Source organism: Natator depressus, chromosome 28, assembly GCF_965152275.1.
Source record: "Natator depressus isolate rNatDep1 chromosome 28, rNatDep2.hap1, whole genome shotgun sequence".
Classification (NCBI taxonomy): domain Eukaryota; kingdom Metazoa; phylum Chordata; order Testudines; family Cheloniidae; genus Natator; species Natator depressus.
The window spans coordinates 5,757,545-5,829,183 of record NC_134261.1 but is presented as its reverse complement, the minus strand read 5'-3'; the positions used below and the strand labels follow the sequence as shown (position 1 = coordinate 5,829,183).

The 71,639-nt window shown below is 46.9% G+C and overlaps 2 protein-coding genes and 1 non-coding gene across 3 annotated transcripts; 2 read left to right on the top strand and 1 right to left on the bottom strand.

Moving 5' to 3' along the window:
- Positions 1 to 20,009: 20,009 nt before the first annotated feature.
- On the bottom strand, positions 20,010 to 41,991 carry LOC141978969 (uncharacterized). The gene is made up of 6 exons (XM_074941396.1): positions 41,899 to 41,991; positions 36,900 to 37,040; positions 32,796 to 32,907; positions 31,978 to 32,104; positions 26,736 to 26,852; positions 20,010 to 25,407 (listed from the first exon to the last, which is right to left on the bottom strand). Exons 3-6 carry the CDS (start codon positions 32,874 to 32,876, stop codon positions 23,948 to 23,950), a joined length of 1,785 nt encoding a protein of 594 aa, XP_074797497.1. The 5' UTR covers positions 32,877 to 32,907; positions 36,900 to 37,040; positions 41,899 to 41,991; the 3' UTR covers positions 20,010 to 23,947.
- Positions 30,817 to 30,888, top strand: TRNAA-UGC (transfer RNA alanine (anticodon UGC)). Its single transcript has one exon. It is a non-coding gene; the product is annotated as a tRNA-Ala (tRNA).
- Positions 41,992 to 61,367: 19,376 nt separating the features above from the next.
- On the top strand, positions 61,368 to 63,621 carry LOC141978985 (uncharacterized). The gene is made up of 2 exons (XM_074941433.1): positions 61,368 to 61,438; positions 61,846 to 63,621. The coding sequence occupies exon 2, from the start codon at positions 61,854 to 61,856 to the stop codon at positions 63,009 to 63,011; it is 1,158 nt and encodes a 385-aa protein (XP_074797534.1). The 5' UTR covers positions 61,368 to 61,438; positions 61,846 to 61,853; the 3' UTR covers positions 63,012 to 63,621.
- Positions 63,622 to 71,639: the final 8,018 nt, after the last annotated feature.

Genomic DNA, 71,639 nt, shown 5'->3' with positions numbered 1-71,639 from the left:
TAAATTGTTGATGTAATATACCTAGACTTCTGTAAGGTTTATGACTTGGTTCAGCACAATATTTTGACTAAAAAACTAGAAAGATACAAAATAAACATGGCATACATTAAATAGATTAAAAATGCTGATTGTAAATGGGGAACCATGGTCGAGTGGATTTATTTCTAGTGGGTTCCTGCAAAGATTGGTTCTTGACCCTGTGCTATTTAACATTCTTATCAATGACCTAGAAGAGAATATAAAATCATCACTGATAAAGTTTGCAGTTTCCACAAAGATTAAGGGTGGTGGTAACTAATGAAGTGTCAGTAGATTCAGGCTCCATCACTGGCAGTCTGGGAAGTTTTCCCAGTCCTGGCTGGAGGGTTATTTCCTGTTCCACAAAGAGGGGAAGTTCCATTCCCAACTCCAGTGCCTTGAAATTAGGCCCTATCTGACATTACATCCCATATTCAGCATAGTGGCATGATTATAATATGATTAGGACATAATTATGATGCATTTTGTGCAAGATGAGTCATATGTGATGTCATTGAAAAGTTATGATTTGCTGAATATGATTATCCTATTTGGGTGCATGGATCACGTTTGTATCTGAAGTTATGGATATTGACTATGTAGCTGTATTTCAAATGTGCTTACTCTGGGTAACACCCACAACTAGCCTTTCAGGTACAACAATGAAGAGGCCAGACAGTGCTGATGGCTCATCAACAAAGACAATGGACCGTGGAAGAGCTTAGTCTTCCTGTGAATTTTCAGCCAGCCTATAAGTCATGGCTACTATGACTCGGCAGGGCATGCGTACAGACCACATGACACTGAACTCCATTTTGGTACCTGTATTTTTCCACAAACTGGACTGAGTTTGGAATAAAGGGCTCCCGCCATATAGAAAAGCTACATAAGGTGGAGTGTGACATCATCTCTTGGCCTCATTCCCCACACTAGAGAACTCCTGGAAACACCTGAGGAACAAAGACTGAACTGGGGGAAGCGCTGGTTTCAGGGTAAAGGGATTTCTAGCTTGTGTATCGAAACTTGGTGGACTGTTTGTACGATCAGTCAGGGTGAGGAACTGCTCATTCAAATTCTATCCATCTAGTATGTTAGGCTTAGTTTGAGGTTTTGGTTATTTGCTAAGTAATCTTCTTTGATTTGTTTGCTATCACTTAGAATCTATCTTTCTGTCATTAATAAACTTGTTTTATGCTTTATCCCTGTGCACTATAAGATGGTATAATTCTGGATTTATATAACAGCAGGTGTGCAAGGTTGGGGAGCTGGGAAATTGGCTGTTGTCTTCTATCTGTCCTCGAGTGGCTTAGGTAAAGCACTCTGGTAGCTTAGCTGGATGTATGGCACCACCTGCTGTTGGGTGATAAGAGGGCCTGGAGAGGCTGGCTGAATCGCCAGCAAAGCAATGCAAGAAGGGCCAGCCCAGCTTGAGGGTTAGAAGGCACAGCGATTCCCAGAAGCCCCCAGATTGCACCCCAGGGGTGACAACCCATCACATCCTAGATTACACAAGTCTCAGCAGGTTTGTCACATCCTGTCCCCTCCCTTTCTCCACCCTAGATATTTCCTGCCTCCCATCAGCTCTAGCAGTTCCAACCCTCCTATGCATTTACTGGTCCTCTCCCTCCAAGCAGAACCCACCACCAGCTCCCTGATAATCCCTTACCTGAGCCAGCTCCATTGCAGCCATTTCCTTCTCCCTGGGTGGATGGGAGAAACTGGAGCAAAACCTGGACATTTTTTTGTAGCCTGCCAGGGCGAGAAGGGCAACGTGGGAGAATTCAGATGGGGCTCTTTTCCATTCAACAAGCTGATTCCCCCTAGGATTTTCCCCTGCTAAAGGACATTTTAGGTTCTGCCACACTGTGAAGCACAGAGTGACCTTATTCCAGTACAGGCCTAGCCCCCTCCCACCAGGATGAAACTCTCCCAGTAACAGAGTCTCTCCATTACATTTATAAAGTTTGTGGATGATACCAAGCTGTGAGAGGTTGCAAGTGCTTTGGAGGATAGGATTAAAATTCAAAATGATCTGGACAAATTGGAGAAATGGTCTGAAGTAAATAGGATGAAATTCAATAAGGACAAACGCAAAGTACTCCACTTAGGAAGGAACAATCAGTTGCACACACACAAAATGGGAAATGACTGCCTAGGAAGGAGTACTGCAGAAAGGGATCTGGAGGTCATGGTGTATCACAAGCTAAATAGGAGTCAACAGTGTAATGCTGTTGCAAAAAAAGCAAACATCATTCTGGCATGTATTAGCAGGAGTATTGTAAGCAAGACACGAGAAGTAATTCATCCACTCTACTCCGCGTTGATTAGGCCTCAGCTGGAGTACTATGTCCAGTTCTGGGCACCACATTTCAGGAAAGATGTGGACAACTTGGAGAAAGTCCAGAGAAGAACAACAAAAATGATTACCGATCTAGAAAACATGACCTATGAGAGAAGATTGAAAAAATTGGGTTTGTTTAGTCTGGAGAAGAGAACACTGAGAGAGGACACGATCACAGTTTTCAAGTACATAAAAGGTTGTTAAAAGGAGGGAGAAAATTTGTTCTTCTTAAGCTCTGAGGATAGGATAAGAAGCAATGAGCTTAAATTGCAGCAAGGGCGGTTTAGGCTGGACATCAGGAAAAATTTCCTAACTGTCAGAGTGGTTAAGCATTGGAATAAATTGCGTAGGGAAGTTATGGAATCTTCCTCATTGGGGATTTTTAAGAGCAGACTGAACAAACACCTTTCAGGGATGGTCTAGATAATACTTAGTTCTGCCTTGAGTACAGGGGACTGGACTAGATGACCTCTCAGGGTCCCTTCCAATTCTATGAACCAAAGGCCAGAGAAGAGGAGAATAAAAGGAGTCACTTTGGGGGATTCTCCCTGTTATTGTCCTAAGGCAACTGTTTCAGGTTTACCCTTGTTTGCTGACAGTCGGCTCTTTCGCTGTTTCACCTGGTACGCCGAGAGAGGAAGAAAGTGCCCTGAGGTCTCAGCCAGAGGGTTGAGCTCTGACACACTAGAAAGATAAACGCCCATAGCACCCCAGGGGGAGGGACAACTGGACTCAGAGAGGTGCACCCCAGAAGGCCTGAGGCCCAGCAGTTTGGCACCAGTTTGATGGACTCGACAGTCTCTCAATCGGGCCTACCAGCAGCGTGGCACATGGAGTAGATACAAGGTGGCCTGGGGAGCAGGAAGCGGGCAGCATCCCAGACAGCACACCGAGAAGGAAAATGGAGAGGGGATGAGAGGCTCTGCAGTGAACTCAGCAGTTGTCCGGAAGGCCATTGGTAGAAAGTTGTCCTCTCCCTGGTCTACAGGGGTCAGACAGTGACACAGAGATCCCTTGGCAAAGGGTCACTTGGTCTTTGCCAGCAGCTCTCACCTGAGACCTGACAAACCCATCACAGCAAACGCATCCCTTGGAGGATGATTGTGTGAGGTGTCTACAGAGAGCTCATAACTGGTCAAGATCATAATGACTGAGAGATCAATGTAGGGGTCATACGTAAGGAAGAAAGCATTTATACTGAAAATCTACTTTACAGACTTGGAATAGAAAATCAATCACGAGAGGTAACGGGCCCCGGGATTGGCCCATCCGCCAAAGAGGGAGTCGTCACTCCTGACTAGTCAGCTGGCAAGGTAACGCAAGGCTCATGTGACCAGCCCTGCTCCATCCCAAACCATCAATGGAAAACCATCGGGTCACCACCAAACAACTGAAATTGTGGTTGGGGGGGAGCTTAAGGTAACACAAATTTAATCATCCAAAATATGAATAGTTTAAAGGTACATGTTACACATGTATGGGGTGGAGGAACAGGCCAGAGTGTATAGGGGAGGGGGCCTGTTTGGAGAAGGGACAGACTGGGAAGAGCTAGGGCTGGACCAGGGGCAGGGGGCCCAGCTGGAAGTAGCAGCGAGGGGCCCAGTTCAGTGTGTACCTCAGGCTACATCACCAAGGTGGCATGCGCCATACCCTACACTGCTGCCTGTAATGCGTGTGTGCAGCAGCCTAGGACAGGAGACAGCTACTGGCTTCTACAGAGCTAAGAGAGGGCTGGAGGAGATGGACAAGAAGGGGAGGCTGAACAGGAAATTGTGGTAGGAGGAGGAGGTGGAGGAGAGAGAGACATTTGAAAGCATGACCATTATTCCCATTCCACTGTAACAAAAAGTGCAGGAGAGGAGAGCAGCATTTCAGAATCACCCATTAAAAATCCCTCTCTTTGATATCCTCTGACCAACATGGCTACAACAACTCTCTTCCCTTTGTACCCCGCCCCCTCTCAACTCCCCCTCAGCTGAGACTGTCCCATGTGATGGGAAAATATGGGTTCAGTCCTGGAACTGGATTGGGTCTTGCCAGCACTAACGGGTGTAAAAGCCTTTATGCGTTAATGACAGCAGCAGCTCTGGGACTCGGAGACATAGTACAAAATAGACTCACCAGAAATCTGAAACGGCCACTTCATAACTCATAGAATCTTATTTATCTATTGACGTATGGGAATAACCAATAAAAGAAACAACCCAGTGAAGTTGATACCCTGCGGGAAAGGGCTCACCTGACTTTACAAATTGGTATAATCTGATCTGGAACTTTACACAGAAAAATGCCTTAGTCGTAGCCTTATGGCTATTTGCCTGGTGTCACAACAGGGCAGAATTAAGGTGGGGTGCCTTAGCTCTGAATTTCCATCCCCTAGCATATTGCAATTGCTATTAAGTGGGTTTGGCAAAATTCATTTTCTCTATTTATTTTTTTTAATTTCAGTTGATGATATCAATATTTATTTTTAAGCCCTTTTTCAATGTTTACAATTTCAACTTTCAGAGCTGTGGGAAGTTATGGGGGTCATCAGACAACAATTATGTAATTACAGTAAATGTTGAGATTCAAAAAACCAAATCTTTATAAGTGTTCAAACACAAATTGTTAGTGTCACATGCAAAACATACAGTGTAAATATCCTTAAATCAAACTCTACTTTCTCCAGAAGGTTAGATGGAGGCTACCAGGGTTGAACATGGCCCTGCAGAGCGTGGGGAGCAAATTCCCTCTCAGTCTCTCCTCTCTCCCACCTCCCAGAGCCAGTAACTCTGATAAATCGCTCCCTGAAATCTATAGAGCCCAAGTACGTGAGCCAGTGATTAACGCAGGTGCCTTGGGGGCTGCAGCACCAACCCCCTGCCTGGGTGAGTGGGATGATGAACTGTAGTAGAAACGGGTTAGGCTGGGAGTGGGCACAGCTGATGTGGGACTGGGAACGAAGTTGACCAAGAGGCCAGAACTCATGGGGGGGGGGGGGGTAGGACTAGAAGTCAACAGGACTGGGTAGAGGCACTTCTGTGTATTTTCCCCATTTACAATCCTTCCATGTATTTAATTTAGAAACTTTTCATTCACAATTAAACACATTGGAGATAAGCTGTATTGATGCATTTTCACTTACAGTGGCACAGTTTTAAATGGGTGCTTATTCAGATGCATATGCAACACAAATCAGTCAATAATTAGTGTGCTTTCATTAATTAACTTGACTGTGTGCTGTGCATCGCTTTTAAAAAAAAGATGGTGTGAGGGAGTGTCAAAATTTCAGGCATTAAGAAATGGAAATTAAGTGTCAGTTCATTTCTCATGCGTTTATCTCATAATTTTAATTTCAGTTTTGAATCAGTATTAATACCATGTTGTTTTAACAGCATTAGAGTCTATTTGTATAATTGTTTGCAACATTTCATTAGATATTGTGAACCTGCAGTCTTAACCTTTTATTTTGAGATTACTAAATACAATCCAGCGCACCACGCCTGAAAGTCTGCCAGGCCTGGCCAGTGACATCCTCCCTAGAGAGTAAAAACCTGACGAGCCCTTTCACCCTAAAAAGTGCTTTTGGCTCTTTGACATTGCTTTACCCATCCCGTCAGAAAATGCTATAGGTAACCAGGTACTTACAGCATACCTTCACTAGGTATTGTTCTACCAGCTATGTGCCAAAATTCAAATGGTTCTGTTTCTTTCATTCAGATTTACAATTATTATATCCCATTAAAAACTGGAACTGAAATAACCAAAGCAAGTTAAGAAGAGAGTGACATCGGACATAGGTGGGGGTAAAACAATAAAGGGAAAGAACTAACTTTTTATGCAAAAAGGAACATCCCAAACTATCAGAGCCCCAGATCCCCGTCCAACTGAATCCACCCCAGCCAGGCATATAAAGCTGGGCCCCTGAAAAATCATCAGTCCCATCTGGCAGTGAATGCTGCTTGTTCCAGATGGAGGGGTGGGATAGCTCAGTAGTTTGAGCATTGGCCTGCTAAACCCAGGGTTGTCAGTTCAATCCTTGAGGGGGCCGTTTAGTTGATCTGGGGCAAAAAATGGGGATTGGTCCTGCTTTGAGCAGGGGGTTGGACTAGATGATCTCCTGAGGTCCCTTCCAACCCTGATGTTCTGTGATTCTGTGAGGTATGGCATGTGAATCTGGTCTACTGACATGCTGCTTTGGTACGGAAGGCACCACGGCCACAGGGAGCAGAGACATGGACTCCTACAAAACAAAATCCCAGCTACACCTCCAACATCCCCTCACCCACCTCCACATGGCCATTCTCAACCTACTGCTAACAGCTCCTTCCAGCCTTCAGCACTATAAATAAATAAAACATGGTGTTACAAAAGGTAGCTCACGCCAGAGAAACCTGACCTCCTCCTGTGAGAAGGTAACTAATTTTTTGGACAAAGGAAATGCAATAGCTCTTATCTATCTGGATATCAGTAAGGCATCTGATACAGTTCCACATGGGAAACTGAATGAGGAGTGCCTGTGGCACCTTAGAGACTAACAAATTTATTTGAGCATAAGCTTTCGTGGGCTAAAACCCACTTCATCGGACGCATGCAGTGGAAAATACAGTCGGAAGATATATATATATAGATACACACACACACACAGAGAACATGAAAAAAAATGGTTGTTGCCATACCCACTATAACAAGAGTTATCAGTTAAGGTGAGCTATTCTCAGCAGGAGAAGAAAAAAAACCTTTTGTAGTGATAATCAGGATGGCCCATTTCCAGCAGTTAAATTGGAGAAGATGGGGGTTAATATGAGAACTGACAGGTTGATAAGGAATTTGTTACAGGGGAGACTACAAGGGGCCATACTTAACCGTGAGTTGTCAGGCTGGAGGGAGGTTACTAGTGGAGTTCCTCAGAGATCAGTCTTTGGACCAATCTTATTCAACGTTTTTATTAGTGACCGTGGCACAAAGAGTGGGAGTGTGACACAAAGCTGGGAGGGATTGCCAATATGGAGGAGGACAGGAATATCATCCAAGAAGATGGTCAGGCTTGACAAAGCCCTGGCTGGGATGATTTAATTGGGGATTGGTCCTGCTTTGAGCAGGGGGTTGGACTAGATGACCTCCTGAGGTCCCTTCCAACCCTGATATTCTATGATTCTAAGATCTGCATGACCTTGAAAGATGGAGTAATAGAAATGGGATGAAAATTAATAGTGCACAATTATGCACTTAGGGACTAACGACAAGAATTTTTGCAATAAGCTGGGGACTTATCAATTGGAAGTGACAGAGGAGGAGAAAGTCCTGGGTGTATTGGTTGAGCACAGGATAATTATGAGCTGCCGATGTGATGTGGCCGTGAAATAGGTTAATGCAGTCCTAGGATGCATCAGGTGAGGTATTTCCAGTAGACACAAGGAAGGATTAGTACTATTATACAAAGCCCTGATGAGACCTCACCTGAAATACTGTGGGCCATTCTGGTTTCCCATGTTTAAGAAGGAGGAATTCAAAATGGAACAGGTGCAGAGAAGGACTACTAGGATGGTCTGAGGAATGGAAAATCTGCCTTACGAGAGGAGACTCAAAGAGCTTGGCTTGTTTAGCCAAACCAAAAGAAGGCTGAGGGGAGATATAATTACTCTCTATAAATACATCAGAAGGATAAATACCAGGGAAGGAGAGGAGTTATTTAGGTTAAGCACCAATGGTGGCACTGGAACAAATGGATACTGGCCATCAATAAGTTTAGGCTTGAAATTAGGCAAAGGTTTCTAACCATCAAAGTGAAGTTGTGGAACCAAGGGAAGCAGTGGGGGCCAAAAACCGAACTGGCTTCAAGACTGAGCTCGATACCTTTCTGGAGGGATTGGTACGATGGGACTGCCTACAATGGCGTGTAGTCAATCTGCAACTGCTAACAGCAAATATCTCCAAAGGCCGGTGATGGGACACTATATGGGGAGGGCTCTGAGTTACTACAGAGAATTCTCTCCCAGCTGTCTGGCTGCTGGGTCTTGCCCATATGCTCAGGTCTAACTGACTGCTATATTTCGAGATGGGAAGGAATTTTGCCCAGACTCAGAATGGCAGAGACCCTGGGGTGGGTTTTTTGCCTTCCTCTGCAGCATGGAGCATGGCATGGGTCATTTGCAGGTTTGAACTAATGTAAATGGTGGGCTTTTTGTAACTTGAAGTCTTTAAATAATGATTTGAGGATTTCATTAACTCAGCCCGAGGTTAGGGGTCTATTACAGGAGAGGGTGAGTGAGGTTCTGTGGCCTGTGATGTGCAGGTCAGACTAGATTATCATTATAGTCCCTTCTGACAGTTAAAGTCTGTGAGTCTATAAACTGTGCCTTGCATTGCAGACACTGACGGCGATCAGGGTCCCATTGTGCTGTGCATGGCAGAGAACATGACTGAGATCAGCACCCTCATTGTGCTGGGGTACTGCACAGACAGAGAGGGACAGTCCTTGCCCCAAAGAGATCACAATCCAAACAGACAATGGGTAGGAGGAAAACAGAGAGGGGCTGTGACTTTCCCAAGGTCACCAAGCAGGTCAGTGACAGAGCCAGGAACCGACCCCGGTAACCCCAGAGACCTGTCACCCGCAGCTTGGAAAGTTCCCCGGACCCCACTGTATTCGGCTGCAGGAAGAGGTGGTTTGTGCATGGATGCACAGGCTGTCCTGGCAGGGTAGCTCAGCTGCAGTCCCTGCACACAGCTGGGAGGGGTGTGTCCTGGGTCAGGAGACGTCAGTGTCCAGTCCTGTGGGGCTGTGCTCCTGGCTCATACCTCCAGCACTCACTGCTGCCCCTCCCTTACCAGCTGCACTGTTCAGTCAGCCCCAGGCCTCAGTGGGGTCACTGTCCCCCCCCCCATCCCAAACCTTCAAACTGGGACATGGTGCACCAGTGCCAATCAGAGCGCACTAGTGTAAATTCTGTCTATACTAAGGGTTTGCACCAATGCCTAAAACACCAGTGTGGCAGAGACCTTCAGTACGCAAAATAGCAGTACGGTGGCACTAGAACTGGGATCCAATGGACAGCCTGGGTGACCTTGGAAACGTCTACGTTTCTCCTCCCAACTTCAGTTTATTTACCCAGCTGCCCACTCACTGGGGTCTCCTCTCTCTCTAGAGCTGCTCACCACAAAAATCTGTGTGGGTGTTTGGGACATTCTATACCTTGGGGGAATGCACTGTAACCCCCGTATTCTTCATTTTTATATAATCGTAGTCTAACATATAAAACATAAGGTACCAGGGGAAAGGTTATGATCTGCTGAAAGTCATTTCTCTATCCATATATGTGTATCAGTAATGCATATGAAGTTATGAGAATTGTGTTGTATGGTGGTCACTAAAGTATGCTGTAAGTTGGGGAATCAGCCAAATATTAGCTCCCCAGAGGCAACAGCAAGTAAAGTAACCAACGCCCGGGCTGGGTATCAAAGAACCCATCAACAGCCATTGTCCAGCAAGGGAGCTACAATACAGTGATTCACCTGCATGAGGCCATACTAGGGGAATTGCTCAACCTTGCTTGGAAAGACTCAGCAATGCCCCACAGACATGCCTGGACTTGTGTTCCAGAAGCACATGGACTGAGGGTATAAGACAGACAGAGTAGACACTTACTGGGCTCTTCCCCTGCCCCACCTACGCTGCAAGCAACCAAGACCCTGAGAAGAAGAAAAGACTCCAGCACAGGAGACTGGCCCAGGTTTAAGGAACAAACCTGTATATTAAGGACTACAGTATCCAATGGGGTGAAAAAAACTGCTTAATCCAGTTGCTGCCCAGTCTAATAGGACTGAGAGTTTGGACTGTGTACTTATATTTTCTTTTCTTTTGGTAACCACTCTGACTTGTTATGCTTTGACTTATAATCACTTAAAATCTGTCTTTATAGTTAATAAATCTGTTTGTTTATTCTATCTGAAGCAGTGTGTTTGGTTTGAAGTGTGTCAGAGACTCCCCTTGGGATAACAAGCCTGGTACATATCAATTTCCTTGTTAAATTGAAGAATTCATATATGGTTGCAGCGTCCAGTGGGCATAACTGGACGTTGCAAGACGGCGGTTCCTAGGGTTGTGTCTGGAACCGGAGATATTGGCTAGTGTTATTCGCTTGCAAGTAGCTGGGAGCAGCTTACATGCCAGAGGCTGTGCGCGAACAGCCCAGGGGTGGGGGGGTTCTCACAGCAGAGCAGGGTAACGCTGGCTCCCAGAGTCAAGGATTGGAGTGATCTAGCAGATCACAGGTCCAGATAACACCAGAGGGGAATGTCACAGTGTCACCAGAGCTAAGGTTAATCTCTGGAATAGTTTTACAAGGGTGGTTGTGGAGTCTCTTTCCCTAGAAGTTTTTAAAAACAGGTAGGACAAATCTCTGTCAGAAATAATCTACATATACTTGGTCTTGCCCTGGCAGAGAGAGCTGGACTTGATGGTGTCTTGAGGTCCTGTCCAGCCCTACATTTCTATGATGCTATACAATATATAGCTCTTCTTGACCTGCTGCTCACAAACCGGGAAGAATTAGTAGGGGAAGCAAAAGTGGATAGGAACCGGGGAGGCAGTGACCATGAGATGGTCAAGTTCAGGATCCTGACACAAGGAAGAAAGGAAAGCAGCAGAATATGGACCCTGGACTTCAGAAAAGCAGACTTTGACTCCCTCAGGGAACTGATGGGCAAGATCCCCTGGGAGAATAACATGAGGGGGAAAGTAGTCCAGGAGAGCTGGCTGTATTTTAAAGAATCCTTATTGAGGTTACAGGGACAAACCATCCCGATGTGTAGAAAGAATAGTAAATATGGCAGGCGACCAGCTTGGCTTAACAGTGAAATCCTTGCTGATCTTAAATACAAAAAAGAAGCTTACAAGAAGTGGAAGATTGGACAAATGACCAGGGATGAGTATAAAAATATTGCTCGGGGATGCAGGAGTGAAATCAGGAAGGCCAAATCACACCTGGAGTTGCAGCTAGCAAGAGATGTTAAGAGTAACAAGAAGGGTTTCTTTAGGTATGTTAGCAACAAGAAGAAAATCAAGGAAAGTGTGGGCCCCTTACTGAATGAAGGAGGCAAGCTAGTGACAGAGGATGTGGAAAAAGCTAATGTACTCAATGCCTTTTTTGCCTCTGTCTTCACGAACAAGGTCAGCTCCCAGACTGCTGCACTGGGCAGCACAGCATGGGGAGTAGATGGGCAGCCCTCTGTGGAGAAAGAAGTGGTTCGGGACTATTTAGAAAAGCTGGACGTGCACAAGTCCATGGGATGGATGTGTTGCATCCGAGAGTGCTAAAGGAGCTGGTGGACGTGATTGCAGAGCCATTGGCCATTATCTTTGAAAATTCATGGAGATCGGGGGAAGTCCCGGAAGACTGGAAAAAGGCTAATGTAGTGTCCATCTTTAAAAAAGGGAAGGAGGAGGATCCTGGGAACTACAGGCCAGTCAGCCTCACCTCAGTCCCTGGAAAAATCATGGAGCATGTCCTCAGGGAATCCATTCTGAAGCACTTAGAGGAGAGGAAAGTGATCAGAAACAGTCAGCATGGATTCACCAAGGGCAAGTCATGCCTGACTAACCTAATTGCCTTCTATGACGAGATAACTGGTTCTGTGGATGAAGGGAAAGCAGTGGACGTGTTGTTCCTTGACTTTAGCAAAGCTTTGACACTTGTCTCCCACAGTATTCTTGCCAGCAAGTTAAAGAAGTATGGGCTGGAGGAATGGGCTATAAGGTGGATAGAAAGCTGGCTAGATCGTCGGGCTCAACGGGTAGTGATCAATGGATACATGTCTAGTTGGCAGCCGGTATCAAGTGGAGCGCCCCAAGGGTCGGTCCTCGGGCCGGTTATGTTCAGTAGCTTCATTAATGATCTGGAGGATGGTGTGGACTGCACCCTCAGCAATTTTGCAGATGACACTAAACTGGGAGGAGTGGTAGATACGCTGGAGGGTAGGGATAGGATACAGAGGGCCCTAGACAAATTAGAGGATTGGGCCAAAAGAAATCTGAGGAGGTTCAACAAGGACAAGTGCAGAGTCCTGCACTTAGGACGGAAGAATCCAATGCACTGCTACAGACTAGGGACCGAATGGCTCGGCAGCAGTTCTGCAGAAAAGGACCTAGGGGTTGCAGTGGATGAGAAGCTGGATGAGTCAACAGTGTGCCCTTGTTGCCAAGAAGGCCAATGGCATTTTGGGATGTATATGTAGGGGCATTGCCAGCAGATCGAGGGACGTGATCGTTTCCCTCTATTCAACATTGGTGAGGCCTCATCTGGAGTACTGTGTCCAGTTTTGGGCCCCACACTACAAGAAGGATGTGGAAAAATTGAAGAGAGTCCAGCAGAGGGCAACAAAAATGATTAGGGGGCTGGAGCACTTCTGAGGAGAGGCTGAGGGAACTGGGATTGTTTAGTCTGCGGACGAGAAGAATGAGGGGGGATTTGATAGCTGCTTTCAACTACCTGAAAGGGGGTTCCAAAGAGGATGGCTCTAGACTGTTCTCAGTGGTAGCAGACGACAGAACAAGGAGTAATGGTCTCAAGTTGCAGTGGGGGAGATTTAGGTTGGATATTAGGAAAAACTTTTTCACTAGGAGGGTGGTGAAACACTGGAATGCGTTACCTAGGGAGGTGGTAGAATCTCCTTCCTTCGATATTTTTAAGGTCAGGCTTGACAAATCCCTGGCTGGGATGATTGAATTGGGGATCGGTCCTGCTTTGAGCAGGGGGTTGGACTAGATGACCTCCTGAGGTCCCTTCCAACCCTGATATTCTATGATTCTATGAGTCAAAAGGGGCTAGATGAGAATAGAGGAGATTTTCTTCCTGTTAAAATGTTCTGGATTCTCATCGCTAAAAAGCTCCATTGTCAGTTGGATTTGAACCATCAGCCTTTTAGTTACCACCCAGAGGTGCTAACCAAAGACACAGGTAACTGCCTACTTCCCAACTTTGCCTAAGAAGCACCTGCGGTGATGCAACTGGTTTTAGTGGAGGGGGGAACACTGCTGATGTTATGAGTTCAGGCCTCACCCAGAGCATCGGTTTTCATTAGCCACGTGGCTTCCCCCGCTTGCTTTGCCCAATTCACATGGAAAGTGCCATACTAGGGTGATGAGAGTAAATTCTGAACTCTGAAATGCAGAGGTTGGCCCATAGATTGGGATAAGGATGGGTTTGAAGAGAAAAAGCTCTAAGGGTATAAAACCAGTCTCCAGGGGCAGGTATGGTACAACTCCTTAACAGGGAGCCATTTGTGGGAGGGGGTTTCACTTCCTCTGTTAAACATACTGAGAGGCATTTTAAGATGAAGATAACGCCATGGCTAACCGTTGACTGGCATGTCCTGGGTTAAAGAAAGAAAGGGACCTAGGGTTAATAGTCTGAAGTATTTGCGTTACTGTCACTGTCTGACCTCGCTTCAACTCGGAGCAGGTTTGTACTTTGCTGTGGGGCGCGCACAGACTCCTGGAGAGCAGTGGCAGCTGTTTCCATGGCAGAGAGCCTGGCCCTCGGGAGACTTTCTGTTTTGAAGCAATTCAATAAAATAACAGTGGAGTTACAATGTCCTGTGCAAAATTTCAGCCCCCCCCCCGGTGCAAAAATGCTATTTTAGGATTTAAAAAGGAGGCTTCCAGCGCGAGGACACCTGACCAGAGAGCTCAGTGCGGGGTGTAAGAGCTGCTGCCTCTGAGGGTCCTGGGCTAAATCCACTTGCAGGTGGAAGCCTTTTGATTTATTTGATCGATAATGAGTAAGGCGATGATTTAATCACGGGTATTTTTAATAAATGTCATAGACACATCACGGGCAAGAAACAAAAAATCATTGCCCATGACCTATACCATAAATACCCCGCATTGAATCTTGGGGAGCGGAGCCCAGGGGATCCGTGGCACCAGCTGTGGGGGGGGAGGGGCCCATGGCACCACCTGCAGGGGGAGAAGCCCCAGGGGGCTGCTGACACTCCAGCTGCTGCTGGGGGGGAGCCCCAGGGGGCCAGCTGCTTCTCTGACCACCCCAGGAGTGCTGCCGGGAGCCACTGAGCTGTGGCTACTCCTGCTGCCCTCAGAACTGCTGCTCAGGCAGTCCCCAGGGCCAGCCGCATTGGCCGCTGCTCGGGTGGTCCCCAGGCCCAGCTGCTTGGGTGGCCCTGGAGTCAGCCACAGTGGCCACTGCAGAAGTCAGAGGTCACAGGAAGTCACAGAGTCCATGACTTCTGCTACCTCCGTGACAGACACGGATCCCTAATAATGAGACAAACCCATCCCTGCTGTGACTGCAGTTCCTCGAAGAGAAGAGAAGAACAGAAAGTGAAGAGAGAAGGAAAAAGAGAGACTCCCTGTCACCTCTCTCCCCTGCTCCCTCCCCCTTGTGTTCTGTAACCCCATCCCACTGGGTTCCCTGTGCTGATGCCATGGGGGTGACACTAGAGTTCTGGGGATTTGGGGTGGGGGGAAAGGGGCTCTTCACTTTTCAACAATTCACATGAATGTCTTTGGGCTGAAATTTCTCCTGTGGGACATCTGAGTCAGAGCTGTGCCCCACCCCCTTTAGTGGGGGGCAGGTGTAAATTGCAGAGTAGGCAGAGAAGTCTCCAATAAAGGGTCATATTGTTCTTGTGACTGGTTCTGACCTGGGTCACACGTCCTCTGACACAGGATCATGTGCAGAACATGGAAGCTCTGGCTTTTCCTAAATGCTGTAGAGTGTGAGTCCCTGGGAAAGGGCAGGATGAGAGGGAGCAAGAAGAGAAAGGCAGCAACATTGGAGATGAGAAATGGGGGGAGAAGAAAGAGACAGAGAACACTCAGAGAAGCAATACATGACTGAAGCAGAACAAGTGTCCCAACTCGAGCTTGCTCATCACAGGTGTTCAGAGAGACTGGTAGTTGTAGGTTTTCCACGGTGTCAAGTCTGAACTTTGATTCTAGCAATGTGAATTGAAATATCAAGGGGATCTTCACATACTTGTTCTCTTTCCCCCCGGCTCTCTTTTTAGTATTAATTTTTATTTTTAAATCTTTCTCTTACACATGATCTTCTCTTTCCCTAACTGTATTGCAATTTGGGTGGGTTTTTTTTGTTTTGTTTTGTTTTTTGCCTCCCTTTTGTTCATGTCATTATAACTGTAACAGCAAAGAAATCTGCAGGAGCAAAAACTGACTCAAAACATTATTTCCCCATCATGCAGGAACATCATAAAACATCGCACACAGCTGGAATCAGAACACGGAAGGCAAGGGGATGGGAGATGGAGATATCCAAGTGTTCTGTCTTTCTCAGATGACACATTCCAGCCCCTTGTATGCCTCCATCCTCTGTGACCTGCTGGGCTTTGAGACATTTATTGTCTCATTCTATTGATAATGTGATTATACCACAATGTGACTGAAATTAAACCACTTCCAGACAAGGAAACAACAAAGGAGAAAAGGCATTATTGTGTTGACTGGGAATTGAACTCAGGTCAACTCTTTGGAAAGCAGCTATACTCACCATTACACCACCAACATAGCTGGCAGAAGCACCTTTCCTGCAGGGTATGTGTGCTAGCAAAGGGGATGACACATGACCATGTAGAGTGAACGGGCTGGAAGCTGCCTGACAGTTGGGAGCAGAGTTACCATCCCAGAGTGACTGAAAGGGGCAAAGGTGAAAACAGAGCTCCTTGGGAGCTGGCCCCACACCCAACCCGCCCCTAGGAGAGGGGAACTGAAGCTCAACTTCAATCATAGAAAAATCTTCCCTGAGAAGGAAGGGGACAGCTTGTTTTAAAGACAAGGTTTGTGTTTGTTCCTGCTACATACAGAGGGGCTGGACAGTGCTGATTCCAGCCCCAGACTCCAGGACGATAAGGAACAAATTCAGGCTGCCAGTGACCTGCAGGCGGGAGATGATTTTTTGACAGCGATGGATGCCTTGTCCTAAAGGCCTTTGTCTGCCTCATTCTAGTGACTGGGACAGGAATGCAGCTCCCACTCCTTGGTCTCTCCTGAGGAAATAATGTTTCTGTGCAAAACACCAAAGCTTTTAACAGAAAGGAGGGAAAGGAAATGGCCACAGGATGGGAGCAGGACATAAGGAATGAAACGGAAGATGCTTCTTCCATGTGTATTGACTTTGAACCTTGTTGTTTGTGATATTGGTGTATCCATGTTAGTCCCAGGACATGAGACACAAGGAGTGGGGGTCACATAATATCTTTTAAAGGACCAAGGTTGGGAGTGTTATTTACTCCTTCTCATAACACAAGATCTAGGGGTCACCAAATGAAATGACTAGGCAGCAGGTGTGAAAAGAACAAAAGGAAGTATTTCTTCACACAATGCGGAGTCAACCTGTGGAACTCTTTGCCGGAGGATGTTGTAAAAGCCAAGACTAGAACAGGGTTCGAAACTGGACTACATAAGTTCATGGAGGACAGGTCCATCAATGGCTATTACCCAGCATGGGTAAGGATGGTGTTCTATCCTCTCTTTGCCAGAAGCTGGAAATGGGCGACAGGATGGATCACTTGAGGGTTCCCTGTTCTGTTCATTCCCTCTGGGCACCTGGCATTGGCCACTGTCAGAAGACAGGATAGTGGGCTAGATGGACCCTTGCTGTGACCTAGTATGGCCGTTCTTATGTTCTAACTTCTGTTTGTGGAAGAGACAAACTTTGGGTCTACACAGAGCTGAAGAGGAGTTCTGGGTTAGCTCCAAAGCTCGCCTTCACCAACAGAAGCTGGTCCACTACAGGCTCTGACCCTCAGCTGCCTTGTCTCTCCTGGACTCTGAAAAGTGTTTTCTCTCAACTCCCTTTGGAGAGAAGTTAAGTTTTCCCTCTGGAAAACCATAAGGCTGAAGCACTTATATTGATTGTGATGCTAGGATGGAAGGATTATTTAATAGTTTAAATAAATGAATCTAAACCTGAGCTTCCTGTTTTGAAACTGTTTTTCCCAACTCAGTTCCAAATTCTCTTCTAGAAAGGCCTCCATGATGTGTGCCCATGCCAGCAGAAGTGGCAAGGAGAAAGCCCCCTAGTACTGCTCTTAGTCCCTGGTGGATTGTTCAGTGGCAGAGGAAGTTGGTTAGTTTGGTGCTGAGAAAGCTGCCAGGAAAGGTCTCTGGGCACCAGATCTCCCTGCTTCTTCCAGCACACCCGTGGCACCTTACCTGCCCCAGTCACTGCTATAGGAGTATCCTACATGCACTTAGCCAAAAGCCTTTCACAGCCTTCTTAGTGAAATTGGCAGTATATCAGTCTCATAATCTGAAGGTCCTGAGTTCAAGCCTCAGAGAGCACAGGTGGTTTTGCTCCCTGCTTCAACTTTTCCAAAGGAAATCCCAGAGAAAAGAAACTGGAGCAAACTGTCTTCTGTACACCCTCCCACCCATCTTACACACAGGAGACTTTTCTAAGACATTAACTCTTCCTTCTCCTTTGTGATTCTTTAATGCAGCTGGAAATACCAGTTCCTTGAAGCCCCTTTCCTCAGAGAACACAACCACAGTGCTGTGAGAAAGCTGGGGGCTGCCAGGTTGTCATGGGCAAGTAGTTAAAGGGATGCACTAAAAATCTAGCAGAGTCATTCCCCTCCTCTCCACCTCCAACCCGCTTTGAATCTTGATAACTGTGATGCTCCGATTCCACCGCCTCAGCATCCTCAACTCCCACTGGAGGCCGCTGTAGAGTCCTTAGACCCCTGTTCATATTTCAGACCCCAGCCGGTGCAGCATCCCTGCCCAGCAACTCACCATCTGCCCCAGGAGAACCAGCTGGTGGGCTGCACCCACAGGGATTTATACCACTTCCCTCAGAGCAGCTGTTGGCAGTTAATCCCCACCTAAGGCTCGGGGGAAGGAGCTGGGGATCACTTATTTCTTCCATACATCGAGTGTCACAGTGTTTGAATGCATTCTCTCTAAAACTGATTTAAATTTAGAGCCTCTCCCCCATTTCTGATTTATAAGTGCCTCATTCCTGTACATAAAACGTAAGAACAGCCATACTGGGTCAGACCAATGGTCCATCTAGCCCAGTGTCCTGTCTTCCAAGAGTGGTCAAAGCCAGGTGCTTCAGAGGGAATGAACAGAACAGGTCATCATCAAGTGATCCATCCCTGTTGCCCAATCCGAGCATCTTTACAGATGTGAACACAAAGACACTTTTGGGAACCACTTGCAGCTACTTAGAATCATAGAAGATTAGGGTTAGAAGAGACCTCAGGAGGTCATCTAGTCCAACCCCCTGCTCAAAGCAGGACCAACCCCAACTAAATCATCCCAGCCAGGGCTCTGTCAAGCCGGGCCTTAAAAACCTCTAAGGATAGATATTCCACCACCTTCCTAGGGAACCCATTCCCATGCTTCACCACTCTCTTAGGGAAACAGTTTTTCCTAACATCCGACCTAGACCTCCCCCACTGCAACTTGAGACCATTACTCCTTGTTCTGTCATTGGCCACCACTGAGAACAGCCGAGCTCCATCCTCTTTGGAACCCCCCTTCAGGTAGCTGAAGGCTGCTATCAAATCCCCCCTCACTCTTCTCTTCTGCAGACTAAATGACCCCAGTTCCCTCAGCCTCTCCTCATAAATTATGTGCCCCAGCCCCGTAATCATTTTAGTTGCCCTCCGCTGAATTCTCTCCAATTTGTCAACAACCTTTCTGTAGTGGTGGGGGGGGGGGCCAAAACTGGACGCAGTAGTCCAGATATGGCCTCACCCGTGCCAAATAGAGGGGAATAATCACTTCCCTCGATCTGCTGGCAATACTCCTATTAATGCAGCCCAATATGCCATTAGCCTTCTTGGCAACAAAGGCACACTGTTGGCTCATATCCACCTTCTCATCCACTGTAATCCCCAGGTCCTTTTTTTGCAGAACTGCCACTTAGCCAGTCAGTCCCCAGCCTGTAGCGATGGATGGGATTCTTCTCTCCTAAGTGCAGGACTCTGCACTTGTCCTTGTTGAACGTCCTCAGATTTCTTTTGGCCCAATCCTCCAATTTGTCTAGGTCACTCTGGACCCAAATCCTACCCTCCAGAGACTGGATGCTTTATATGCTCTCACAGAGGGAAGAGCACATGTTCCATGGATTTCACAGGCAGAATTTTAGGACTATTTTGATTCAGGGAACTATGCTATCGGGTGCTTTCCCTGTGTGGATCTGACAGGTGGATCAATATAAGATGCACATTGTGACCCTTCTCAGGGTGCTGAGGGCTGAGAGTCTCCTTGTTGCCACCTGGACACTAGGAAGAGGGACTTTTGCATTTGGGAGCTGGATGTTAGCAACCAAACCCACCAGCCTGTCAGGCACTCAAGCACCCTTCTCTGAGCTGCAGCAGCCCGGCCAGTTGGCAATAGAGGCACCCGAACCCCTGAGTTCCATCAGTGTGTCCCACTCTGAGGTCTAGCCCCGATCACCAGATATTCAGAGAAATCCCAGATCCCCTCTGCCCAAAGCAATGGTATAGCCCCAGTTACCAGTTTTACTGTAGATCACTGCTACCATATCACACACAGCACTTGAGTACAGTTATTGAACAAACAGAAATGTATTTAACAAGAGAGAGAGATTTAAACAGAAACAAATGTGAGTGACGGAAACCACTCGTTACCAACAAAACAAAATCACAAAATGCAACCTACGCTTTTTAATAGTTACCTTTCCCGATCTAAGTAGATTCTCACCTCACATTTCGGTCTATTGCAGTGATTGCTCGTCCCTAGGAGCCAGGGCCCTGCCTTTTATAAAAATCACCACTGGTTGTGAGGGATCTCTTTTGTCATAAACTGAAGCAGTCTTTTGTCTTTATTTGCAGAAAGGATGGATTTCCTCATTGTCATATTGGCCTTTTCACTTCCACAGGGTTTTGATGTCTACAGTTTGGCTTTCATAGTTTTCCATTGGCTTTTCTGGGTTGGTGTAAAGGTTGACAATGGAGCAATACATTGCATAATTAGCTAGCAAGGGAGGGGTGACAATTCCCTCCCACTGGAATGGGCTGTTCCCACCAAGACCAATGATTGGAGTGACTCACTTTCATGACAATACCATATGGGCATAATTTTCCGTGCACTTACATTAATCCTTCAATATGGCTCATACACACCTCTCTCAGTGATTAGGAGTATCAGTAATTAACAAGCTTTCGGTAGAGATCTCACTGCTATGCTTCCTGGATAAATATCATAAAATCAGTGTATTAGGTGCGGCGAGTTTCTCAAGTCTGATACAGAAGTTGCTTGTGAACAACAGTGACCCATTTGGCAATCGGCACCAATGAGTTTTTGTCTCACATGCACTGAGCTATACAGTCACACCCTGATATAACAGAAAGGCCAGCACAAAAAATAGAGAAAGGAACAATAAGGTACTAAAATGGCAATGGTTGGAACTCTCCATTTCTCTCAGTCTTTGGCCTGATGGGTTCTAAGAGCTGTAGCTACAGTTGAGGAACCAGGCGATCGGACAGCTGGCTCAGCCCTCCATACTAGTAGCTTTCTCACATACAGGGAGATGAGTCAAAATTAGAATTGATGTCACGACTCGCTTCCCATAGGCGATCACTCTGTCTAAGGCTATGTCTACATATCAAACACTGGAAGTACTCTTCTAAGAATCTAACATTGTCTTCACTGGGTCTAAGGTCACATTAACTACTTCTCTCAGCAGAGTGGATTTTTCACACCCCTGACAGATGTGGCCATGTCAACGTAGCTTTTCAGCGTAGACAAGCCTTTAGATGGCTTTTTGATATGAAAGGCAATGGACTTCAACCTTTTCCTTAATACTGATGGTTGATGACTGAAGTTTTCCCACCTGCTGGTCACATCCTATGACAGATGTCATGCCTCTCCTTTGCAAATTAGAGAAGTGGGGAAGTCAGTGACCCTTACAGTCTAAGCAGGTAAAAAATTATACAACTTGTCTCTGCGAGTAGTTTTCATTGGGCCAATATTCTCTTATACACTCTTTTTCACACACATTCTCCCACCCTAACCTTTGGAGTGAGGTTTTCTACCAGAATTCCTTATACTACAGGGGGTAAATTAAATCAAATTAACTTTTCAAGATAAGAAATCATTTCCTGTATGACTAACAAAACAAAAAACAAGACAACTTTCAGTTTTTCAAAATAATTCAGATTATCATGAGTCTCTTATTCTTTAACCAATAACTTCATCTATAATTTCATTTTCAGTGGTAACACGAATATATTCAAAGATCACAAATTCTTGTCATATATGTTAGTTTTCTTTTAATCCCCATTGCCAACAACTGAACCTTGGCTCAGGTTGTGATTTGGCCCAACGTAGGTCCCAACCACTGCTGTAAGTTCATATATCTCTGGTTCTTCTGCCATGTGTCTTGGTGGAAGGGGTCTCCTAGGTGGGAATGTTTGCATCATGAGGAAAAATCTCTCTTTTCAAACTTGTTAATGTTTCAAAGTAGGAGGAGGTAGAGGAGAAGTGATGTAAATGCATAAAACACAAGAGAAAACTGTCTGGTCTACACTAAAGACATTGATCAGTGTAACTATATTGCTCACAGGTGTGAAAAATCAATACAGCTGAGCAACGTAGTTACACAGCCCTAGCCCCCTGTGTAGATGGCATTACATCAGCAGGAGCGCTTCTCCTGCCAACATAGCCACCGCCGCTTGTGGGGGGTGGACTAAGAAAGTCCGATAGTGGGAGAGATCTCTCCCACTGGCTGAGAGCATCTGTAATAGCATTGGTGCAGCTGCACCAACATCAGCTTTATCGTGTGTCCATCGCATCAGACACAAAACCATGGAATAAGGACTCAACATGTGTGTATCCAGAAGTCTGAAAATGGAGCCTGACACATTCATTGCCTCATTGGTTACCATCATTTCTGCAGCCTGAAAGTCCTTGTTACCCACTCAGGCAGCCAGTTTGGATCCAAAGACGGAGTGCTTCATAGGACATTCCTTCCCCGTGGATCCCAAACGATGAATGGTGATTGTTGTCAGTCGAACCCTGGCATCCTTGGAACTGTAATCAGTGACACTGAACTAGGAAGTGGAGTCGTACAAACAATTTTCCTGGGGTCATTGGTCACCAGAGCTTCCTTTACTGGGGTGGAAACCAAGAACTGAGTGTGTATTCTTTCAACCCCAGTTCTTTTCAAATCCTTGGCTTTGGTTAGGGTAAATTTACATTTCTCTGAAGTAGAATCCTTTACAAAACCACTCAAAATCTCAGCAGTGTTAGTAAGGAATGACTTCCAAAAACATGCCCAGTTTTTCTTTAATTTCTGATTGGAGATTTTAACTCACTACTGTTTCTTTGTTAGCATGTCAGTAAATTGGAGAGTTCTCTCCTGTTGACAGAACTGCACTTGAACTGTCTCCATGTCATCATGGAGGGATGGGGAAAAAGCAAAGCTGAAGTGAGAAATTATGACTTTAGCAAATGGCCATTTGTCTTAAATTCTCCAATAAATCTGACCTACATCCTATCAAACAGAACTAGTATCCAACTGGGTGACCAAACACTCTTCAGGAAAGATAAAAAGCCATGTCACAGAGAGATAGAATACATGACAATGAAAGCGTCAAGTGAAATTTCAGGGCAGGTTACATCTGATTATTCAGAATCAGGACAAGAGATTCTCCCATCACATTCTCCTCTGATCCATTCAGATCAGCTTCACTCAGACTGTCTCAATAGTCAGCTATGTTATTTACAAAATTTTAGTATCGTAGCACCCCCATAATGGGGGACAAAACAGCCACCTTGCCAGAAGTGACTTTACCAATAGATGGAACCTAGGATTTAAACTCCAGATGATCACACTGTGTTTGGGAACCATTTGAATTCCCCTTCCAGGTCTTTGACACTTTCATCTCCAGTCATAGCGACTCTGATATAGGATTAAAGAAGCCAAAGTATCATCTCCAAGCACAGACAACTGAGAACGCTTCATCACATGACACTTTGAGACATGGAGGGATAGAATGTGATGAAGATAAACTCTGCATGGCTCAGACAGGAGGTAACAGTTCTGCAGTGATGGGGAAGGAGGGAATCTCTGAGTCACCCCACCTCCTTCCAGCGTCAGAACTTTTTTCCCTGCCCCTGCTCCTCTTCATTTAAATAAAACTTGAAAAGTTCCCAGTATAGCTGCTTTTCAGCACCACCCAGAGCAACGTGAGAAGAACTGGCAATGATACAATCTGTATCATGGGTGACTAATAATAACTTTGCAATAAGAGGAATGCTATAAATGTGATGCTCCCTGGTTCCTGATAGGAAGGGCACACTCAAATTACTCATGAGACAATGGAATTGATAGAAAGGACAAATGGGTCCACCTCAGAACAGGGCAAACTGCAAAAGGCAAAAATGGGCCCCTCATCTGGACAAGCTAAGGGAAAATGAGGCTGCAAACAGTTCAAGCAGCTTTAAAAGTTACTATGTGGGAATCAGGAAAAGTATTAAAGAAAAAAAAAGTACGGATAGCCCTAGAGGTTTTTATGGTATTGACCTCCCGTGCAGATTCTCTGATAGCTAACATGGGCTTAGTGCCAAGAGAAGGTATTCCCACACTCACGTCATTCATAGGGCCTCTCCCCTGTATGGATTCTCTGATGTTCAGAAAGGGCTGAGATATTAGTGAAGCTTTCCCCACACTCACTGCATTCACAGGGCCTCTCTCCCATGTGGATTCTCTGATGCCTAATAAGGTGCGAGCTGCGAATGAAGGTTTTCCCACACTCACAGCATTCATAGGGCCTCTCCCCCGTGTGGATTTTCTGATGTTTAGAAAGGCCTGATCTGTGAGTGAAGTTTTTCCCACACTCACTGCATTCATAGGGCCTCTCCCCTGTGTGGATTCTCTGATGTTCAGAAAGGCCTGATCTGTGAGTGAAGCTTTTCCCACACTCACTGCATTCATAGGGCCTCTCCCCTGTGTGGATTCTCTGATGGAGAAAAAGGCCTGATCTGTGAGTGAAGTTTTTCCCACACTCACGGCATTCATAGGGCCTCTCCCCTGTGTGGATTCTCTGATGTTCAGAAAGGGCTGAGCCATTAGTGAAGCATTTCCCACACTCACTGCATTCATAAGGCCTCTCCCCTGTATGGATTCTCTGATGCCTAATAAGGTGTGAGCTGCGATTGAAGGTTTTCCCACACTCACAGCATTCATAGGGCCTCTCCCCTGTGTGGATTCTCTGATGGAGAAAAAGGCCTGATCTGTGAGTGAAGTTTTTCCCACACTCACGGCATTCATAGGGCCTCTCCCCTGTGTGGATTCTCTGATGGAGAAAAAGGCCTGATCTGTGAGTGAAGCTTTTCCCACACTCACTGCATTCATAGGGCCTCTCCCCTGTGTGGATTCTCTGATGTTCAGAAAAGGTTGAGCTGTTAGTGAAGCATTTCCCACACTCACAGCATTCATAGGGCCTCTCCCCTGTGTGGATTCTCTGATGGAGAAAAAGGCCTGATCTGTGAGTGAAGCTTTTCCCACACTCACTGCATTCATAGGGCCTCTCCCCTGTGTGGATTCTCTGATGTTCAGAAAGGGCTGAGCTCTTAGTGAAGCATTTTCCACACTCACAGCATTCATAAGGCCTCTCCCCTGTGTGGATTCTCTGATGATAAAGAAGGGCTGATCTGTTAGTGAAGTTTTTCCCACACTCAGTGCATTCATAGGGTTTCTCACCTGTGTGGATTCTCTGATGCTTTATAAGGGCTGAGTTGTCACATAAGTTTTTCCCACAGTCAGTGCATGTATGTTTCCTCTTTCCCCTGAGGATTTCCTGCTGGGTTGTGGTTTCCTTGATGTCCTTCTGAGTTTCCTGACAGGAAATACATTTATCCACTTTCTCCCCTGGCTGGTTTCCCTCCTCTCTCTCTGGTCGGTGCTGAATCTCACAGGATTTTCCCTGCTCATTACTCCTGGACACATTCCTTTTCAATCTTTGCGATAATTCTCTGTGTTTATCCACTTGCCCAGCATCTTCCTGCTGAGAATTCTGCTCCTCTTTCTCACATACCATTGCTTCACCTCCTGTGATAGAGACAGAAACCTCAAGCAGGGATGGAAAGGGGAAGGCCAAATCAAAACAAGTGCTGGAAAGAGGTCAAATAAAAATCAGGCACTCAACTCCCCCATACTCTTCCCCAAAATGTAGTAGTAGGATTTTATGTTTGCATTTTATATAATTTAGAATGAAGCACAAAGAATAATAATGTAGCATGTATTAAATGTATTGGTGTATGATTTGATCATATCCTGCCAGCCACCCTTTTTGAATAACGAAAGGAATGGCCTAATTGGACAATGGGTAGAGATACATCAGCCAGAATCCGTGTCTGGACTGATTTCAAGGCAGTAACAGATCTTTGAGGGTCACCAATTTGTTGTAGGTTTAGCATTTTGAAATAAGAAAGAATCCCATGATGGTTTTCTTTTGCATTGCAATTTGATGTTCCTGTTCAAAATATTGTATGTAAATTAATTCTGTTTTGTCTGTGAATGAGGAATGTGTGTTTTAAGAGATAAGTGTGAAGGCCATCGCTGAACCAGATGTACGAGGGAGGAACCGGAGACAGACGTAAGGGCTCCAGGAGGCAGCAACATGCCCCTATTGAAATGTCAGAGGAGGACAGATTGACGACTTTAAAGGTGAGACAGGCACCTATCAATGGGGACAAGACAGCTGTGACCAAAACCAGCATGGGATAACTCCCTGAGGAACTTGATGAAAGAACAAGATAAAGGATGAGAAGGACAATTTAAGAAAACGAGCACTCATCATACAATAATTGATTACAGCATGCCAGTGCAAAACTCATTGGTCCCAATGAAGGAAAATCACTATATAAACAGGATGCCTTGCCATGAAACTTTGGGTTTGTCCTGCCAAGACTTCAAAAGCATCATGTCACAACCAACAGAACCCGGCTCCTCCTACCTGTGATCAACCTAGCTGGCCAATAGATTGATCTGGACTGGTAACTATAACATTGACTGGCAGGACAGTGTATGTGTGTGGTGGGATAGAATGCATATGCTAATTGTTGTATCTTCAATAAATACGGCGTATTGCCTTTTCCCCTGAAAAAAGATCCCGTGTGCTTGTTATAAGACAAATAGGAGAGAGGAGGGGATCAATTTGGCCTTCACATCCCATCCAAATTTGCAGGGGGAAGGGAGGAAGCTACTGCCTGGTGTCTGCTAGGATCTGCAGGAAGCCATGAGCTATATTTACCCTGAGGATACGACCGCTGCTAGGGACAATAATGAACTGAGAGACCTCCCAAGGGCTTTGTAGGGCATCCCAGATATTTTCTTCAGGCACTTACAGATTTTGAGTTGGTTTAATGTTTCCTCACCTGTGTAGGGTGCTCTCAGGATCTCTCTTTCCTCTGAACCCTGGAGGTCTGGGACCCATGACTCTTCCCCTTGTTCCACCTGGGAGATCACATCAGGTTTGGATACTGGAAACCCTGCTTACATGAAAGAAAACCAAGGAGTACAGTTGGTTTCATAAGACTTTGCCATAAAAAACAAACATTCTATTAATTTAACTTCAGTACTTAGTGTGACCTGGTGTGCCATGGGCAGTCCTCACTGCAAATGCCAACGTCAGGGGAGGCTGAAAAAGGGAGAGCAGATGCTCCTAAAACTGGTGGTTAACACTAAAGTTAAATTCACCGACCAGTCACAAACAGTGCTTCCGATCACCCACATTGGTTATCGAGAAGCTGAAAAAAGAAATCACACAGCCCCCTTTATTGCATTCCAGTTCTCTGACTCCCAATCAGCACCTAAGTCCAGTACAGTGAGAGGTTATTTAAAAACTGTGCAGAAATAGACAAAATATTCTTCTGACTCCAAAGTTTCAGCCACATTACCAGGTCAGTATAGGTTTGGATCTTACATAAAATACCATGCTGCCTGCCAATCCTTTAGCATCTAAACTAAAGGTTTATTATAAAAGAAACAAAGAAGAAGGGAGTTGTTAAATGGGAAAGCAGTCAGATATATAGATTTCTGAATGTATCAGGTTCTTAGCAGTACTGGTGAGTTGCTGGCTTCAAAGTCCATCTGGAACATATCCACAGGTGGGATGGGTCATTCAGTCCTTTGTTTAAAGCTTAGTTTGTAGAAAAGTTGCTCCAGAGGTAGGAAGAGGGATTGAAGACAAAATGGAGTTGATTCAGCTGCCCTTTATATTACTTTTGCCATGTGGCTTCTACTTCCTGTGTCCCAAACACAAGCTTCACAGCACATGGCATGGAAAAGCCTTGGAGTTCTCAGTACACAGGCATACCCCTGCATGTCTTGCTGACTCAACAGATGTATCCCATTTGTCCTTTACATGGGTTCATTGTACAGGTGATGACCCTGGATGGGCTATCAAACTGGCTAGGCACTGCTGACGCCAATATGTCTGCGTGTGTTACCCAGAAACACTGCACAAGTCTAGAAATACAGATATACCCTACATATCTATAACTCACAATACAAAGGTGATACAAACATAGAAAGAAAATCATACTTAGAAAATCATAACATTTTCACTGACAAATTACATGGCATATCTAGTACGATTCATTGCAATTTATCATATTGGTATTAATAATAAAATTAATAAATAATAATAAAGTGTCTTACAATTTCAGACAGTGTCACACTTAGTAAACCAGTGAATTCCCAGGACCATCTCCCCAGGTCCTTGAAGATGCCAAACACTCTGCTTATGAGGGATTGAAATACCCACATACCTGCTGGGAACACACACAGACAGACACTGTATCCATCTGTACCCCTATGTTCACTCTTCTAGAAAATTATGACCAATTTTGTACATAGTCTGGCTTGTGAGGTATCATTTGAAAACGCATAATCTACTGACTATTATCCTCCTGTTAAAATGTGTAGCAACACTGTATCTAAAGTTATGAGGTTTTACCGTGTGATATTACTGAAAAAGTTACAATTCTGAAGAACACCCACAGAGGAGTTCTTCAGAGACAGCAAGGCAAACAGCTGGTCAAATAGCTATTCTCCGGCAGGGAGAAGGTGTGAAGAAGACATTTACAGTCCATTACAGGGACCACTTGAAGCTCATATCTACAACAGACAGCCTGTCACCATGACTCAGCTGAGAACTGAAGTTGTTTCTAGTCCAAAGGACTGAATTATAAAAAGAGGGGAGGAAAATGCTTGGGACTCTCTCTCTCCCCCATTTCCCTCCGTTCATGACAACTCCTGAAGAACTGAACTTGGGGGGCAGGGGCGGGTTACGGGGAGTCCTAGCTGAAAGGAAAGTCAGCCTGGCTCAGCATATGGTGAGAGAAACATTTGCTTTGAATCCATTTTAGCTTGTTAAGTAGACATTTAGTGTTTCATCTTGCATTTCTTTTCATAGAATATCATAGAATATCAGGGTTGGAAGGGACCTCAGGAGGCCATCTAGTCCAACCCCGGGTAAACAATTCTGACTTTTATGCCACATTACCTGTAGTCACTTAAAATCTTTTTTTCAGTTGTTAACAATTTTGTTTTATTGTTTTATCTAACCAGTGTGTTTGGATTAAAGTGTGTTGCAAAATCCATTTGGGATAACAAGGCTGGTGCATGTCATTTTTCACTGATGAAATGACAGACTTCATATGAGCTTGCGTTGTTCAGTAGTGTGCTGGACAGTGCAAGATGAACATTTCTGGAGGAAAGTCTGGGACCAGAGAATTTTCTGGGGTTCTCCTGTGGTGCACTGTAATTTGTGAGTGGCTGACTAGCAGCACTCAATACTGTGTACCTGGGAGCGAGTTACATGCTGGAGACTGTGTGTTAACTGCCCAGGAGTGGCTGTTCTCACAGTAAAGCAGTGTAAAAGGCACCCCAGCTTGGGGAACTGAGGGGAAACAGCTGTTCAACAGTCCAAATTGTACAGTGGTTAATGACACAGACACTCAATTTCAAAAAGTCTCCTAAAACACAGAGAAAGTAAATCCATGTCCCAGAAATCGAAGACTCCAGAGAGAGGACAAGTCTCCCTGGCACTGCTTCTTGCTGACAGAGAGGTCCAGAGACAATGAGAGAGTCCTGGGGAAGCTGGGAACAGTAAGCATGGGCTGGTGGGGTTCAGTGGAGAAAGGGAACACGAAGGGCAGGGATATTACTGAATGCAGGATCTCAGCAGTCCTAGATGTCAGGATAACACATATTACAGCCCATTGGAAAACATAATCCCAACTATACATATAAAATGATGGGGTCTAAAGAAAGTGGTCAAGGAAAGCGTGGGACCCTTACTGAATATGGGAGGCACCCTAATGACAGACAATGTGGAAAAAGCTAATGTACTTAATGCTTTTTTTGCCTCTGTCTTCACGAACAAGGCCAGCTCCCGGATTACTGCAGTGGGCAGCACAGTATGGGGAGGAGGTGACCAGCCCTCTGTGGAGAAAGAAGTGGTTCAGAACTATTTAGAAGAGCTGGACGAGCACAAGTCCATGTGGCCGGATGCACTGCATCCAAGCGTGCTAAAGGAGTTGGTGGATGTGATTGCAGAGCCATTGGCCATTATCTTTGAAAACTCATGGCGATCGGGGGAGGTCCCGGACAACTGGAAAAAGGCAAATGTAGTGCCCATCTTTTAAAAAGGGAAGGAGGAGGATCTGAGGATCTACAGGCCAGTCAGCCTCACCTCAGTCCCTGAAAAAACCATAGAACCAATTTTGAAGCACTTCAACGACAAAAAAGTGATCAGGAACAGTCAGCATGGATTCACCAAGGGCAAGTCATGCCAGACTAATCTAATTGCGTTCTATGATGAGATAACTTGCTCTGTGGATGAGGGGAAAGCAGTGGATGTGTTATTCCTTGACTTTAGCAAAGCTTTTGATACGGTCTCCCACAGTATTCTTGCCAGCAAGTTAAAGAAGTACGGGCTGGATGAATGGACTATAAGGTGGATAGAAAGCTGGCTAGATCATCGGGTAGTGATCAATGGCTCCATGTCTGGTTGGCTGCCGGTATCAAGCGGAGTGCCCAAATTAACTGGGGTCTGTTTTGTTCAAAACCTTCATTAATGATCTGGAGGATGCCGTGGATTGCACCCTCAGCAAGTCTGAACATGACACTAAACTGGGAGGAGAGGTAGCTGGCTAGATCATCGGGTAGTGATCAATGGCTCCATGTCTGGTTGGCTGCCGGTATCAAGCGGAGTGCCCAAATTAACTGGGGTCTGTTTTGTTCAAAACCTTCATTAATGATCTGGAGGATGCCGTGGATTGCACCCTCAGCAAGTCTGAACATGACACTAAACTGGGAGGAGAGGTAGATACGCTGGAGGGTAGGGATAGGATACAGAGGGACCTAGACAAATTAGAGGATTGGGCCAAAATAAACCTGAGGAGGTTCAACAAGGACAAGTGGATGTTTGTCCTTAGCTACGTCTAGTTTGGGGATGTAGCTCAGTGGTAGAGCACATGCTTTGCATGTATGAGGCCCTGGGTTGAATCCACAGCATCTCCAAGTTTGCCTTTGGAGGGGGGATTTGATAGCTGCTTTCAACTACCTGAAAGGGGGTTCCAAAGAGGATGGATCTAGGCTATTCTCAGTGGTGGCAGATGGCAGAACAAGGAGCAATGGTCTCAAGTTCCAGTGGGGGAGGTTAAAGTTGAATATTAGGAAAAAATTCTTCACTAGGAGGGGGGTGAAGGACTGGAATGGGTTTCCTGGGAAGGTGGTGGAATCTCCTTCCTTAGAGGTTTTTAAGGTCAGGTTTTACAAAGCCCTGGCTGGGATGATTTAGGTGGGGACTGGTCCCGCTTTGAGCAGGGGGTTGAACTAGATGGACCTCCTGAGGTCCCTTCCAACCCTGATATTCTATGAACACTAGGAAATTATAAGCTATAATTCAGGAGCAACAGACTCTAATTAGTCTGGAAAAGCAGAATGTGAAAAATAAGAATCGGGGTCATGTGACTTTGGCAATGGGGGACTCAAAAATCCAAGATGCCTGCAGAGAAGAGAGATTATGGCTATTACACATGGTGATGGGAGAGCAAGACTCTCCAGGTCTCAAGAAGCTTCGCTACCAACCTAAGTCATTTTCACATGCTGGGGTACAATCCAGATCAATGAGGAGTTGTGTCATCTGTAATCCCGGGTGATAGTCAAGGTTCTGCTGCTGGAGCCCCCCTGTCTGGATACCCCCCACCAGCATTCAAGGACGCACTGAGTCTCTCTGTGATAAGTAACCCTGGACCAGCAGCTCTGACTCCAGCAGCCTGCTTCTTACACCCCAAGCACATTCTGGTTTGGGTGGAGTAGGCTCAGGGTTTGAGAGAAGGCCATGGGTAGAAAGCTTCTGTTGGTTATGCTGGACTTAACCCCCAGTTTTACTTGTGCAAAGAAGAGATATTTGACACTGTGCAATACTGCTCCTGTGCTCTATTGCCAAAGTGTTCTGCAGTAGGGGAGGGTCTCTGGCAGCGTGTGTGTCACTGGCATATTGGGGTGATGCTGAAACAGGACAGAGCAGAGATGGCATTGTGGGGCTGGCGTGAACTTTATCTCTTCATTTCCCCTTCCAAGAAGAGAGGCGACAGGAACCCTTACCCAGCGAGGTCACATTCTCATAATTCTCCTGCATGACGTCTCTGTAGAGGGCTCTCTGAGCGGGGTCCAGCAGAGCCCACTCTTCCCTGGTGAAATACACCGCCACCTCCTCGAAGGTCACCAGCCCCTGAAAGAGCAAGAGTCCAACACTCAGGACCTGCTGCCCTACTCACAGCCTCACTATTCGTGGGGGAGAGGAGCCAATCAAATGGAAGCTCTGGGAGGCTCACAGTCAACAGAGGCCCACCCCCACCCTGCTCAGAGCATCCAGGAAACACCAGGGTGAGGGGACGAAGAGAGAGCCCCTCCTCTCTCCTAGCAGATCCACCACACACCTACTAGCCACAGACTGATACAGGAGATGGAGCCCCTAGCAGGGTCCAGGGAGAGCTCCTTGGTAGGAAGCCCAACACCCTCCTCATTGTGAGGAGCTGGATATGAAGGGAGGGGAATCTCCCCAAACCTGACTGGTGGGTGCCCCCTTCATCTCTCACAGCAGCTGCTGGTTAGTAGGGTCAGGCTCTAGCACCATGAGTCTGGTCAGTTTTCCCAGCTCCATATAGGTGGGTTATTTTCTGTTTCACAAATTAGGGCATTTCCCCTCCGAACCTCATGGGTCTGTTCCTAGAATCTAGGCCACTTATTAAACAACTCCCAGCAGCTTTGCCACCCCCTGTCCTCCTCCCTTTCTCCACCCTGGGAATTTCCTGCCCCGCTCCAACCTCCAACCCAGATGGTGCAAACCTTCCCATCTCTGGCGTATTTGCTGCCCCCTCCCTCCTGCAGGAACCCACCAGGAACCCCCCAATAATTCCTACATGAACTGGTTCCTCTGCAGCCATTTCTCTCCCCTGTCCCATGGGAGGATGGAATGAACTGGAGCGAAACATGGACGTCATTCTGCAGCCTGGCCGGGTGAGAAGGGAAATTCTGGAGGTTTCAGAACAGGCTTTAGTTAATTTCACATCATGCTTCCCCCAGGCCCTTTCCCTGCAGACAGATATCCTAGATTCTGCCATGCTGGAAAAATGCTTGATCTCTTTATTACACTGCAGACCTGGCCCCTCCTGCCAGGCTAAGCCCAAGGACACATTTTTAACCTCTCTTCTCCCTCACCACATCCCGTAACAAAGTCTTTGAACAAAATGCTCAAAAAAAGGAGAACCAAAGGAGTTACTTTCGATGATTCCGTCTGACAAGGACCTCATGGCAGACACGGACCTCATGGCAGCCACACCCCAGCAAGAGGGACATGGAGTCAGGAACTGGGCTTTCCCCTGTCTGATGCTCATCTTCTCCACAGGAAAGTGACTCTACCCAGGGTGCAGTAATTAATCTGTCTGGACAGATTAGATATCTGGAAATCTCTCTCAAAACTCTTCTCTCCCTCAGCCCTTTTCAGTCTCTCTTTCTCCTTCTGTCTCCTTTTCCCTGTCCCCTTTCCCTGCCCACCTGGTACGAAAGTCCCATTCCTGGGTTGTTTGCTCTCCATGGCTGGATTTGTCCTTGCAATTGCTAATGGGAGGAGAAATGGGGAGACGGGGGGACGGGACGCTGTTTGTGTAGAGTCATTTTAATGCCAGACCCCAGCATTTTCCCTTGGTTTCTTTTAGTTACCTGGAGTCTCTGGCTCAGAATTTAGTATTAACAAGGCCTATAGGGCTAGTACCAGCTGGAGAAAGTCATCACCTGGGCCAGGCAGAGAAGCAGCTTTAATTAAGGTCACTTCCCAGCACAGAACCCCCACTGGGTCTCCCAGATCACAATGAAGGCTGCAATGTGTGACCCAGGAAGCTGAACCCCAATATCCTGAGCAGAGAGGGACAGTGTGTTTGAGCAGCATTCCCGCCTTTAGTTCTCTGGGGAGAGCAGTTAATGAGAGCACCTCCTCACAGGGAGAATTGCTAATCTCATTTGCCCCACTGTCCATCTGGAGTCACTCCTTGCCTTTCCATGCAGTGACTCTGGTTTAACAATGGTCTTAATGAAACCAGATTTCAGAAAGAATGAGTCCAGAATGCTGTGGATGAGACCATTGTGTGGCAATGCTAACCCCCTTTCTACCTCCCTCACCCCCCAGATCTAGGGCAAGGAGTGGGGGCACGAATTTTCCCAACGGAACCGGAAGTTCCTGCAGTTTTCAAGAGAGGAGAAAAGCAAAATCTGTGTTTGATAAGTGGATAGAAAGTTACCACAGTGACTGGGCATGGCTGAGGAATGACAGGCAGTGCTTGGAGCCAGGATTCTGACACAAGCTGATCAAGGAGACTGAGCATGGTTAGTAGCAGTCCCCACAGCCAGGGTCCCCCAGACACCCCCCCAGTATCCAAAGCCCGGACCCCCCCAGCCAGGGTCCCACTAGGTATTCCCTGGGACCCAGCCCCCATAGTCCCTGGCCAGGGACCCCAGATGCTTCTCAGAGCCCCACCAGCCAGGGAACCCGCACCAGACCTTCACTGCCAGCCTGAGAATCCCAAAGGATTCCCTCCACCAAGAGTCCCCAGCAGCCAGGGACTCCCCCTCACTGGGAACTCAGTCCCTCACTGCCTGCCTGGGATTCTCCCACTGCCTGCCTAGGATCCCCACCTGCCCTTCAGCAGAATCTGCCATGCCGTTTGCCAGAGACCCCCTGATGCTTTACAGTGGGACCCCGCACCCTGTCTGCCTGGCATCCCCCGACCTAGTGCCAGAACTCCCCGCCCCAGCTCTGTGCACCGGGCATGGCAATGATCCCAGGAGCCGGGGGGGAAGCCCAGACAGAGCCCCTGGCACAGCACCAGGCACCCTCTAACCCCCTGCCCAGCCTCCCCAAGATGCCCCTACCCCCACTGTTCTACAGCCAACAGGCCCCAGCGACACCCACCTCCAGGACCCATAGCCTCAGGGCTGGGCACATCAGAACCACCCCCCGAAACCTCAAACCTCCAGAACCCACCAACCTGACTAGGGTACCCCCTGCCCAGTCACCCAGAGGCCTCCCCCTACCACAATGACCCTTCAGCTCCAGCTGCAATCTCCCCACACAGACATGCCACCCCCCCCCCCCCCCCCGGAACAGTGTTACCTCAGTGTCTGATAAATGGATAGAAAGTTATCACCACCCTCTGCTGGCCAGTCACACAAGCAGTGGGAGCCCTTGGGGATGCTTCTTTAACAGGAGAGTGGAAGGCATGGAGGGCCAAAATAGGTAACAGAGTGGCAGCCGTGTTAGTCTGTATCCACAAAAAGAAAAGGAGTACTTGTGGCACCTTAGTCTCTCAATACTCCTTTTCTTTTTGCAAAATAAGTAAGAAATTTCCATGCCCTGTCACTAGCAAATAATGGCCACCATGCATCCACCCCACAGGTGGCTACATCTTAGCATGGCAGGAAGCAACCTCTTACAGAGACCATTTGTCATGCTGTGTGGGATACTTCTAGACCCACGCTGCACCCAGAGTGACTCCTCATCCTGTGCCAGCTGGAGAAAAGAAAAGGGTCCAGCCAACTCTCCTGATACCAGCTGGGAACCACTGATCCCCCAGACAGGGCTTTGATGCGTATTAAATATGTGGCTGGTCTCTTTCTTCGGCAAACCTTTTAACAGAGATAAAGGAGGGAAAAAATGTTTCTCAAAGGAGCGGAGAAAGGTGATCACTGGGCAATTTTAACCCCCTGCAACATCCAGGATGGAGAATGACTAAGGGCCACAGGTTCCCTCCAAGGAAGGAGAAGTTGCTGGGATTTAGAAATATGGGGAACAGCCTCAAACCCGACAGGATTTCTAATTGACATTTGATAACGACATAGAAAGAGGTAAAACCTGAGTTTTGAGATCAATGTTCAGAAATGAAAGAGAAAGGGTGCAAATCGGAGGGATTTTGGATCCATTTTGCAAATTATAGAGAGGAAAGTGGAAAATTAGAAGGATTTTATATCAGTTGTTGATATGAGGTAAAATCTGTGTGTATTTCACATGAATATTTGATAAATGAATACAGGGGAAACTGGCAACATTTGCAAACATTTTATACCCATGTTCAAGAATCTGAGAAAAAGGGGGGGCAGTACTACTCAAAAGGATCTGGGGGTTATAGTGGATCACAAATTGAATCTGAGCCAGCCTTGTGATTCAGTTGTGACAAAGGCTAATTCTGTACTGGAATAGGTTACCAAGGGAGGTTGTGGATTCATCATCATTGGAGGTTGTTAAGGACAGGTTGGACAAACACCTCAGTGTTGGGGGCTGGACTAGATGACCTCTCATGGGTCATTCCAGCCCTACAGTTCTATGATTCTATTCTGAGGAAATGTTTGGTCACTTTATTACAGCACTGACCTGGCCCACCCCACTAGCACTAAACCAAGACATTTTGAAACCCTCCCAGTAACAAAGTCTGGAAACCAAATACGAGACAAGAGCAGAACAAAAGGAATGACTTTGGAAGATTTCCCTTGACATTGTCCCCAGGGCAGCACACTCCCACAGCCGGGGGCACAGGGAGAGTCAGGAATCGGCTTTTCCTCTCCCTGCACCTCACCTTGTTCACTGGAAAGGGAATCTGCCCAGGGATGATGCAGTTAAGTGTGTGGGGGCAGGTTAGAGATCTGGGAATCTCTCTCCCCAATTATTTCTCCCACTGCCTATCAATCTCTCTCTCCCTTTTCTCCTTGTGTTTCCCATCTCCTGGCCCTCCCCCTCTGGCAGACAGACAGCCATTCCTGGGTGTTCACTCTCCTATGGCTGGATTGGCTCCTGCAATTGCTAAGGGGAGGAGAGATGTGGGGTGAGGAGGGGCTATTTGTGCAGAGTCTCTTTCATACCCATCCCCAGCATGTTCCCGGAGGTCTCTATCAATCACCTGGAGTATCTGGCTCAAATGTGGTGTGGGCAGAGCCTAGGGCGGCCCATGGAGCTAATTACAGCTGGAGAAAGTCCTCACCTTGCCTGGGCACAGAGGAAGCTTCACTCCAACTCACTCCCAAGCCCAGACCCCACCGGGGGAGCAACAGCTGCTCAGACTGGGCTCCCAGATCACAATGCAGGCAGCAGCGTCTCACCCAAGAAGCTCAACCCTAACATCCTGAGAAGAGAGAGACACAGTCAGACAGAGACTGAGGGCTTCCCCCCGCCCCTTTAGCAACAACTGAAACCCCCTCCGCACAGGGACATATCCTGATTTTATTTGCCCCCATTAATCTGGAGTCACTGCATCTTCTTCCTTGAAGTGTCTCTTGATTAACACTGGTCTGAGTGAAACCAGAAACATGGCTCAGGAGGGATGAGGCCAGAGTCCTTTCCTCCTCCCTCACCCCCGTCTTCTGAGAGGGATTCACAGCAAAAGTTTTCCCTCCCAAACTTGAAGTTCCTCCAGTTTTGAAAACGGGGAGAGAAGCAAAGCCAATCGTGATTTCATATCAGTAATTGACAAATGGATAGAAAGTTATCAGCAGCCCCTGCCAGCCATTCACACAGGGGTGGGGAGCCCTGGGCGATGTTTCTTTCACAGGAGAATGCATGGCATGGAGGAGCCACATTTTAAAAGAAATTTCCATGCCCGGTGACTGGCAGATAATGGCCAATAGGGACCCACTCCAGAGACGACTACCTCTCAGCACTGGATGAAACCATCCCTCATGGGCGTTTGGGATACTGCTGGTGAACATGGTGAGGGGCTAACAGAGTAGCATGGAGATTCTCAGCCACTCTGGGTACAGCCTGGGCAGCAATGAGCCAGGCACAGACTCAGCCCTCATCCTGTGCCCCCCCGAGGAAAAGAAAAGGGTCCAGCCAACTGTCCTGTGAGCAGCTGGGAGATACCATTCCCTGAAAAAGGGGGAGGCCTCCGGCTTTGATGTGTATTAAATATGGGGCAAGTCACTTTCATCAGCAAACATTTTAATGAAGATAAAGGGGGAAAGAAATGAGTCTCAAATGAGAGGCGAAAGTTGACCCTTTAACTCCCTGCAACCGGCAGGATGGAGAATGACTAAGGCAACAAATTCCTCCAAAACAGGAGAACTTGCTGCAGCTAAACATGGGAACGTCTCCAAACGCAAGATGTTTTTTTTAAACAGACATTTGATAATTACATGGAAAAAGACAAAATCTGACAGCTGACATTAATGACTTAACATGGAAGAGAAAAGGGAGGAAATGAGGAGAATTTTTGATCGATTTTCACAAACTAGAAAGGAAAGTGGAAAATGTGAGGGATTTTATATCGATCGTCAATAGTAGGTAAGGAGGTAAAATGAGAGTGAATTTCATATTGTTATTTGACAAATGGAGAGAAAATGGGAAACATCGGCAAAAATTTCTAAGTATATTCAAAAATTGGAGAAAAGGTCAAAATCTCAGGATATTTTATGTTAATATTTTATTAGTGAGACATGGAAAAAATCTCAGGGAATATTAAATTAGAAATAGATAGCTAGAGAGAAAGGAGGACAATTTTTTAGGCTACTCTCCTGAAGACGACATCTGTGTGTAGCTCAGAGATTTGTCTCTCTCACCAAGTGAAGCGGGTCCAATAAAAGATATTACCTCACCCACCTTGTCTTTCTAAATGCAAAGCAATGCACATTGGAGAGAAAAACTGCAGCTACTTGTTAGGATATAGATATTCAGGCCTGTCTGTAAAGGTCTGTACTTTAAGAATTTAGGGGTATTCTTATCACTTCGCTAGTTCTAGAAGTATAAAAGAAAGAATCAAAATCACTGTCTGCTGGTGTAAGGGCCTTCTCTTACTGTGACAGTTTGAGGCCCTGTTCTTAGGCTAAGGCCTTTGGCTAAGCAGCAGAGGCAGCCATAAGCTGGGAAGCGACCGGTCACATCCTCACATTCCAAACTAGTCACATTGAAAGAAGGTGCTATTGGGCTGTTAGGAATACAATCCTGTCCTGATAATGCCTATCACCTCCAGAGAAAGGGAACTGCCTAGAAAATGTAAAAGGAAACAGCATCCTGTCTGGCAAGAACTCACTTATCAATACTGGGATGTGAAATCCTCACTTCTGTATTGTTTTGTCATTATAGTTCCCACTTTGCTATTGTTTGTCTGTATAATCTCTGTCTGGTTCTGTGATTGTTCCTGTCTGCTGTATAATTAATTTTGCTGGGTGTAAACTAATTAAGGTGGTGGGATATAATTGGTTACATAATCATGTTACAATATGTTAGGATTGGTTAGTTAAATTTCAGGAAAATGATTGGTTAAGGTATAGCTAAGCAGAACTCAAGTTTTACTATATAATCTGTAGTCAATGAGGAAGTGAGGGGGCGTGGGTGGGTGTTTGTGGGGGAGATGGGAACAGGGAATGGGGGTAAGGAAATTGGAACCATGTTTTGCTAAAGGGGGAAATGGGAACAGGGAATGGGGGTAAGGAAATTGGAATAATGTTTGGCTAAGGGCAGGAATGGGAACAGGGACACAGGTGTAAGGCTCTGTGATGTCAGAGCTGGGAAGGAGGATACTAAGGAAGGAAACTGGAATCATGCTTGCTGGAAGTTCACCCCAATAAACATCGAATTGTTTGCACCTTTGGACTTCGGGTATTGTTGCTCTCTGTTCATGCGAGAAGGACCAGGGAAGTGAGTGGGTGAAGGAATAAGCCCCCTAACACTACTTATACACTGTGGGGTAAATTAACTATCAAATGTAGCCCATAGATCCGGCTTTAGCATTTATTTTATGCAGCAGTAATGCCAGGAACCTACAGGCCTGTATCCTGTCCGATACTGGCTTGAGCAGTTAGCAAAAGGCTTGAGGCCTATGAACTCTGACACAGACAAATGGCCTAACAGTCACCCCTAAGGTTTGGAGAACTGGAAACAGAGTGTCTAAGGGGAAATTTCGTCCATAAAGACATCAGCCAACCAGAGGAACGTGAGCTAACACAGGCTTTTCGATAGAACATTCACAGATGTCTGACAACAGGAGTGCCACGGCAACAAATTGACACATTTGACCCCAAGATCATAAGATCATTAATACACAAACCTATAGGAGCAGGACACCCCAACATTAGTAGGGAGAGGAAATACAAATAAGGAAGAGGGGAGAAACCCCTATGAACATGCATTACACCTAGTGGCGTCAGCAGAACATATTATTGGCTACACAACTCAAGAAAGGGATCTGCATGTTGCTGTAGACAGATCAATGAAAATCTCCACTCAATGCACAGCTGCCAGCAAAAAAGCTAACACGTTCAGATTCATAAGGAATGGGATGGAGAATAACACGGAACATCTGTATATAAATCGAGGGGGCAGCCTCCAATATCCTCGGACCACCACGGCTACTACAGCACTGCACACAGATATTTTAGATCTATCTTGGAGAACTGGGGAAGAAATAGGTCTAAAAAGAAATATTTGATGATGAGAGAAAAGCACCCGGATCTGAAGAGATTTTCTGTTAAGTGAGAGTAGTTGGACAGTTTGCTGGCATTGTATATGGAAGTTCATTAAACAGACAGTAATAATTCCCCACCCCCACCCACATCGGCAGCAGGGAGCCTTTTGGGGAGGTACTTTAAGAGGGTAGGTGAGGGGAGTATGGAGCAGGGAAACTCCCTGGCAGCGGGGAGGAGGCAGCAGCAGGGGCAGGCAGGTGACTGGCGGCTGGGGGGAGCTGCGTTGGGCAGTTGGGGGCAGCAGTAGCCAGGACTGTGTAACCTTGGGCTGGACAGTCTCCAGTGGGTTTTTTCCCCTCCTTCTGTCCCCCCTTCCTTGCCCTGTTGCTGACAGACAATGGCCACCCCACCCCACCCCAGAGCCAGCTGGGTCTCAGGGCTCTGCAAGCTGCACTCATTGAGCCCCTTCTCATTTGGGGAATGATTCAGGACAACTTCCCACAGAAAGAAAGACAATTTGCTGCGGGTCAAACGGGTGGGAAAATATCCCAAATCTGAGATTGCTAAACGAACACTGGCGAACGAGAGAGAAAATGGGGCAAAATCTGAAAAGCGGGCGGGAGGGAGGGTCAGGAATTGCTCCCTCCCGCCGACCCGGCCCAGCCCCGTGCCGCGCGGCCCGGCAGGGGACGGCCTCTCTCGGGCTCCCGCCCGGGCCGCGGCAGCGGGGGCCCCGCGAGGCGGAGCCGGGCTGTCTGGGGCGCGGGGAGCGAAGCCGAGCCGGCGGCGCGGGGCGCGGGGCCGGGGCGGCGGGGGCTGGGCTCCCGGCACCGGGGCTCTCCGCCGGGGGCGCGCACCCGCGGGCACAGGGCGGGGTCCTCCCGGGCCCATCGGCTCCTGCAGCCCCCGGCCTGCGGCTCCAACGGGCTCCGGGGAAGCACCAGCGCGGCCCCCGGCCCGGGCTCGCTCGCTGGGCGGGGACTCCCGGCCGCCGGGCCGGCCGCTGCCTCGGGAGCCCCCGGCGCGGGCCAGGGGGGCGGGGGCCGGGGCGGGGCCGGTCCGAGGGGCGCTGCCCGGACCCCGGGGAGCAGCCGGGCCGAGACCCCGGGGCTGAGGCTCCGGCCGCCCGGGGAGCAGCCCCGGCCCGCGGCGCAGCGGCCGGGCCCAGGGGCGGGACCGCGCGGGACCAGGCCCCGCCCCCGGGACCCCAGAGGTCGCCTGAGAAGCGGGAAGGCGCCGGGCAGGCGGGGGGGGAGACCTGGGGACAGGGGCGGGGGGAAAATGTCGGCGCAGCCCGGGCATGGCCGGGGGGGAGAAGAGCCGGGGCCCCCCGAGGGGCGGGGAGGGAAAGGGGGGGCTGAGATCCCCTCGGATTTACCGCTGCCCCCCCGGAGCCCCCCCGCTCCCGCCCTGCCCCCTTTCTCTCCCGGCAGCGACGAGCAGCAGCCCGGGTGACCCCCCCCCGTCCCCCCCCCTCCCTGAGACGGGCTCTGCCCCCCCCCCGGACCCCGTTTCCTCCCCACTTCGCCCGTGGCCAGTTCAAATCTCAGCGTTGGGGGGGGGTGTCCCCCCCCACTTTACCTGCAGTGACTTGTCCCGGTTTAGGGGGAACCTCCTGAGGTCCCTTCCAACCCTGACATTCTGCGGGAAGTGCCCCCCCCATGGAGACGGCCCAGTCCCAGGTTTCCCCGCCCCCACCCTGCCCAACCCAGCAGTGTCCCCCCCCCCACCTGATAGTCACATTCCCAGACCCCACTGCCAGCCCCTCCCCACAGCCAGTGACCTTCTGACTCCAGCCCCGCTCCTTTCCCCTGTGAAAGCCACATCACCCAGGGCTCCCTGCCGGCCATGTGAGTGTGAGGCAAGAAGAGTCCATCCCACTCTGTTGTTGATTGAATATCGCTGTATAATCCCCTCAAATCTCCCCTCCTTTCTCTTGAACTGTTGAATAGTGGCATAAAATCTCCCCAGATGTTGGTGCTTCTCTCTTATAGTGGTAAATATTTCGTTTGTGCCCCATTTTCTCCTCCGTTCTGAAATACTGATATCAAATTCTCGAAAATCTTCCCACTTTTCTCTCCAGGTGTCTGACTGAGATCAGGGCTCCTATCCTACTGAGCGTGGCCCTATTCTGCCAGGTGGTGCAGAGATCCCAACTGAGATCTGGGCCCTGTTCTGCCAGGCACTGAAGAGCCCCCAAGTGAGATCAGACCCTACTGTTTCAGGTAAAACTGAGATCCAGCCCTCTTGTGCCAGGCAGTGCATGACTGCGGCCTCCATTGTGCTGGGTACTTTAGAGACCCCAACTGAGATCCGTGTCCCTGTTGGGCCTGGCATTGCACTTAACCTGACGAAGATCACCCCCCACCGCTGTACCAGGCACTGCACAGACCCTGACAGAGATCCTGGCCCCACATTTTGACTGGTGCTGCAGGGACCCCAAAGAAAATCATGGATCCTGTAATGCCTGTAACCCCTGTTTGAGGTCACGCCCCTTGTTGTGTAGGGTTCTGCACAGACAGTGACTAAGATCAGGGTCCCCATTGTGACTGTTGCTGAACAGACACCAAGGGTATGTCTACATTGCCATTAAAAGCCCACAGCTGGCCCATGCCAGCTGACTCAGGGTCACAGGGCTCAGGCGAAGGGGCTGTTTAACTGCTGTGTAGATGTCTGGGCTAGGGCTGGAGCCAGGCTGTAGGACCCTGCGAGGTTGGAGTGTGCCAGACCTTGGGTTAGCTCCCAAGCCGGAACATCTACACCACAATTAAACAGCCCCCATAGCCTGAGCTGTGTAAGCCCAAGCCAGCAGGCACGAGCCAGCTGCTGGTGTCTAACTGCAGTGTAGATATGCCCCAGTGACAGTCCTTGCCATGAAAACCTCAAAAGCTAAATAGGCAAATAGTGGGAGGCTACTCTCCATTTTACAGATGGGGAGGCTGAAACTCAGAGAGCTGAAGTAATTTGCTCAAATTTGCATGGAGAATTTGGGGCAAAACTGGGATCTGAACCCAGATTGTTTGAATCCTTGTCTCTCCCTTTAACCCCAAGCCCAGCTTGTGTGTGTGCAGTGTTGTTGTGGCCTGTGTTCACATTGCATTGGCTTCAAAAGAGAGGCTGTGGCATTTCCTTCATTGGAGGTTTTTAAGACCAGGTTAGAGATACTTAGACCTGCCTCATCACAGGAGGCTTGAGTAGATGACTTCTCAAGATCCCTTCCATGCCTACATTGAAATAATTCTCTTTTGTGCTGTGTCAAGGTTCCTTCCCAACTCTGAACTCTAGGGTACAGATGTGGGGACCTGCATGAAAACCTCCTAAGTTTATTTTTACCAGCTTAGGTTAAAACTTCCCAAAGGTACAAACTATTTTCCTTTTTCCCTTGGACTTTATTGCTGCCACCACCAAGCGTCTAACAGATATATAACCGGGAAAGAGCCCGCTTGGAAACGTCCTTCCGCCCAAAAATCCTCCCCAAACCCTACACCCCCTTTCCTGGGGAAGGCTTGATAAAAATCCTCACCAATTTGCATAGGTGAACACAGACCCAAACCCTTGGATCTTAAGAACAATGAAAAAGCAATCAGGTTCTTAAAAGAAGAATTTTAATAGAAGTAAAAGAATCACCTCTATAAAATCAGGATGGTAAATACCTTATAGGGTAATTAGATTCAAAACATAGAGAATCCCTCTAGGCAAAACCTTAAGTTACAAAAAGACACACAGGAAGGAATATCCATTCCATTCAGCACAGCTTATTTTCTCAGCCATTTAAACAAACAGAATCTAACGCATCTCTAGCTAGATTACTTACTAAGTTCTAAGACTCCATTCCTTTCTGTTCCCGGCAAAAGCATTAAACAGACAGAGGGCGCCTTTGTTTCTCCCTCCCTCCAGCTTTTGAAAGTATCTTGTCTCATTGGTCATTTTGGTCAGGTGCCAGTGAGGTTATCCTAGCTTCTTAACCCTTTACAGGTGAAAGGGTTTTTCCTCTAGCCAGGAGGGATTTTAAAGGTATTTAGCCTTCCCTTTATATTTATGACATGCTGTGTCGTGTTCTGCTCTGAGCTGTTGGAACTGTGATGCACCATGTCATGTTGCATAGTTTTATGGTGCATTGTTTTGCCTCAGCTTGTTTGGTGCCTGTGTTGTGTTGGTTTGAGTTGAGCTCTTTTCCATTGTCTACTTTAGGGTGTGTTAGTTTGCATTGTGTTGCTTTCTTTTCCTTTGTATTGTCATTTTATGCTGTGGAGTGTAGTTCTTTTGTTTTTGTTTTTGTTTCCTGAGTTGCCTGACGTTATGCTGTGGTGGGGATTTTTCTGTATGTTGTGTTTTTATATGTATATATTGCATAGCATCATAGAAATGTCGGTCTGGAAAGGACCTCAAGATGTTATGAAGTCCAGCTCTCTTTGCTGAGGTAGGACCAAATATGTGCAGATTATCTCCGACAGAGGTTTGTCCTACCTGTTCTTCAAAACTTCCAGGGAAAGAGAAGCCAGCCTTGTAAGACTATTCCAGAGTTGAACTACCTTAGCTCTGGTGATACCCACACAGATTTTAGTGGTGAGCAGCTCTGGGGTCTCCTCTCTCTCCAGTGAGTGGGCAGCTGCGTAAATAGACTAAAGTTGGGAGGAGAAAAATTGACATGTCCAAGATCACCCAGGCTGTCTGTAACAGAGCTAGAAATAGATCCCAGTTCTAGTGCCATCATACTGCTGTTTCAGGTGCTGAAGGTCTCTGCTACGCTGGTGTTTTAGGCACTGGTGCAAACCCTTAGTATAGGCAGAATTTACACTAGTGCGCTCTGATTGGCACTGGTGCACCATGTCCCAGTTTGAAGGCTTTTGAGGGCAGGTGGGGGACAGTGACCTTACTGAGGCCTGGGGCTGGCTGAACAATGCAGCTGGTAATGGAGGGGCAGCCGCAGGGTGGATTTGATTTAAATCGAGTCTTCCTGACTAGTGATTTAATCGTGGTTCTCTACATAAAAGTTCTTGTTGGTTGTTATAATCTTAATACATATTCTTCGTAACTCAGAGATAGATGTAGCTTTCATTTTTAGAAGGTACACACTATACATTTTTAAACCGTGATTTATTTTGAAAACTTTTCAGATTAGTTTTACAGCTATATCAGAAAATGAATGATTGTTTGGTTATTTCATTTACCAAAGGTAATTGAAGCAGATATTTATGAACTCATTGGGAGGTGAACTATCTCCAACAGGTTAATTATTAATATTTGGAGGATTTTCTTGCCATGCTGTATTAGGTGGAGATCCTCACCAGACAGGCATTTAAATTGTTTTATTTAACTAAAATAACATTAAGTATTCTGGATGTTTTTTCTTCAACAGCAAACATATAATATTTTAACAGAAGAAGCATATGTCCCCTGCTTCTCACATTTATCTGCAGACTTCTTCTCCTTGTCCAGATCTATTCCGTCCCCAACAATCTTCTGTTCACTGAACTTTTTGAAACTTCGCACTTTTAGAGAGAGGTAATGGATTGACTCTGTATACATAAATTTGCAGGGGGACAAGAGAGTTGAGGTCTGGTATTTCTCACTTCTCCCTATATATTTATTTAAAAACATTTTTGCTGTTAAGAAGCATGTTACTTCTGGAGACACACATCCACGGTTTGAGAACTGCAAAACTAAGCATCTCTGATGGTATCATCTAGACTGAGCACTGAGTCCCATTGGGTAGGTAGATTAACCTAAATAATCTATACAGAAGCCTGTGGAACCCCATAAGATTGGGTCCCTAATCCATGAACTATTGGAACTCATTTACAAAACTTTTCTTAAACATTACATGAATATATTGTCTCATACTGTAGAATTAGAATTTATAATCCCTATTCCATGATGACAGGTTTCAGAGTAACAGCCGTGTTAGTCTGTATTCGCAAAAAGAAAAGGAGTACTTGTGGCACCTTAGAGACTAACCAATTTATTTGAGCATGAGCTTTCGTGAGCTACAGCTCACTTCATCGGATGCATACTGTGGAAACTGCAGAAGACATTATATACACAGAGACCATGAAACAATACCTCCTCCCATCCCACTCTCCTGCTGGTAATAGCTTATCTAAAGTGATCATCAAGTTGGGCCATTTCCAGCACAAATCCAGGTTCTCTCACCCCCCTCCAAAAACCACACACACAAACTCACTCTCCTGCTGGTAATAGCCTATCCAAAGTGACCACTCTCCTTACAACGTGCGTGAAAATCAAGGTGGGCCATTTCTAGCACAAATTCCAGGTTTTCTCAGCCCCCCCCCTTTTTTTTCCAAAAAACCCCCCCCACACACACAAACTCACTCTCCTGCTGGTAATAGCTTATCCAAAGTGACCACTCTCCCTACAATGTGCATGATAATCAAGGTGGGCCATTTCCAGCACAAATCCAGGTTTTCTCACCCCCCCACCCCCATACACACACAAACTCACTCTCCTGCTGGTAATAGCTCATCCAAAGTGACCACTCTCCCTACACTTTGGATGGGCTATTACCAGCAGGAGAGTGAGTTTGTGGGGGGGGGGCGGAGGGTGAGAAAACCTGGATTTGTGCTGGAAATGGCCCAACTTGATGATCACTTTAGATAAGCTATTACCAGCAGGAGAGTGGGGTGGGAGGAGGTATTGTTTCATGGTCTCTGTGTATATAATGTCTTTTGCAGTTTCCACAGTATGCATCCGATGAAGTGAGCTGTAGCTCACGAAAGCTCATGCTCAGATAAATTGGTTAGTCTCTAAGGTGCCACAAGTACTCCTTTTCTTTTTATTCCATGATGAGAGATCTTTGAGCTACAACGTATCTTAATTAAAACTATCTTTAGATAAGTTTATTCCTCAAAAACATTTTACAAAAAAATCTGATTTAAATCAAAACAATTTTTATCCACCCTGGGCAGCAGTGAGTGCTGGAGATATGAGCCAGGAGCACAGCCCCACAGGACTGGACACTGACTTCTCCTGACCCAGGACACACCCCCCAGCTGTGTGCAGGGACTGCAGCTGAGCTACCCTGCCAGGACAGCCTGTGCATCCATGGACAAACCACCTCTTCCCGCAGCCTAATACAGTGTTATCTGGGGACCTTTCCAAGCTGTGGGTGACGGGGCTCAGCAGATACTGGCTCTGTCACTGACCTTGGGGAACTCACAGCCCCTCTCCGTTTTCCTCCTACCCATTGTCTACTTGGATTGTGATCTCTTTGGGGCAAGGACTGTCCCTCTCTGTCTGTGCAGTGCCCAGCACAATGAGGGTGCTGATCTCCATCTCTGTCTGTGCAACGCAAAGCACAGTTTATAGACTCACAGACTTTAAGGCCAGAAGAGACCATCATGATCATCCAGTCTGACCTCCTGCACATCGCAGGCCACAGAACCTCACTCACCCACTCCTAGAATAGACTCCTAACCTCTGGCTGAGTTAATGAAGTCCTCAAATCGTTATTTAAAGACTTCAAGTTACCAAAAAAATTCACCATTTACACTAGTTTAAACCTGCAAATGACCCATGCCGTGCCCCATGCTGCAGAGGAAGGCCAAAAAACAAAAAAAACAAAAACCCCAAGGTCTCTGCCAATCTGTCTCTGGGCAAAATTCCTTCCCATCCCAAATATGGCAGTCCATTAGACACTGAGCATGTGGGCAAGACCCAGCAGCCAGACAGCTAGGAAAGAATTCTCTGTAGTAACTCAGAGCCCTGCCCATCTAGTGTCCCATCACCAGCCTTTGGAGATATTTGCTGCTAGCAGTTGCAGATCGGCTACCTGCCATTGTAGGCAGTCCCATCGTACCAATCCCTCCAGAAATGTATCGAGCTCAGTCTTGAAGCCAGTTAGGTTTTTTGCCCCCACTGCTTCCCTTGGGAGGCTGTTCCAAAACTTCACTCTGATGGTTAGAAACTTTCACCTGTTTTCAAGCCAGAATTTATTGATGGCCAATATCCATTTGTTCTAGTGCCAAAATTGGTGCTTAACCTAAGTAACTCCTCTCCTTCCCTGGTATTTATCCTTCTGATGTATTTATAGAGAGCAATCATATCTCCCCATAGCCTGCTTTTGGTTAGGCTAAAAAAGCCAAGCTCTTTGAGTCTCCTCTCATAAGGCAGATTTTCCATTCCTTGGATTATCCTAGTAGCCCTTCTCTGCACCTGCTCCACTTTGAATTCATCCTTCTTAAACATGGGAGACCAGAATGGCCCACAGTATTTCAGATGAGGTCTCAACAGTGCCTTGTATAACAATAGGTTTCAGAGTAGCAGCCGTGTTAGTCTGTATCCGCAAAAAGAAAAGGAGTACTTGTGGCACCTTAGAGACAAACACATTTATTTGAGCATAAGCTTTCGTGAGCTACAGCTCACTTCATTGGATCCGATGAAGTGAGCTGTAGCTCACGAAAGCTTATGCTCAAATAAATGTTTGTCTCTAAGGTGCCACAAGTCCTCCTTTTCTTTTTGTATAACAATACTAACCCTTCCCTGTGTCTACTGGAAATACCTCGCCTGATGCATCCTAGGACTGCATTAACCTATATCATGGCTGCAGCACATTGGCAGCTCATAATTATTCTGTTATCAACCAATACACCCAGGTCTTTCTCCTCCTCTGTCACTTCCACCTGATAAGTCCCCAGCTTATTGCAAAAATTCTTGTCATTAGTCCCTAAGTATATAACTTTGCTCTATTAATTTTTATCCCATTTCAATTACTGCAGATTTCAAGGTCATGCAGATCTTCTTGTATGATATGCCTGTCCTCCTCCATATTGGCAATCCCTCCCAGCTTTGTGTCACACTCCCACTTTTTGTGCCAAGGTCACTAATAAGAATGTTGAATAAGATTGGTCCCAAGACTAATCTCTGAGGAATTCCACTAGTAACCTCCCTCCAGCCTGACAACTCACCGTTCAGTATGACCCCCCTTGTAGTCTCCCCTGTAACCAATTCCTTACCGACCTTTCACTTCTCATATCCCCATCTTCTCCAATGTAATGAATAGTTTCTCATGTGGAACTGTATCTTGTGGTATGCCTTACTGTCATCCAGATGCTACTGCATTTCCTTTGTCCAAAAAATTAGTTACCTTCTCACAGAACGAGATCGGGTTTCTCTGGCATGATCTCACTTTTGTAACACCATGTTTTATTTATTATAGTGCTGAAGGCTGGAAGGAACTGTTAGCAATAGGCTGAGAAATGCCATGTGGAGTTGGGGGAGGGGATGGCAGACAGTGTGGAGGTGGTGGAGGGGATGGAATGTTGGAGGGGTATCTGGGATTTTGTTTGTAGGAGTCCATGTGTCTGCTCCCTGTGTCCATGGTAAATTCCATATCAAAGCAGCATATCAGTAGAGCAGACGCACACACCATAGCTCCATCTGGAACATGCAGCATTCACTGCCAGATGGGATGGGCGATCTTTCAGCGGCCTAGCTTGATATGCCTGGCTGGGGTGGATTGAGTTGGATGGGGGTCTGGGGCTCTGATAGTTTGTGGTGATCCTTTTTACATAGTCAGTTCTTTCCCTTTTATTGTTTTACCCAACCTGTGCCCAATGCCACTATCTTGTTAACTTGCTTTTGTTATTTCAGTTCCAATTTTTAAATAGGATCTAATAATTGCAAAGCTGAATGAAAGATAAACCAAACAGAACCATATGAATTTTGGCACATCACTAGGTATGACCAACTAAGGTATGCTGTAATTACCTGGCTACCTATAGCATTTTCTGGTGGGGTGGATGAAGCAATGTCAAAGAGCCAAAAGGGCTTTTCAGGGCGAAAGGGCTCGTCAGATGTTCGCTCTCTAGGGAGCATGTCACTGGCTAGGGGTGTAGTCTTTCAGGAGTGGTGCGCTGGATTGCATTTACTGATCTCAAAATAAAAGGTTAAGACTTCTGGTTCACAATATCGAATGAAATCTTGCAAACAATTATACAAATAGACCCTAATGCTGTTTAAACAACATGGTATTAATACTGATTCAAAACTGAAATTAAAATTGAGATAAATGCATTAGAGATGAACTGACACCTAATTTCCATTTCTTAATGCCTGAAATTTTGACACTTGCTCACACCATCTTTTTTTTTAAAGCAACGCACAGCACACAGTCAATTAATGAAAGCACACCAATTATTGATTGTTTTGTGATGCATAAACATCTGATTAAGCACCTAATTAAAATGGTACCATGTAAGTGGAAGTGCATCAATGCAGCTAAGCGCCAGTGTGTTTAATTGTGAATGAAACGTTTCTAAATTAAATAAATTGAAGGATTGTAAACAGGGGGAAGTACACAGAAGTGCCTTTACCCAGTCGTGTTGACTTCTTGTCCCAGCCCCCAATGAGTTCTGGCCTCCTGGTCAACTCAGCTCCCAGTCCCACATCAGCTGTGCCCTCTCCCAGCCTAACCCATTTCTACTGCAGTTCTTTATCCCCCTTGTCCAGGCAGGGTTGGTGCTGCAGCCCCTAAGGCACCTGTGTTAATCACTGTCTCACATACTGGGGCTCTTTAGGTTTCACGGAACGATTTATCAGCGTTACTGACTGTGGGAGAGAGGAGAGGCTGGGAGGGAGTTTGCTTCCCACACTCTGCAGGGCCATGTTCAACCCTGCTGGCCTCCATGTTACGTCATCCTCCACCCTCCCCCATGTGTCTCTGCTCATGTGTCAGAGTGTCCCCTTCTGATCATAATGCCAGTGGCCTCAGCAGAGCTCCCAGACAGGAGCTACATCATGATGGGGTTATGGTACTGAGAGTCAAATACATCCCAGGGAGGGTGTAATTATCCTCAAAGCAAGCATTACAGTCTAGGAAGTGAAAGAATTAAAGTACTTTGTTACTTAAAATTATGCTTGAAAGGATTGGATTTTTATTAATAAATTGCAGTAAATGTTGATTTCACTGTACACACACAGACGAACAAATATTTATATAGGTAAAATACAGAAATACTTCTGGAGAAAGTTGAGTTTGATTTAAGATTATTTACACTGTATATTTTGCACGTTACATTGACAATTTGTGTTTGAACAGTTATAAAGATTGGCTTTTGAATCTCAGCATTTACAGTAATTACATAATTGTGGCCTGACAACCCTCATAACTTCCCACCACTCTGAACATTGAAATTGTAAACATTGAAAAAAGGGCTTAAATATAAATATCGATATCAATTGAAATAATAAAATAAAAGAAATAGAGGAAATTAATTTTGCCAAACTCACTTAACAGCAATCGCAATATGGTAGGGGATGGAAATTCACAGCTAAGGCACCCAACCTTAATTCTGCCCTCTAGTGACACCAGGCAATCGCGATAGGGTAAGGAATAAGGCATTTTAGTGTATAAAGTTCCAGATTAGATTATACTGCTTTGTAAAGACATGAGATCTTTCTCTCAGGGTATCAACTTCACTGTGTTGTTTCTTTTATTGGTAATTCCCATAAATCAGTAGATAAATAAGACTCTATCACTTATGAAGTGGCGGTTTCAGTTTCAGAGTATTATTTTGCACTAGGGGCCAGGTCCTTGGAGAGGCAGAACCTTGGTTTCATTTTAACTTGTCCATGCTCAGCAGCTTCTGGAATTTGGTTCAAGGTATTTACATGTTTCCCTGGCCTGTTCATAAAAGTGCTGCTAGAGAAAGTGGGGAGGGGCAGAAACTCACGTGGAATCAGTAGCTGAGTCCCTTACATATTTATAGCTCATCAGAGGAAGGATGGGGACTGGTGGGTGTCTGGGGATTTTAATAATAAATATCATTGTTAGTGAATTAACATCTTCTAATTCCCATAACCCACTAATTATCCCTGACTGCCCCCAGGAGTCTGGGGAGGGGAGTACTAGTAATCTCCTTTGGCCAGTATGGAACCTAAGGCACAAGGATCTTTTAGTAGCTGGCTCAAAGTCACCCAGGGTGAAATTCACTTCACTGGATAAATCCCTAGTTGCTGGGCTCTACAGGGGGTGGGGAGGTGAATTCAGTCCCCCATTCCTGGGCATGGACTGCCCCATGCCCCCACAATCCTCATCCCACTATCCCAACCTTCCCCTGCAGTGATGGACCCACTTGATGCTGCCAGAGCCACCTGCCATGGGACCTAGAGGAGGCAGAGGCCCAGCTCCAGAATTGCTACCACAGCCCCCATGCTGTGCTGGCTTTCCAGTCTGCAGATGGCTCTAGTTGTCTGGGGACCCAGCCCATGCATCCACCATACACAAACTTCCTCACAACACACATCCCAGGATGGGGAAGAACCATCTGGGGCTGGCTGCAGTCTCCCCTTGCTTCTGTGAGAGGAGTGGGGTGGTCCCTCATATAGGACACAAGCATACCCGGGGCAGAAGGGAAATGTAGTTTCTTCCAGGGGCTTGAAAATGTTTGGTTTAGATTCTGGAGCTCTGTCTTCCTGTTTGTTTCCTTCTGCTACTTTCAGATCTCATGGAGAGGCAAGGTGGGTGAGGGAAGTTCATTTAGAACCAATTAAAAATACCTTTTTGATATCCAGGGAACCAACATGGCTACAACAACTCTCTTCCCTTTGTATCTCCCCCCCCTCCCCCCCCGCATCTCCGCCTCAGCTGAGACTGTCCCATATGATGGGAAAATAAGGGTTCAGTCCTGTAACTGGATTGGGTTTTTCCAGCACTAACGGGAGTGAAAGCCTGTGTGCATTAATGGCGGCAGCAGAAGCAGTAGCAGCTCTGGGACTCAGAGACACAGGGAGAAGAGATGGGAGTGAGCAGGTTATGTTTGTGCAGGGTGTGAGTTACTCATATGGGAATCTGCACCACTGCGTACGCACAGAATTCATGTCCAGTGCAGAATTTTTTTTTTTTTTGGCATGAAGAAAATACGTTCTGCCTGAGAAGTGCTGCGGTTCTGCCTTTCACCCACCAGAGGCCCCTATGGCACCAGAACAGCCAGCCGGGTTCATCTTGGTGGGAAATTGTTGCCCTGAGCTATACCCCAAATGGGAAGAGAGTTAGTGGGTGCAACTTGGGAGAGTCCTGAGACACGGCTGCCTCTGGGGGTAGGGACAGGGTGGTCATTCTCTACTCACAAGAGGGTGTGGAAGGGGCCCAGGAGGAGCAAGTGTCCCTTAAGGAGACTGCCAGCTCTAGGTTACCCAGTCCCAGCCGCTTCTGCCGCCCACCATACCCCAAACCTCTTCTCCTCTCCAACTATCCGCGACCAGTCTTCCTTCGCTTCCACCCCTTATTCTGTGGCAGAGAAACTCCAAGCTCTAGCTCCTTCTCTTTAACCCCCCACCCCAATTTCAGTTGTTTGGTGGTGCCCTGATGGTTTTCCGTTGATCATTTGGGAGGGAGCAAGGCTGGTCACTTGAGCCTTGCATTACCTTCCAGCTGACTAGTGAGGAGTGACAGCTCCCTTTTTGGGTGGATGGGCCAATCCCAGGGCCTATTACCTCTCCATGATTTATTTTCCATTCCAAGTCCATATAGTAGATTTTCAATATAAATGCTTTGTTCCTTACATGCACCCCATTCGTTGATCTCTGTCATTACGAGTCATGACCAGTTTTGAGCTTCTGTAGACACCCCACATGATCATCCTCCAAGAGATGTTTGGTGTGATGGGTTTGTCAGGTCTCAGGTGAGAGCTGCTGGCAAAGACCAAGTGACCCTTTGCCAAGGGATCTCTGTGTCACTGTCTAACCCCCATAGGCCTGGGAGGGGGCAACTTTCTGCCAATGGCCTTCAGGATGTGTGCTGAGTTCACTGCAGTGCCCACTCGTCCCCTCTCCATTTCCCTTCTCGGTGTGCTCTCTGGGACGCTGCCACGCTTCCTGCTCCCCAAGCCACCCTGTATCTACTCCATGTGCTGGGCTTCTGGCAGCCTTCAGTGAGAGGCCATCCAGCCCATCAAACTGGTGCCAACCTGCTGGGCCTCAGAAGAGATATATATCTTCCTACTGTATTTTCTATTCCATACATCTGATGAAGTGGGTTTTAGCCCACGAAAGCTTATGCCCAAATAAATTTGTTAGTCTCTAAGGTCCCACAAGGACTCCTCATTCTTTTTGCTGATACAGACTAACACGGCTACTACTCTGAAACCAGAGATCTTTCAGGAAGTCCCTCATTTCGTCTGAGTTGAGAGGAGTGTACTTATAAGTATTATGAGTCACTCTATTGTCTGCTGGCCCTGACCACCGAATGGTTACTTGGAGAGGAGCCAGGGGAGCGCTGGCACTTAAGTCTGGGTTAAAGAGGAGGAGGAGCGGGAGGAGACCAATTATCCCAGATTTTCATCGTGAGTGCTGGGTTCCAATCCTGGATTTGTTTTTCAAGGTGTTTCCAATTGATTTCATTTTGGTCTTTGTCAGTATCACTGCCTGAACCAGAGTCAGTAAGATTACCCTTCTGTTGTATGCTAGCAACCATACGACGTGCGGAGGAGCTGCTTTCTTTTATTTTTGCTTTTAGAGTATTGTTTTCTGCTTGACGCTCACTTAATTTGTGGTTTAAATCTGTCTTTTGGTTCACCTCTGATGTAAGAGTCTTTTGGAGTGTTTCCAATTCCCGTAACTTCTTTTCATATTCACGGTACAGTATCACAATTCCTTTCTCTAACTTTCCTTTTGTCTGACCAGACCACCACAACATGCTATCCTTCACACTCATACCCTCATTCCCTCCATCCTTTGCCATAGTCTTTTGAACCTTCCCATGTTTTCCTCCTATAAAATCAACAATTCTCCCTTCCGTAGAGGGTATCGATACACCCTGGGGCAAGTCATATGATGTTGTTACCCAGCTTCCTGAAACCCACTCAATCGGCACTTCAGGGGAACTGACCGAGCACACCCTTGTACTCAACACTACTGAAGCACACTCTGGTGCTGAATACTTGGTATTGCAGCCTTCGCCTACAGCAAACCGAAAACCCTGGCCACAAACACAATCCCGTTCAGTCCTCTTGTCTGTGCATCCTATATATGGTTCGTATTAAAAAAGGGGTGCAAAGGGTGTCTTGGGGAGTGCCAAACCAAGGTGTGCACTAGAGGTGGTATCCCTGGTTGTGAGAAACTCTCCAAGGATTCCTGATCACACCCTGCTTGCTGCACCAAACTGGGAAGCAAGGAGATTCTTTTCCCCAAGAATCAGACAGGCACATTTATTCACGTTTATTCACGGTCCCGGGAAGACTGATAAACAGCTTCAAAAGTGTAGTGCCACAGTAACCAATTATGTATCTTTCCTCATCGCTCCGTTTGCATATATCTTATATGTACAGAGACAAACATTGTTTGAGAGAGAGAGAACATTTAACATGATACTGACATGAGCAGAGCATATGCATAGACACTATTTTAATTACATCAATTATCTATGACTACCCGTAAGGCGAAGGGGTGGGGCCTGTGAGTGTTCACAGATATCCTAGGGCTGTTTGCAGGGTTTGTTCTGTTCTAAGAGCCGAGTTACTGGGCGACATTTGACCATGCAGACTATCAGGTATTTACAGCTGTTAGCGTCATTGGGCCTCTGATGTTTCTGTTTCTGACTCAGATGCTAACTCAATTTCTAACTCTTGCCTAACACAGATTACTTAGCAAATAACCAAAAACTCAAACTAAGTCTAACATACTAGATGGATAGAATTTGAATTAGCAATTTCTCACACTGACTGATCATACAAGCAGTCCACCAAGTTTCCATACACAAGTTAAAAATCCCTTTACCCTGACACCAGTACTTCCCCCAGTTCAGTCTTTGTTCCTCAGGTGTTTCCAGGAGTTCTCTTGTGTGGGGAATGAGGCCAAGACCAGGGGGTGATGTGGACGAGGCTTTCTTCCGGCAACTCGCAGAAGCTACTAGATCGCACGCCCTGGTTCTCATGGGCGACTTCAATCATCCTGATATCTGCTGGGAGAGCAATACAGAGGTGCACAGACAATCCAGGAAGTTTTTGGAAAGTGTAGGGGACAATTTCCTGGTGCAAGTGCTGGAGGAATCAACTAGGGGCAGAGATCTTCTTGACCTGCTGCTCACAAACCGGGAAGAATTAGTAAGGGAAGCAAAAGTGGATGGGAACCTGGGAGGCACTGACTATGAGATGGTCGAGTTCAGGATCCTGACACGAGGAAGAAAGGAAAGCAGCAGAATACGGACCCTGGACTTCAGAAAAGCAGACTTTGACTCCCTCAGGGAACTGATGGGCAGGATCCCCTGGGAGAACAACATGAGGGGGAAAGGAGTCCAGGAGAACTGGCTGTATTTTAAAGAATCCTTATTGAGGTTACAGGGACAAACCATCCTGATGTGTAGAAAGAATAGTAAATATGGCAGGCGACCAGCTTGGCTTAACAGTGAAATCCTTGCTGATTTTAAACACAAAAAAGAAGCTTACAAGAAGTGGAAGATTGGACAAATGACCAGGGATGAGTATATAAATATTGCTCGGGCATGTAGGAATGAAATCAGGAAGGCTAAATCACACCTGGAGTTGCAGATAGCGAGGGATGTTAAGAGTAACAAGAAGGGTTTCTTCAGGTATGTTCGCAATAAGAAGAAAGCCAAGGAAAGTGTGGGCCCCTTACTGAATGAGGGAGGCAACCTAGTGACAGAGGATGTGGAAAAAGCTAATGTGCTCAATGCTTTTTTTGCCTCTGTCTTCACTAACAAGGACAGCTCCCAGACTGCTGCGCTGGGCATCGCAACATGGGGAGTAGATGGCCAGCCCTCTGTGGATAAATTGGAGAGAGTCCTGCGAAGGGCAACAAAAATGATTAGGAGTCTGGAACACATGACTTATGAGGAGAGGCTGAGGGAACTGGGATTGTTTAGTCTACGGAAGAGAAGAATGAGGGGGGATTTGATAGCTGCTTTTAACTACTTGAAAGGTGGATTCAAAGAGGATGGATCTAGACTATTCTCAGTGATAGCAGATGACAGGACAAGGAGTAATGGTCTCAAGTTGCAGTGGGGGAGATTTAGGTTGGATATTAGGAAATCTTTTTCACTAGGAGGGTGGTGAAACACTGGAATGCGTTACCTAGGGAGGTGGTGGAATCCCCTCCTTAGAAGTTTTTAAAGTCAGGCTTGACAAAGCCCGGGCTGGGATGATTTAGTTGGGATTGGTCCTGCTCTAGGCAGGGGGTTGGACTAGATGGCCTCCAGAGGTCCCTTCCAACTCTGTTATTCTATGAGTCTATGTCACACACCACCTTATGTAGCTTTTCCATATGGTGGGAACCATGTGTTCCAAACTCAGTTCCCAGTCCAGTTTGTGGAAAAATACAGGTATCAAAATAGAGTTCATTTTCATTTGGTCTGGTCACATGCCCTGCTGAGTCATAGTACCATGACTCATAGGCTGGCTGAAACAATCACAGGAAGGCTAAGCTCTTCCACGGTCCATTGTCTTTGTTGATGAGCCATCAACACTGTCTGGCTTTTTCATTGTTGTACCTGAAAGGCTAGTTGTGAGTGTTACCCAGAGTACGCATATTTGAAATACAGATACATAGTCAATATCCATAACTTCAGATACAAACATGATCCATGCACACAAATAGGATAATCATATTTAGCAAATCATAACTTTTCCCATGACACCACACATGATGTATCTTGCACAAAATGCATCATAATTATGTCCTAAAGCCCACCCAAAATTCCTTCTTTCAGAATCCTGTGGCGTATTGCACCTGTTTGTGGTTACTCGTTAGTTTGTCAAAATGAGGGTGCAAAATATCTGATCCGGGCTTCTCTCCTTAGGCTTATTCAGGTAAATCCCAGACTTCAGCATAACTACTCCCACAAAGCCTCAACCTAATATAAAGCCCTTAACTGTAGCAAGATTAATAACCCATTTATTGATGTTCACCTCCTTGCTCTTCTATGCATGTTCCAAGCTAATAAGCAATACTCTGATAATGAGATTTTACCTCTAGCGAGTATAAAATTGCCCACAAGACATGAGACTAGGTCATAGATCATAAAATCAGGTCGGGGTCAACAGGAGTGAGAGTCTTGTCCCCCCTCTCCCCATCTGCCCCAGCCACAAGCTGTCTTCCCTCCAGGCTCCTTGGATCTTTGAGCCTGTCCCTTTTGAGGTTGCGTGGCCCAGTTCTTGTTTCTTACATTCTCCTTTTCTGGAAGAATTAGAGGCTGTTGTTCCTGAATGTTAGTGTTTAATTCCCCAGCCTTCTCCACACACTGGTGGAGTTTAATTCTCCCTCTTATTACACCTGAGTCACTAGATTTCCTAATTCCCCAAAATGTGCTTTTGCGATATCACAGTTCTGGGGTAGCTAAGCCTTTGACCTGCCTCCATGGTCTGCTCAAGGAGTGCCCTCTCAGGTATCAGACCTCTAGCCAGCCCCTCCCTATGGGTAGGGACCCACATGCCTCTCCTTTTGACCAGGGTTTGAGGATTGCAGCTTGTTCTCCACTGTGTTCACTGGACTAACGTCCAGTTCCTGTGCTTTGCTTTCTCTCCAAGGGCTGTGAGCAGTGTGTGTGTGATAGAGGTGGGAATTCTGGTGATAATTCTATTATGTGAATACACACTTCAGTTTCCCTCTGTGATTGGTATTGCTTTGATTAGAAAGAGCAGGAGACATGAGGTGTTTTGTCATGTAGCTGTCATAGGGTGATGTGAATGGGTCATTAAGGACTGTCTGGGATCAGCCTACATCAATGGAATACCCGACAGAGACAAGGGAATAATTGTCACCTGGCCATGGGAGGATCTCCGCTTGGCTGAATGAAGCATACATGGACTCGTTGTGTTTTTGGGAGCAGGAAGAACTGGGCTTGCAGATGCAGGGAGTTGTACTGGAGTGAAGACAAATGGACAGGCAGAGTGACAGGAAAACAAAATGTTTTCTACAGCAGCAAGGCTCAAGGGCCTTGTGGGGAGGGATAGCTCAGTGTGTTTGAGCATTGGCCTGTTAAACCCAGGGTTGTGAGTTCAATCCTTGAGGGGGCCATTTAGGGATCTGGGGCAAAAATTGGGGATTGGTCCTGCTTTGAGCAGGGGTTTGGACTAGATGACCTCCTGAAGTCCCTTCCACCCCTGATATTCTATGATTTTAAGGGCATCGGCCAGTCTGGACTACATTGTCTTTGCTTTTCTGTGCTAATCTAACAACTTTCCAGTGCTTTGTTTCAGTTGACTAATGAACCCTGCTATGTTTTAAAATTCTGCCCAGTGTGCAAGCAAAAACTTGCTGAGGTGCATTGAAGCATGAATGAGGAACGGTCTCTGAAGAGGAGTGTAGTTCAGCTGGGCCTGCTGGCAGAGCTCACAGGTTGAAATAGGAGTGTTGAAGCCAGAGGCTCAGTCTCAGGTGGTGAAGCTACATGGCCTATCCTTGTGGAAGAGTGGGACCCCTTGGGGGTCTAGCGCACTCAAGGGACACATTCCCAAGGACTGTTTTAAAATCCAAGGCATAGCACAGATCCTATGGATCCATGACAGTGGGCCAGAGGTTAAGCCTTGTGGGGAAAACATATAAAACAAGAAGAGCATCTAAATGCGTATTTACCATCGTCCCCTCATCAGTTCTCTTGGGAATCCCTGATTGGTTCCGAAGTGTATTAAAACCTTTCTTAAAGGGTTACCTCTTGGTTATCAGGTCATGTCAGTTTGTAGCCCAAAAAGCCCCCTCAATCAGCTCAAACTCAGCTATTTCTCCCCAAAAAGTCTGTCTTTTTCAGTCTCCCAAAAGAGGTAAAATCAGTCACTGCCCCCTTCTGCATTGGGCAAAGCTTCAAATGATGGGAGATCTGCATAACCAGCCTTGAGATCTGGCATTCATCACCCCTTAGTCACACCAGATTGCACAGGAAACCCATCCCTGAGCCCTCCCTGGTATCATCTGGCCCATCTCAGCATCATAGTCTGTGAAGTGTTCATGCTGTCAAGGGCTGGCTCAAATATAGAGATAACAGTCATAACTAGGGCGTTTGCTGGCAATGAAAACAGAGTAACTGACAAACATGAGCAATATCTAATCCTTTACAGCATGAAAGTGCATTGGGGGGAGGGGACAGGAGCCAGCTGTGTGGGGGAGGGGGGGCCCAGACACTGGGCATAGAGAGCCTAGAGTCAGCTGTGTGCTGGGGAGGCAGGGCATGAACCAGATGTGTGCAGGGGAGATGAGCAGGGGAGAGGTGCTGTGGACACAGCTGAGAGCAGGTGCGAGCGCCGTCTGCTCTGCAGCATGATGAGGGAGCCCAGCGTCCCACTACCAAGTGCCTTGCCTGCCCAGGGGAAGCTCCACTGTGGTTTTGCTGAGTCCAGACTTGTATGAGGAGGGAAGAAATTAGCAAGTCTCAACAGCAGCCAGCCTCTTCCCTGTGTCCCGGGGAGGAGTCGGGTGTCTCCAGGCAGAAATCGGGGGGGGGGCATGACCCTGTGTGCCCAGCCCACACATCACTTCTGCTCTGCACCCTGGGGATGAGTCAGGTGTCTCTGGGCAGAAATCTGGGGGTTGTGACCCTGCATGCCCCACCCACCCTCTGTTCAGCAATTCCGGATGTGAAGGGTGATTCCAGAAATGAAGAGTAACTTCGGGAAAAAATGCAGTCATAGCGGCAATTTCCAGAAAACTTTGGCCCTAGTCGTAACATTAAATACGGTAGTCTCAAGATGGATGCCTGTGTTCATCAGATCTGTCACTCTGCCTTCACATAGTTCACTCGGCTGGTGGGTTCTACCCCTTCCCCCATTCTGTGTCTGCCTTGTCTATTTAGATTGTAAATTCTTCATGGCATGGGCCATCTACTATTCTGGGTTTGTACAGGGACCCACTGTTAATTGGCCCTTAGGCACTAAGATAATGAATATGATTTATAATAATAATTCTCCTGCCACTTTGAGCCAAAGAAGCTGGCCTTGGGATGTTACTACTTAAAAATGAGCTGGGGTTAAAGCCATGGAATATTCTTTGTGACAGGTATCCCACAAATTCCACGGACCTTCCTTATTTTCTTTGCTTTGAGCAGGGTTTCCAATTTCCAAACCTGATGTGATTTCATGGCTGGAACAAGGGGAAAACCCGTGGGTCCCAGATCTCCATGGCAATGAGAAAAAAGTGATCCTGAGAGCTGCATGCAAAGGTGAGGAATTGGTGAAACCAACTCAAAAACTGTCTGTGAATACAGGAAACATTTAGGATGCCCTACAAAGACCTTGTGAGCTCTCCAAGTTAAGGATTGTTCCCTGCAGATGTGGAATCATTAGGCAGATGTAACTCATGACTTCCCACCTATCCTGACTGACAACTGGCAGCAGGTCCCTCCCCAGTCTTGCTTTCCCTGAGATTTATGTTGAGATGCAGACCCAGAACTAATCCCTTCCTCTCTCCTCTGGGGAAAGGTTTGGGGATAATCAGCTCCTGATAGGTTTGATCTCTCCCACACATATTTTGGTTTGTTAATTCCTTTTTCCATTCCTGTCTCTAAGATTTCCTTTCTCTCTGGTGCAGGGAGTGACCTATGTCTGGATTCTCTCTGTCTCCCATTAGGTGTTGGGATGGTGAGTGAGAATGAGGAGAAACCCCAGCAGGAAGATGCTGAGCAAGTAGAATCCCATGAAATGTTATCAGGAAGATCCAAAGGAAATGATTCCGGGAGTTGTGCACTCCCAGAAAAAGAAGAAACTTGTGAGAGTCAGCACAGGCCAGAGGAAAACCTCAGTAGCCACTCAGACCTTATTATACACGAGAGAATCAACATGAAAAAGACACGCTACACATGCCATGAGTGTGGGAAAAATTTTAATCGGAGCTCAGAACATATCAGACATAGGAGAATCCACACAGGAGAGACGCCTTACACATGCTCTGAGTGTGGGAAAAGCTTTAGTCAGAGCTCAAACCTTATCAGACATCGCAGAATGCACACAGGGGAGAAACCCTACATGTGCTCTGAGTGCGGGAAAAGCTTCAGTCGGCACTCAAACCTTATCACACATCAGAGAATCCACACGGGTGAGAAACCTTATAGATGCTCTGAGTGTGGGAAACGCTTCATTGATGGTTCAGCCCTCATCTCACATCAGCGAATCCACAGCGGAGAGATGCCCTACGCCTGCTCTGAGTGTGGGAAAAGCTTCAATCAGAGCTCACACCTTATCACACATCAGAGAATCCACACGGGTGAGAAACCTTATGGATGCTCCGAATGTGGGAAGCACTTCATTGATAGTTCAGCCCTCATCTCACATCAGCGAATCCACAGCGGAGAGATGCCCTACATATGCTCTGGGTGTGGGAAAAGCTTCATTCATAGTTCAGCCCTCATTTCACATCAGAGAATCCACACAGGAGAGAGACGCTACACCTGCTCTGAGTGCAGGAAAAGCTTCAATCAGAGCTCTGCCCTGATCACACATCAGAGAATCCACACAGGAGAGAGACCCTACTCATGCTCTGAGTGCAGGAAAAGCTTCAGTCGGAGCTCTGCCCTGATCACACATCAGAGAATCCACAGAGGAGAGATGCCCTACACATGTTCTGAGTGTGGGAAAAGCTTTAGTTGGCACTCAAACCTTATCACACATCGTAGAATACACAGTGGAGAGAGACCCTACACATGCTCTGCGTGTGGGAAAAGCTTCAATCAGAGCTCAAGCCTTATTAGACATAATAGAATCCACATGAGAGAGAACTGTAATAAATGCCTTGACTAGGGCTGGCCAAAGATTTTTTTTTTAAAATCACATTTGCTAATTCCCACATAGTGATCTTTGCACTATCTTCACCGTGGTCTCTCAGCTCCCCCAGATGAGTTGCCTGCTTCTGCCTTTTGCTGCTCACCCTTCTTTGGGTCAGTCCTGGAATCTTTTCTATCAACTCCTTTCGTTTTGAGTTGTAGGAGTGTGTCCTCCTCCAGCCAGCAATTTTCATCAGATCCAGAGAGATGGTTTGATCCCAACAAGCTTCACTGAGGCAAAACCTACCTGTGCCTTACATCCACTAGGATTGTACATGGTGTTGGCTCCTGTTAGTGATCTTGGCGTAAAAAGACAGTTACAGTTGTAGAGCCGATGCAGCCCAGGTGCAGTGGTTGGCATTAGCTTTCCTCTTGACCTGACCTAAACTCCATCACTTCTCCTAGTCTAAACAAACCCTGAGCATCCCGGTTACACTGTTCCCCCATTTCAAAGCAATTGTTAGTCATCAAGTTTCCACTTCAGGAAGAAATTGTTTCATTCCTAGTTGCTCTAGTGTTGCTGCAGGTTGTGCTGGAGAGCAGATATTTTTTACTACCATTTTCCTCACTTAAAATATATTGAACTATACCAAAGAGCAGGAACAGGGCAGGGATAGGGGAAAAGGTCATTTCACCCTCTGTAACAACAGAAGAAGATAGGGTAAGTCAGAGGGATTCCCTTATTCCCCATCACTATCCCAACCCCCATGTTCTTCAATTGGTTAGGTCAATATTTTTTCTAAAGGGCTGGGAAGAGGATTCCCTAATAAATGACTTGTAACTCAGCAAAATACCCATGCATTTGGCTCCCAAAGCAGTTGTGACCCAGGCCCTGCAGGAGGTCACTCCTGCAGATATCTCCTTCCAAATCAGATGCATGATGCCTATTATTTGTGAAATGCAATCCCTAGCTAGGTAGAAATGGAAAAAATGAAACTGACATTTCTGTTCCGCTCACCCCTGGGAGATGCTGCAAATGTGTAGAAAATGAAATCCGTGTTGAATGGGATAGAGCTGCAGAAAGATACCTATTTTTAATAGATTCCTGACTTTTGGTGTCTTACAGGGATTTTAAGACACACCTGAATTTAGTCCCTAATTTAAATCTGTGCCACCAGATTAAAGAAATAAAAGGCCATATTTGGGGGATTTATACCTCATTATCGCAACTGATATGTTGTGTGGTTGGTGAAGAATTCTACCCCAGAGAAGTGTAAAATTACTCCAAATAAGGTCAAAGATTTGACAAGAACTCAGGTAGAAATTACAGGTTTTAGTGGTTGATTTTCACCCAAAGAGATGGACGCTGTGGTGACCTGTGGCCCAGGTAAACTATTTTTAGAACGCTGCTCTCTAGTTAAGTGGCATTGATCACACTCCTAAAGGATGCTATCATTAAATTGTGAACAGCGGTCTTTTACCATTTGGCTCCAAAGTTTCATGAACCACAGAGAGAAAACAGCTGATTGCTTCAGAACGATTCTATGCCTATGGGTCCCAGTCTGGCTGCCTTGTTGGACAAGAAGCACCTCCATGCTGGGCAAATGATGGTAGCCAATGGGGGAATGTTTCAGATTCCAAGTTCAGACTGCAGGATACATGAATGCTGAGTCCCGATGCTGTGGTTTTGTCTCTTAGTTTTGTTCTTGAGTCTAATGCATTTGTATCATTTCTCCGCCTCCTGCTACTTTGAAAGATTAGAAAGTGTGAAAATAGAGCACAGGTGGTTTTTCTCATGATGCAACCTTCCTATGCAGTTTTAGACCCTTTCCACCCACACTTACGGGAGAAGACTCAGGGAGAAATGAACTCACAGAAGGCTCCTAGGTTATTGTAGAATGTGACTTCACACAAAGCTCACTGGGTGGAAATGGGAATAAAGACAAAACTTCCCTATTGGTTTATATTTTTAATCTTTGAATAAGTTGTTACCAGCGACAATGAAATTAAACATGAAGTTAATTAGTGAAACGTAAGAGGCTGATTCTGTGATAACTTTCAGTGTTACAATATAATTCAGCTTTTCTTCTAGTTCTCTCCCTGCCCCCTCCTACTATATCGGAAACGGTGGCTAATCCTGAAATTAAAACCTCACTCCAAAGGAATTAGAGTGGGGGAATATGTGAGAGAAAAAGCATGTACAAGAACAGAGACCCAGTATAGGCTGTAATTATTTGTATTTCAAATGGAATTTATTTTGATAAATTTTAAAATCTTCTGTTAAGAGGAAAATTACTTGAGACAAGATGTGAACCTTTTATCCAGTTAGAGGAGAACAGCCACAGAGTTCCCCAGGTCTCTTGTTTGCAAAGCAAAGATGTCACATCAGGAAGGAGATGTCAAAATCTAAAATGGTGGTGGATGTGTTTTGATGGGAGCTTTTCTGGGTTGTTGGGGTTTTATTGTTTGTTTTTTGTTTTTTTTTCATTTAATTTTTGTTTTCTTTTTGCAACCAGTTATTTCTATAGGGCCTGAGGCCCCTTTTCCTTCCAGCTGTTTAACCCTCAGGCCTGGCTCTGGAAACCTCCTCAGAACTGGCCTTGTGTTACTTTCATGTTTCATAGCTTTGGGCTTCACATACCCACACTACATGCAATTCACAGCAACTGTTCCTTTGAGAAACCCGCTGGGTTAAGCGGGCCTTTTCCAAACTGACATTAGCCCACAGTCTGCCTCAATTCAGCTGCATTGGAACATGTCTGTATCAAAGGAGTGGTTCACACCTGATTTGGCCAGAGACCTTGGGGGAGGTGTGGTAAAATAGGATAAGTAGGAGTCAACAACAATAAAGGTAAAGGCGAAAGACCTTCACCTTGCAGGTCAACAAGCCTGTTCTGTTCATTCCCTCTGATGCATCTGGCACTGGTCACTCTTAGGCAGCACACTGGGCTAGATGGACCATTGGTCTGACCCAGTATGACCAGCCTTGCGTTCTTATGTAAGTCGTCTATGGCCTTGTCTATGCTGGCAAGTTTCTGCACAGTAAATCAGCTTTCGGTGGTGTAACTTCACAGGTGTACGCACGGCCAAGCCACTTAGTGCGCAGAAACTGTGCAGTTGCAACACTGTAAAAAAAAAAAAAACAAAAAAAAAAACACCACACCCTGATGAGCAGCGTAGAGCTTTCTGCGCTGGGGTACAGCACCACGGTGCCAGTGGAGACACCATGGTCGCTTACAGCACTGCGATTGGCCTCCGGGAGGTGTCCCACAATCCCTGTTCTCGCCTCTCTGATCATTGGTTTGAACTCTACTGCCCTGCCTTCAGGTGACCAACCATAAACCCAATCCCTTAAATTCCTTGGGAATTTTGAAAGTCCCCTTCCTGTTTGCTCGGTGACGCATGCAGTGGTCTCAGCGCATCTTTCCAGGTGACCATGCCTGCTCCATGCATCAGCGATCCCCCGCTTGGAGCAATGCTGAGCTGCTGAACCTCATCAGCATTTGGGAGAGGAGGCTTTCCAGTTCCCGAATTATGATACCTACAGCGAGATTTCACAATGCATGAGAGAAAGGGGCCATGACAGGGACACCCTGCAGTGTAGGGTCAAAGTGAAGGAGCTGTGGAACGCCTATCGCAAGGCGCAGGATGCAAACCGCCGCTCCGGTGGTGTGCCCAAGAGCTCCTGGTTCTACACTGAGCTAGAAGCGATACTTGGTGGTGACCCACCTCCACTGTGAATGCCACTGTGAATACTTTGGTGGCTCATGTGCTAGTCAAGAGTGGACCAAACCAGGAGGAGGAAATCTTGGATGAGGATGTGGAGGCGGAGGGGGACCCAGACGCAGAGGACAACTCGGAGGTGAGAGATGCATGCAGCCAGAAGTTCTTCTCTACCCCAGAGGAGGCTAGCCAGTCACAGCTGTCGGAGCTTGGTGAAGTGGAAACAGGAGAGGAGGCCCTTGGTAAGTGGCTTTGATTTGGGGAATCACGGAAGCAAGTTGTTGGGGGCAGGAGGGTTGCAGAAGGAAGGTTTGTGTCTGTATGATGTGCATACCACCACACACCTAGTCTGAGCAGTGGAATAGGGTGTTCATTGACTCCCTTACTTCACAGGAATCTGCCCCAGAGATCTCCATGAAACTCTCATGGAGATACTGGGGAATCTGCTGCTGCAGGTTCTTTGGCAGAGCTGCTTTGTTTCTGGCCCCATTAACGGTAACTTTCCCGTGCCACTCTGCCATCACTGGGGGGGGGGGGGAACGTTGATCATTGCTGCACACAGGCGAGCTGCATAAGGGCCAGGGCAGATGCCAGTCTTGGAGAAGACCCGCCCTTGATTTCCTGCTCACCCTCAGCAGCGAGATATCTTCCACAATGAAAGCAGCCTGTGGAAAATGTGGGCACACGAATGATTATAAACACACACACACACACACACACACACACTGCTTTCTCTCCCCAAGAGCCATGTGCCCAGTGTACAGGTCCTGGAACAGTGATTTCTCCTACCCTTGCTGTTACCATTTTGGGGGAGTTGTGGCTCGTGATTGCCTGGGGTCGGCCAGTTCATAGAATCATAGAATATCAGGGTTGGAAGGGACCCCAGAAGGTCATCTCGTCCAACCCCCTGCTCGAAGCAGGACCAATTCCCAGTTAAATCATCCCAGCCAGGGCTTTGTCAAGCCTGACCTTAAAAACCTCTAAGGAAGGAGATTCTACCACCTCCCTAGGTAACGCATTCCAGTGTTTCACCACCCTCTTAGTGAAAAAGTTTTTCCTAATATCCAATCTAAACCTCCCCCATTGCAACTTGAGACCATTACTCCTCGTTCTGTCATCTGCTACCATTGAGAACAGTCTAGAGCCATCCTCTTTGGAACCCCCTTTCAGGTAGTTGAAAGCAGCTATCAAATCCCCCCTCATTCTTCTCTTCTGCAGACTAAACAATCCCAGCTCCCTCAGCCTCTCCTCATAAGTCATGTGCTCTAGACCCCTAATCATTTTTGTTGCCCTTCGCTGGACTCTCTCCAATTTATCCACATCCTTCTTGTAGCGTGGGGCCCAAAACTGGACACAGTACTCCAGATGAGGCCTCACCAGTGTCGAATAGAGGGGAACGATCACGTCCCTCGATCTGCTGGCAATGCCCCTACTTATACATCCCAAAATGCCATTGGCCTTCTTGGCAACAAGGGCACACTGCTGACTCATATCCAGCTTCTCGTCCACTGTCACCCCTAGGTCTTTTTCCGCAGAACTGCTGCCTAGCCATTCGGTCCCTAGTCTGTAGCGGTGCATTGGATTCTTCCATCCTAAGTGTAGGACCCTGCACTTATCCTTATTGAACCTCATCAGATTTCTTTTGGCCCAATCCTCCAATCTGTCTAGGTCCTTCTGTATCCTATCCCTCCCCTCCAGCATATCTACCACTCCTCCCAGTTTAGTATCATCCGCAAATTTGCTGAGAGTGCAATCCACACCATCCTCCTGATCATTTATGAAGATATTGAACAAAACCGGCCCCAGGACTGACCCCTGGGGCACTCCACTTGACACCGGCTGCCAACTAGACATGGAGCCATTGATCACTACCCGTTGAGCCCGACAATCTAGCCAGCTTTCTACCCACCTTATAGTGCATTCATCCAGCCCATACTTCCTTAACTTGCTGACAAGAATACTGTGGGAGACCGTGTCAAAAGCTTTGCTAAAGTCAAGAAACAATACATCCACCTCTTTCCCTTCATCCACAGAACCAGTAATCTCATCATAAAAGGCGATTAGATTAGTCAGGCATGACCTTCCCTTGGTGAATCCATGCTGACTGTTCCTGATCACTTTCCTCTCATGTAAGTGCTTCAGGATTGATTCTTTGAGGACCTGCTCCATGATTTTTCCAGGGACTGAGGTGAGGCTGACTGGCCTGTAGTTCCCAGGATCCTCCTTCTTCCCTTTTTTAAAGATTGGCACTACATTAGCCTTTTTCCAGTCATCCGGGACTTCCCCCGTTCGCCACGAGTTTTCAAAGACAATGGCCAAGGACTCTGCAATCACAGCCGCCAATTCCTTCAGCACTCTCGGATGCAACTCGTCTGGCCCCATGGACTTGTGCACGTCCAGCTTTTCTAAATAGTCCCTAACCACCTCTATCTCCACAGAGGGCTGGCCGTCTCTTCCCCATTTTGTGATGCCCAGCGCAGCAGTCTGGGAGCTGACCTTGTTAGTGAAAACAGAGGCAAAAAAAGCATTGAGTACATTAGCTTTTTCCACATCCTCTGTCACTAGGTTGCCTCCCTCATTCAGTAAGGGGCCCACACTTTCCTTGGCTTTCTTCTTGTTGCCAACATACCTGAAGAAACCCTTCTTGTTACTCTTGACATCTCTTGCTAGCTGCAGCTCCAGGTGCGATTTGGCCCTCCTGATATCTTTCCTACATGCCCGAGCAATATTTTTATACTCTTCCCTGGTCATATGTCCAACCTTCCACTTCTTGTAAGCTTCTTTTTTATGTTTAAGATCCGCTAGGATTTCACCATTAAGCCAAGCTGGTCGCCTGCCATGTTTACTATTCTTTCGACTCATCGGGATGGTTTGTCCCTGTAACCTCAACAGGGATTCCTTGAAATACAGCCAGCTCTCCTGGACTCCCTTCCCCTTCATGTTAGTCCCCCAGGGGATCCTGGCCATCTGTTCCCTGAGGGAGTCGAAGTCTGCTTTCCTGAAGTCCAGGGTCCATATCCTGCTGCTTACCTTTCTTCCCTGCGTCAGGATCCTGAACTCAACCAACTCATGGTCACTGCCTACCAGATTCCCATCCACTTTTGCTTCCCCCACTAATTCTACCCGGTTTGTGAGCAGCAGGTCAAGAAAAGTTCCCCCCCTAGTTGGCTCCCCTAGCACTTGCGCCAGGAAATTGTCCCCTACGCTTTCCAAAAACTTCCTGGATTGTCTATGCACCGCTGTATTGCTCTCCCAGCAGATATCAGGAAAATTAAAGTCACCCATGAGAATCAGGGCATGCGATCTAGTAGCTTCCGTGAGTTGCCGGAAGAAAGCCTCATCCACCTCATCCCCCTGGTCCGGTGGTCTATAGCAGACTCCCACCACTACATCACTCTTGTTGCTCACGCTTCTAAACTTAATCCAGAGACACTCAGGTTTTTCCACAGTTTCGTACCGGAGCTCTGAGCAGTCATACTGCTCCCTTACATACAGTGCTACTCCCCCACCTTTTCTGCCCTGCCTGTCCTTCCTGAACAGTTTATAACCATCCATGACTGTACTCCAGTCATGTGAGTTATCCCACCAAGTCTCTGTTATTCCAATCAGTTAGTGATAGGTATGTGCATAGGGACTGTTTTTTAAATCACTGCATCCGCGGTCTGTGTGTTGCAAACAATACTGCTTCTGTAAAATGTTGCATTTTGGTTTCGCAGATATGACCTTGGGAGCCCAGCTTCCCTCTTTGTTATCACTGGCTGAACTGCTATGCAGAATTAGAAAGCAGCCGTGAAGAACTAAAGAGAACTTTCTGCATGATGTCATGATGCACTCCATGGCCGAAAAGCAAGAATTGAAGGAAAGGCCGGATGGCGAGAAGAGGGACCGAAAGGAGAACGCAGTGCCCCAGCAAGAAGCCATGGAGTGGCTCTGGAACGTTTTGGAGCGCCGAGCGGACACGGTCCAGGCGCTACTACCACTGCAAACTGAGCAGCTCCATGCCCGCCCTCCCCTGCGCCCCATCACAAAACTCTTTCCCAAGCACCCCCCAGATACCGCCAACATACTCCTATCAACCTCCTGGCTCCAGTCTGTACCCGCTGCATTCCACTCCTGCACCATCACAGTCCAGCCCTTGGACGCCCAGTACCCACTGCACTCCATACCTGTCCCTCTGCAGTTTATTCCTGCTGAAGTACAGTACCCGCTGCACTGTACTCCAAAGGATAAGATTGCATATGATGCCTAGTGTGATACAGCGTGGCCAGAGGGCAGCAGGAGAGTGGTGGTTTTTTTAAGCAAAAAAAGGTGTTTTTATTTGCATAACACACTTACAAAACAAAAACAGCAGCATATGCAATGTGTAACGCAGCAACCAATCACAATTGTTTTCTCATTAGCTTCAGGGGAGGGAAGTGTTCAAGCTCACCTGGCCGAGGGCGGGGAGGCTTCGTCGACTCACGTGGTCTTCCACCCTTCCGAGTTACCTGGTGGCCCAGAGCGAGGGGGCTTCATCGACTCTCAAGGTCTGCCACCCCCTCGAGTTACCTGGCGCCATGCCCAGTGTCACCAACAATTCCCTCCTCTGAAAGCACCCAACAAGAGGGGCAGGCTCTGGGGTGGACAATCGGGGGGGGGGGCATATGCACCCACATGTGAAAGGACACCTCTAAGGTGGTGGTGTCCGCAGCAGCAATGGTTGGGGCTGGGGTCCCTTACTCTCTCCCCCAATCAAAGAGTCAAAGGGAACCGGACGGGGACACCGAGCAGAGAACCTCGGACAGCACCCACTGCTCCTCAAAAGCATCAAGGGAGTCGGTGGACACCCCCCAGAGGAACTCCGCCCAGATACGTGAACAGACCGGGGATCAAAAAACAGCCCCACAATCACAGGAAACTCCATCGGCCAACCTCCTCTCTCTGGTTTTATAGATGGCTGTTT

Bases quoted from the DNA above. Each gene is read 5' to 3' on its own strand.
- LOC141978985 (XM_074941433.1), top strand. From the start codon at position 61,854: ATGGTGAGTGAGAATGAGGAGAAACCCCAGCAGGAAGATGCTGAGCAA.
- LOC141978969 (XM_074941396.1), bottom strand. From the start codon at position 32,876: ATGACGTCCATGTTTCGCTCCAGTTCATTCCATCCTCCCATGGGACAG. The intron at 32,105-32,795 runs GTAGGAATTATT...TTGCTCTTTCAG, and splicing joins CTGCAGAGGAACCAGTTCAT to GGGCTGGTGACCTTCGAGGA. The intron at 26,853-31,977 runs GTAAGGGTTCCT...CTTTCATGTAAG, and splicing joins TGAGAATGTGACCTCGCTGG to CAGGGTTTCCAGTATCCAAA.